Consider the following 72,089-nt stretch of genomic DNA (forward strand, 5'->3'; position numbering starts at 1 on the left):
ATAAGAGAAGGAAAGCGAACAGACACTAATCAGATTATTTACAGAAACAAAGAGCTACTTAAATCTGGCTTGGCTGTAACAGAGATAATTGAAAGACTTCACCATCCACAGCTTTTCAACTGCATTTGCCAGTTAATGGGTTGGTTTCACTTAGCATATACACATGAAGTTACATTTAGATGTCTGGGATAAATCCTGCTCAATGGAAAGCACTGCAAGGGGGTAATAAAGAGTACTAGAGCATCTTTCATAGAAACTGGAAAAGTGGACACCTTGAGGGAATAAGAGAGGCCCCATGAATCCACTTTGCACTGATCTTAAGGCAATCCATTGAGTAAGATGCTGAGCATTTGCATTGATACTATTCCACATACTGAGCAACTGAAATTCACTTATGCATATATGTTTGTAAATGTTGCTTAACTTAGCTAAGCTATTGCATTTGCAACTATTTTGCTACCAGAACTACCACACATACCATTATTCATTCAAGCGATAACTGTGTTTTATCTCCTGGAAAATTGTTTAGTTACTGCTTCAATGCTGATGTTCAACTTTCTTACATATGTAATAATGAAAACAGTGAGAAATTATTGTGTGCCTATTCTATTTCTGGGACTTTAGACTCATATTATATATGAATACACGTAGAAGCAAAAAAAGCAAAGCAAAACAAAAGAATGAGTGAATAGATAACGTTTGATTCTGCTATTTGCTAGTCATGTTAGCATAAGCACATTAGTCAATGTGCTGAGGCTCAGTATTCCTATTGGGATAATTTCACCTACCTTTATTATTTAGTGAGGATTAAACTGTATCACTTAAATTAGAAACTAAAATTATGAAGAATGGTATTACAATGTGACCCTCACAAAAATCTTGTAAGGTAAGTATTATTATCTTTTATTTGCACTTGAGGAACCTGAGGATCACAAATCTAAAATAGCATGTCCAAGCTCAAAACTGTAAAAATGATACCTGATAAAATGGACCATTTATACCCAGATCTGCCACATACCTTCCATTGCCCTTAAAATAATACTAAATGTTGCAATTAGGTAATATTGAAGATATTTTAATGTAATGTTCAAAAAATGATCTATAAATTCTATGTGTCTACAGATAAGGAGTAAAAGGAATATGAAAAAAATGTATATGCTGGTGACTCCAAATTTACATTTCTAGCAAAGATCTCTACCCTGAACTTCAGATTTTTATGCAAGTGTTTCCATGACACCTAGGCTTGAATGCCTAATAATCATCGCAAAATTATTTCTAAAATAGAACTCTGGATCTTACCATATTCCAACCTCTACCACCTGCTCTAGCATTGTCTTTTTCTATTTCTCTACCTGGAAATTTCATCCCACCAGTTGTTCAAGCCTACACCTGTGAGTTACCTTTGATTCCTCTCACATCCCATATCCAATTACTCAGAAAACTTGGTCAATGTTGTCATCAAAATATATCAAGAATCCAATCACTCCCTACTTCCTAACTTACCTCCCTACTTCCCTTTAATTTGTTCTCAGTACAGAAGTCAGAACGTTTCTCCCATCTCTTTGAAAGAAAAAGCCAAAACCCTTAGAATAATGTCCAAGGCCCTCTATCACCTGAGCACTCTCCCATCACCAACTCTCTAGCCTCAAATCATAGGACTGACCCCTTGGTCACTCCACTCTAACTACACTGGTCTCCTCCATGTTCCATCAACAGGCGAGGCATGCTCCTACTCAGGGCCAGGCATTGGTTGTTCCCTCTGCCTTGAATACGCTCTTTTCAGTTATCCAATAAGGTCAAGATTATACCTTCCTCAAGTCTTTGTTCATACTTTCTCACAGATCCTTTCCCTTGCCACCTTATTTAAAATTGCAATCCCTTTACCCATACACACACTCCTTATTCCTCTTCTCTGTCTTATTTTTCTCCATAGTAGCATATGTGTAGGTATGTGTATATAAATATAAATATGAATATAAACATAAATATACACAGGCACATTATAAAGCACATAATGTATCATTCTCTGGGAATAGGATAGAATAGGATAGAACATGACATGATACGTATTCTCTTTTTCTTCTTACTAAAATTTAATCTCCAAGAGGGCTAAAATTTGTATGTTTTGTTAACTTCTTTATCCACAAGGCCTAGAATAATGACTCGACTATTACATGTGTTTAACAATCATTTGTTAAATGAATGAATGAATACACAAGGGAAAAAGATGTTACAGTGGTAGAATGATATTTCATTCTCCCTAGTTTTCTACTCTTTTATATGAGCAATAATTGTTTGCATTTTAAATGCCATGTTTCCTTACACGATACAATTTATTTTTGAGTTTCCATCACCATGCCTGTAATATTTCATGTCTCTCTGTTTCCTTGTTTTGATTTTAGGAGCTCTGCTTTTGGCAAGCATTGGAAGAATCTAAAAATGCCCATTGTTTGAAAACAAACATTTAATGATAAATGTAGTAACAGTTAATGGTTTACTAGTAGTGGGAGTAGAACAATCACTCATTGGGGGCATTTTATGATTAATGGACCATGACTGATTCTGTATTTGTACTTTTTTTTTTTTTTTAACCCTCAGAAAAACCCCATGTCCATAATTAACAGAGATGGAAACTGAGGTTCAGAGATATTAGGTAATTGGCTCAAGATTACAGAACTAGTAACTGAAAAGTTGGAATGTTAATGTTAACAAGTCCTTATCCATATAGTCACTAGCATCTTTATCTCCAACCATTAAAGTACAATACATTGAAGATGATTTAATTTGCTCAATACATACTTGTTAACACAACTGACTACTGTATGGATTGAACATAATCAGAAGGATTACAGTTTTCCTATATACTACTACAGCAAAGTTTTAAAAATAATTCATAGTTCTCACATGAATTCCCCCTTTTTGAGCTAACAATACCTTATTCTTTGTCTGCCTGTATTTTTTTTTCCTGCAGCTAAAGGTCTTATCAGATAAGCAAGTGACTCTTTACACAGCCTGAGTCTCTTTCTAAAGAATGGTCTCACTGCCTTGAAAAGGACTCATAATCACTCTGTTCCCTTTCCTTAGATATGTTTGCTGGACTCCTTGGGGAGGCTTTGAAATTCTGACACTTCGTGTAAGTGCAGAGTGTTTGCCAAAAATATTCTTTGTTGGGGAGGCTGAGGACTTTTTTTTATTTACTTATGGACACAGCGTGTTTTATAGCCTCTCAGAGTGAAGAAATAGAAAAGGAAAATGACAAAAATCGAAGGTAAAATAACTTTAGTTTGTGCAAAAGGAGATGGGGAAACTTTGAGAAAGGAAACTCCTTAAGAATTAATCAAATGATATTTACTGAACACCTATTATGTGCCAAATCTTGTATAAAGTGCCTATGTACACTTTATATCATGTGTTTGCAACAAATCATTGACGTGGATGTTATCCCGACCTTTTCTTTTAGATAGTGGCATTGATACTAAAAGAGTTTAATATCTTTTTCAAAAACAACTGCCTAAATAACTCTTCATTTTGAAAAACATGAGCTTCTAGATTCAAATACATAAAAGTCAGGAGAATGTAAAAGGTAAGAATATTGTTTACAGATGTGATTTACTCTTTCTTTTCTTTTTTTCAAATACTCCATAGATATTTTTTTCCCTTTACATCCTTGATCCCCTAGTTATTGTACAGTCATACTATTTATAGGATTCTAGAGGAATGGGAAGCCTTTTAAAAGCAATCCTGGTGAAATCTCCCTCTTGTTGATCAAATAATTATCATTTGCTTAATAATGATAAACTTTTCATTAAACCTCAATTTATTATGTATATCCTGCCAAAGTTCTCTAAAATGTAAGCTAAGGCCAAGATGGAGTAGCAGGTGCCACATTTGTCGTTTCACTAAGAACAACAACACAAACAGACAACATCTACGAAGTAACGTTTTCCAACCTTGCACATTAGGCAACCCAGGACAGCGATACCTGAATGAGGTAAACTCTGTGACTGTCCCCCTGGTTATGGCCTCATGAGGGCTCCCAGACTGCAGCACTGAGAGAGAAGACCCAGTCAGAGCCTAGCAAACTCACTGAACCGAGAAGATGGAGATGGAAGTTTGTGGTGCAAAGCCTAAAATTAAGACCCAATATGATGAGCTGCTTTCATACCTGGTGAATCCAAAAGGGTCTCAAGTGGTATAACCACAAATTCCCCTTCCAACTCTGCTCTGGTGGATGAGGTCCTCTAGCCAAACAACCTCCCTTATTAGTAAGACCAGGCACAGTTCTTGCTTGTCTTTGAGTAGTGGTTTTCAGTTTCCTGACAGCCCATGGAATTATTAAACATGGTAATCACAACCTACTGCAATAACTGAGATCACACCTCTTAGTACTACAAAGTCTGTCTCCCACAGCCTCTAGTTGTTCACTCTGTCCCTGAGTGCCACCTCTATATGGTCCATGTGGTGTGCTGTGTCCTCCTCCCCTAGGCTGTGAGTATATGTGACTAATAACATATGTGACTATGGTCGATCTCATTTATCCAGTGTTGGGTGATATGTGTATGGTTACTTCCATAATTCTAGGCTGGAAATCCCTTCCTCATCAATGGGGTAATTAGGAGGTGATTAAAAGAGGCAGGCCAAGATGTGAAAGGTTTACAGGTCAAAATACTGGAGAGACAGGATCTGCACAGAAATAAAACAATAAAGTTCAGCAGAGCATTTCCTCAAATCTTCATCTCATGACTGACAAACACACATTTAAGGGAAACAACTTGAGGGCAGGGAAAGTATCATGCAATCAGAAAGGAAAAAAAAAACTCTTAATTCACAGCAAATCCAATAGAGTACTTAGAAAACTCAGCTGTATCTCAGTAGTGGGGCAAAATTAGATGTAGATTAGTCTAATCTAATGCTACTTAACATAGCTTAGAAGCAATCTCAAAAGGATTTCTCCCTTTCTCAGTAACATAACTGTGCTCCAGAACGAAGCTCAAGAATACTTATAGACATACAAAAATATTCAGCAGCAACAACGTTAAAATCACGATGCTTCGCATTCCATCAAAAACTATGAGGTAAGCAAAGAATCAGGAAAGTATGACCCAGGAGGAGAAAACCCAATCAACAGAAACAGACCGAGAAATGACCCAGATAATAGAATTATTAAATAAGGACATTAAAACTGTTACTATTATATTTCTATATTCCAAGATGAAAGGGGAAATATTAAACATAAGTAGAGACATGAATGATATGAAAAATAAATTGAACTTCTAAATGTGAAAACTACAATGTCTGACATGAAACACACTTGTTTGGATTGAAAACAGAGGGGGTGCTTCAAAAGAAAAGACTGGTGAACGTGAATACACAGCAACGGAATCTACCCAAAATGAAACACGGGGAGTATGAAGACTGTGAAAAAAGTGAATGTATCATCAGTGAGCTGGGGGACAACTTCGAGTGGGCTACCACATGTGTAACTGGAGTCAAAGGAAAACAACTCAGGGCAGGAGGTAGAAAAAAAAAAGACTTGAGGAAATAATGGCTGTAATTGTTCCAGGTTTGATGAAAACTACAATTCCACAGATCCAAGAAGCTCAACAAATCCCAAGTACAGAAAACAACACAAAAGCACATCTTAAACAAACTGCTTAAAAACAGTGATAAAGAGAAAATCTTAGAAGCAGCTGGAGAAAAGTGATATGTTTTGAATAAAAGAATGAAGATAAGAATGATAGATTTCTCATCAGAAGCAATGCAAGTCAGAGGAAAGTGGAGCAACTACTCTACTAAAAGAAAACACTATCAACCTAGAATTGACAACATAGTAAAATAAGCCTTCAAAAATGAAGATGAAATAAAGACTTTCTTAGACATCTAAGGCTAAAAGAATTCATCACCAGCAGACCTGTGCTGCAGTAAATGCTAAAAGGTCCTTCATGCAGAAGGAAAATAATACCAGATGGAAACAGGTAGCTACATAAAGCAATTAAGGACACCAGACATTATAAATATGTAATTATAACATACTTTCTCTTCTTTCTAATCTATAAAATTAATTGAATGTGTGTAGTAAAAAATAGTAAAAATGTATTGGGAGGTTTATAATATATTTAGAAGCTAAATGTATAACAACAATATTACAAAGGCCAGTAAAGAGGCAAGAGAAGTATACCACAGCAAGGTCTTACGCTATACATGAAGTCATATAATAATACTTAAGTTATAAGTTAATGACATACAAGAAACGATGGAGACTTGTCAAAAGGACACAGGAGCAAACTGATGGGGCTCCCGTTCTGGGAAAATTTTAGCATCAAAATAAATCATAATTATTTAGATTATAATCTATTTAATAAATTAGGACTCTGAGTCCGTACTGATACAATAAATAGACAAAAAATAAATAGTTAAGAAGAGAAAGCTCTAAATTTCAGGAACCTTTTTCATCAATCATACTCATACACAGTGTTCTGTAGACCCAGTCTAAATTCCACTTTCTATTATAAATTGGTAAACCATTTCAAAAAAAATGAAAGGCTTCTTAAACTGTACAGACAGCATACTTGATTGAAGGCATGAAATAAAACCTCATATATCTGTATTTGGAATTTTTGTTATTGCTCTTATTGATTCAGAAACACAATTTGATTTTTCATTTGCTTAAACATTTGTCTAAATCTTTTTGTAACCTTCATCAAAATGTCTGCTTCCATGATATGCCTAGTCCAGCTTTTAAATCCAAGGAAAAAAAGCATACGATTTTGATAAATAGACACTCAATTGATTCTCCAAACTTCTAAAATGCAGCTATGTGCTCAACAGTACTACTGAAGTTGATCTATTTGTTTTTATTTTAAATCCAGAAATAACTGCTTATGTGTGAAACCACCACATATGATCTCTTTCTACCTCACAATTGACAGAAATCATATTTATTGTTACCTCTCAAAAATAAAATAAAATTACTACTCTCTCAGGACTAGCTATGGAAATAAGACAGAAAAGCCTTTTTAGAATCTCTTTTTCTTTATATCTGATATCACAAAATACCTGCAAAAAATGGCATTTCTAGTAAAATATAACAAAAACTTTGGACAACAGAGCCTTATCATATAGGTACATGTAATAACCCTCAGATATGCATGTTTTGGAAAAAAGAAAAAAATATACCCCAGATAGAAAGTGACAGTAGAAGAACTCTTTCTCCTTCCTTCTTGACATCCTATTTATTGAGTGTCAAATATGTGCCAGTTATCTGTTCTAGGTTCAAAATGCAAACTCCTTACAGTCAAGCTTCATATGCTGACCACCACTGTCTCACCTCCAATGATGTTTTATTGCCTGAATTAAATATAGGTTATCTTTCTTAAAATAAAACTATAAAAATTGCTAAAGTGTATTCTAGGTGTTAAGACTAATACTTAATAAATAATAGTATTATTAAAATAATTAAGAATGACTTTTGATAGAGGTTTTAATAAATACAATTTCTGGGATTTATTTACAGACAGCTATTAGACATAACTTTGAAAATTATCTTCAGATAATAAGAAAACTCAATGAGATTCTTAGAAAGGATGTGCAGTAATCTTCATTCCCTTAGGAAAAGAAATTACCTGGTTTTCTCCCTAGATATATTTTCAGATGAAATTGCAGAGGATAAAGACATATTGTTTTCTGAACCAAGAAGCTGAGCATTTTCGAGTTTAAAATTTATTATTGGTGGCTGTCACAAAACAACTTTGTAATTATATGATAGATAAAGAGAAGAAGAACATTTATATTTCTTTAGTTTGTTTTTTGACTGTAAAATCATTTAATCTCTCCTCCCTCAACAACAACAAAAATGCATATCTAATTCTCAATATTTTAAAGTGTTTTTTAACAGATTGAATGAACAAGACAGTCAACTTAGTCACAACAGTCAATAAAATCCTAGAAAAAATATATTGAATTTTTCCAGACGAAATCATCATTGACCTTCTGATAAACCTCACCTTGCTCCTGAAAATATAAGCCTTCTAAGCCAAAAATATTATTTGATGTATTTGGTTATTATCTAGTGAATATGCTATCAAAATATTAACATTACAATTTAAAATAACAACACCCAAAAAATAACTAATCCAAAAACTTCATGCTGTTTACCACAATGTTCATTGCAGCACTATTTACAATAGCCAGGACACGGAAGCAATCTAAATGTCCATCGACAGATGAATGGATAAAGAAGATGTGGCATATATATACAATGAAATATTACTCAGCCATAAAAAGAAACGAAATTGAGTTATCTGTAGTGAGGTGGATGGAACCTAGAGACTGTCATACAAAGTGAAGTAAGTCAGAAAGACAAAAACAAATACCATATGCTAACACATATATATAGAATCTAAAAAAAAAAAAAGGGTTCTAATGAACTTAGGGGCAGGACAGGAATAAAGACACAAACACAGAGAATGGACTTGAGGACCTGGGGAGGGGGAAGGGTAAGCTGGGACAAAGTGAGAGGGTGAGAGAATAGCACTGACATATACACACTACCAAATGAATGTAAAATAGATAGCTAGTGGGAAGCAGCCGCATAGCACAGGGAGATCAGCTCGGTGCTCTGTGTCTACCTAGAGGGGTGGGATATGGAGGGTGGGAGGGAGACGCAAGAGGGAAGGGATATGGGGATATATGTACACATATCGCTGATTCACTTTGTCATACAGCAGAAACTAACACAACATTGTAAAGCAATTATACTCCAATAAAGATACTCAAAAAAAAAAAAAAAGAACTTCATGCTGGACTCCAGGATGATTTCAAAAGGGAGTAAAGTTAAAAATAAAGCAGCAAACAAATAAAAGGAAGAGTGTTTAAATAACAAACTCCACAGAATCAATGAAGATGTATAAAAGAGATTAGAAAATCAAAATTTTAAAAAGGTACTTGTCCGTTATTTCATAACACAGAAAATCATCCAAGTTATGAACAGTATGCTAGTTTCTGGGGCCTAGCAAATTCTTTGTTTGTTTATTTTGTTAATAGTAGCATACATTTCTAAAATTCTCATGCATTCAGAGACCTGAATCATCAAGAAGTCTACTAAGATTATGATATACATGCATATAATTTGATATACCCAGAGAGTGAAGCCCCAAATCTAGCCTTCCCAGCCAACAGAACAACGGAAGGGGGAAGGGAGAAGACAGATGTACCCCTGAAGGCCAGGGTAGAACAGATGATAAACATATTTTAAACACAGAATTGTAGAAGGACAACACTTGCATGATATAGTCCTAAGACTGTGCTTTCAATAATGAACATGGAATCATCCATATCAACTATTTGTCGGTGTGATTACCAAACTAGCATCTCATTGAGCATTGGTTAGGCTGTGTGGACTAAATACTTGAGCATGGAAATTACTTTATGTATGTATGTATTCAGCCTGGGACGAAGAGTTAGGTAAGACATCTAAATTTGAGTAGTTATTGATTAAACTTAAATACAAAATTCTTAGAAATAATCCTATCCAGGTCCTGGAATGAATAAATTGTCTCTATTCTAATCTGGTCTTTCTTCTTCTTTTCAATGTGTTCCGAAGTATTGTGTTGCCCTGGTGTGCCCTACAACTGGTTTCTTTCATGTTTCAGAATCCTTACTAGCATTACTTAGGCCTGATGTTACAATTGATCAAAATATTGAAGTTTGAAGTGTTTATCAATTGCTACCCATGTCTGCTCTACCAATACACTTCACCAACACCACCATAGATTTTTTCTCTGTATTCTAGTGATTTTCAACCCTGCTTACACATGAGAATCACATGGAGAGCTTTTAAAACTAATATTGCCTGAGCCCCATCTCAGGCCATTAAATCAGAACCTATGAGAGTGGGGCTCCACTATGTCTTTTTAAAAGCTCCCTCGGCAGTTGTAATGTGCAGCCAAGGTTTAGACCTACTGCTTTAACCTGAATGCCATACTCAGCATTCTCTCTCTCTCTCTCTCTCTCCCTCTCTCCCTCTCTCTCTCTCTCTCTCTCTCTCTCTCTCTCTCTCTCTCTCCCCCCCCCCCCAATCCCATGCTACAGTGATCACCCTGTTTATATTCTATTCTTCTGGTGTCAACTGTCACTTGCTAGGTAAATTCCAGCTAACACAAACTGTCCCACTGTGATGAAGAAACACATGGGTATCACGATGTCATGATATATATGGGTATGTGACATTACCTCTGTCAAGGTGTTTTCTTTTCTAACAATTTACTAATCTATTCCTATACCCCAGACATTCATCTATCCATAAATTTGCACATAATTCTGGGTCATTCAGAGATTCTGTACTTTAGACAAGAATTACCCCACCTCCTTACAGGTGACACATGGGGGAAAAAAAAGCTCTCTTCCAAAAATGCTCCCAGGAAATTTCTATAGATATATTCTCGAAAGAGGCTTAAATGGGGACGCTATCATAATGGGAGAGAATTCTGCCTGATATACACCTTAAGGGGTAGAGAATCTTTCATTGTAATCCTCTCACCTTTTCTGTCAAAAAAAAGTTTTTGTGATAGGACTATTTCTTGTTATAATCTTCTGTTATTATTAGGCTAGAGACAGGTAAAATATTTTAAAATGTATTAACATTACCACCAACTTTAAAAACATACATTCAAGATATACTTGAAAATGTGGCAATTGTAAAACAAAACAAAAGCAACTTGAAAGAAATTTTGAAATAAATAACACTGACAGAAAACTGTGATAATAATAAAGGCCACTTTGACTAACCCCCAGTTCTAGTACCCTTCCCTGGGTGTAGCCAGAGTGTGTATGTTTTTCCAAAAAATTTTCCTACGCATTTACAAATATATACACACATATTGTTGCTGTATTTAGAACACATTTTTTAAAAACTCTTCCTCATTTGCTACTTGTGATTTCTATCAGGTCAGCGCCAAGATGCTGAGAAGCCCTGTGCCTCTGGACCGTTCTAGAGCTCATTGTTGGAGAGTTAAAACACGCCAAAGCCCACAAACCAAGCATCAGTTGAGACGACACCCCAAAGGGATTCAGCAAAATTCATCACCACTTTACTTCTTTAGGTAATGCCTGAATGTGCTTAATGGGACATGGATTATTATGGTGACGGGAGGGCAGGTATCCATGGTGAGGAGACAAGAAAATGACTTCAAAGAAAATTCTTTGGAGCTAGAACTAGAACATCACATTGATGGTCCCATTACGTTGTTTTGCAAGATTACCTGGCCAAGACCACACCCCAACTTCTAGATATTACTCTGGAGAGGACGGATTACGTGCCTGAGCGATTACGAGGGGGCAGGAGAGGTGGAACAAGTGATATTCCTCAGGGCAGTTTCTCAGTCTGTGGTCAATGAACCACCTAGACATAAAGAACAGCTGATGCTTGTTTAAAATGCGTAGGCCGCTCACTCTCATTTCAGACTCCCAGCCTCCAGCACCGTCCTGGCGTCAGGACGGCACCGTAGGAAAACCCAGAACTCACCTACCCCCACAGACACGCTGAATCCGCACCTACATACAGAACAACTTCCGAAGGGAGGGGAACGACACCTAAAAACGGAGTCTGAGTGACTCCTACACCTCCAGCCAATGAGGCAAGGCCCCCCGTCGAAGAGGCCACCAGAGTCAGAGACACAATTGCGCCACAAACCCCACGTGCGGTGGCGCAACCGCACCCTGAGGGAACTCGAAATTCATGCTCCTCCCTAAGGAGAGAAGGGTTTGGACCCCAACTTTTAAGACCTGCACCTGAGAGACAAGCTCCCAAAACATCTAGTTTTCAAAACCAAGGGGGCTCCCATCCTCGAGACCCTAAGAAACAACACTTAAACGGCTCCGAGGCCACTCACCCGCCGCAGGGCTCAGCGCACAGGTGGCAGCTCCAGAAGTGCCCGGACTTCACGTGAATGAGGCTCATTTGTTCATCTTAAAGCCTAGCCTGAGGGGCAGGCGTCTCTTTTTAACACAGTCTAGAGGCCTGAGGTCTGGCGGCACCGTCTTCAAGCGCTCCCTCAGAAAAGCTCCGGCCCGACAGGCGCCATCTTCTTATTAACTCTAGGCTCCGCCCCTTCTCCCTCCTCCCACGTACCATCCGTTCCGTTCCGCACTGTCTACCACGTACTGTCCATCACGTATTGTCCATCATATATGCGCATCAAATTTTTTCCACTCTAAGATCTACAGTTAACATGTTGACTATCAGCCATATTAAACCTCAAAAAAATGCCCTCCTCTTATTGGACTGAGAGCTTTAACGCTTCATCCACGGTTCTGAGAACTATTAACATTCTTGTTAAGTCTAAAGAGACTGAAAAAAAGATTTAAATATTTATAAAAATCATTAGGAAATGTCTGTAGGTTCTGCTGGGGGAACCTAGTGTACTGGGTATTTTAATTCTACGTGTGGGAATCGTGTAAATGTGGAATTAGCACAGGTCCTTCCCATTTTTCTGGTTCACTTGATCATCTAGGAGAGACCCACAGAACATTATCCACGAGGTTTCACAGACTTGTAGGAATGGATCCATTTGTTCTTGCCGCCTTGAGAAAGGCTGGGCTTTATGTCGGGCAGCCTCTTATTTCCCTTCGTCAGCGCTGAGTGTGATTCCTGAGACCTGAGGCCCTCCTGGCTCCCTCGGCTTCCTCCGGCCCAGCCCTGCCCATTGCTCTCTGTGTCGACCACCAGCAAGTTTTCTTTTTCTTTTTCTTTTTCTTTTTCTTGGCTGCGCAACTCGTGAGATCTTATTTCCCAGCAAGGGACTGAACCCCAGCCCCTCGGCAGTGAAAGCACAGAGTCCTCATGACTGGACCGCCAGGGAATTCCCAAACTGCCAGCCGCTTTTGATTCAAGAAGCTTCCTTTAAGGGAGGAGCTATTTTTCCTAAATGCAAATTGTTACACTGTAAGTTGTTAAATAAAATATTTTGTGCTCTCAAAAAAAAAAAAAAAAAAAGGCTTCTCCAGGGCTCTGAGTGTATCACACCCCCTCCAACCTCCACACCCTAGTTCACCTACCCCCGCACTGACTCCAGTCCTGTCCTCCTCCCACTGATATCCTCTACCTACTGGTGCCCTCCTCCCACTTATCCTTCCCTCCCTCCTATTTGGCCCACCTCCCTTCTCCCCCTACCTGCTGCCCCTTGCCCCAACTGAGGGGCCCAAGTACCTCTGACCCATTCTCTCCCTGCAGTGAGATGCAGTACATGGTGCTCCAGAACGTGGCCACCATGTGCACTATGCCCAGATATGTTTGAGCCCTCCTAGAAGAGTTTCTACATCAGGCCCATCAACCCCACCCAGATAAGATCCTGAAGCTAGAAGCACTGACCAACCTGGCAAATGAGACTAACATCCGTAACTTTCCTACGGGAATGCCAGACCTACGTTCACAGCACAGACAAGGATTTTGTGGCAGCCACGGTCCAAGCCACTAGACGCTGGGCAACTAACATAGGCCGAGTGGGTGACATCTGCCACAATGACCTGGTGCAGCTACTGTCCCACTGTGATGAGCTCGTGGTCACAGAGTCAGTGGTCATCATGAAGAAGCTGCTGCAGATAGACCCAGCACAACATGAGATCATCAAACACTGGGCAAAGCTCAGAGAACATCCAGGTGCCCATGGCCCGAGCCAGCATCCTGTGGCTCTTCAGTGAGTACTGTGAGCATGTCCCTAGGATTGCATCTGACGTCCTGAGAAAAACAGCCAAGTCCTTCACAGCAGAGGAGGACGTCTTCACGCTGCAGGTCATCAACCTGGTTGGCCAAGCTTTACCTGACCAACTCTAAGTAGACCAAACTGCTGACCGTGTATGTACTGAGTCTGGCCATGTACAACAAGAACTGTGATATCAGAAACCAGGCGCACTTCACCCAGCAATTTATGGTCCCTTCGGAGCAGTGTGGGGCCCTCAGCTGCCATGCCAAGACACTCTTCATGGCACCCAAACCAGTCCCAGTCTTGGAATTATTCTTCAAAGACCAGGATCACTTACAGATGGGCTCACTGTCTCATCTGCTCAATGCCAAGGCCACAGGCTACCGGGAACTCACAGACTGGCCAGAGGAAGCCCCAGATCCATCTTTGTACAACTTGGAGGTTCGTGAATGGACCACATGATCAAATCAGGAGAAGAAGAAGAAGAAGAAGAAGAAGGAGAAACCTTTCTACTTAGCCTCTGAGGGGGACTCAGAGCTCGCAGTCTACAGGCAGCAACCACCAGTTTGAGAGTGAATCATACAGTAAGAGCAGCAGCAATAGCAGCTCCAGGGAGTCTAGGAGTGAGTTCAAAAATGAAGACCAGGATGAGGATGAGGGGAAGGGGAAGAGCAGCGAGAGTGATCAGAGTGAGGAGGAAGGTGAGAAGAGGAAGAGGAAGAGGAAGAAAGTGCTCAGGCTCCTTCTCAGATGACAACAGTGATTCCATCAATAGTTCATCAAAGTCTGAGAGGCAGCAGAGTCTGAGGAAGAGCAGATGGGACCTGCCTCCTAGAGGAAAACCAAAAAACAAACAAAAAACCAGTGGCAAAAGTGCCCCTGCAGCCAAGGAGATCTCCCTGCTCAATCTAGAGGACTTCACCCCTCCCAATATCCAACCTGTCTCTCCTCCCAGGGTTGTGTCTAGCAGTCTGGCTACTGAGCTACAGGGCCTGACACAGACTCTGCCTCCGCTGTGCCCTCACTCCTGATTCCAGTATTGGGTGTTGGGAGGCAGGAGCTGCTGCACCTTTTAGCTGGTGAGGGGCTATCTGCGGGCTACATCTTCTGCAGCCAGCCTTTCTCCCGGGATTCCCACGTAGTGGCTGTGCACATTTACTTCTTCAACAGCTCTGATACCCCTGTCAAGGGCCTGCATGTGAGCATCCCCTGAACTTCCTGCTGGCATTAACATCCTGAAATCGAGCCCTAAGCACTCAGAGAATCTGCCACTGCTGTCATGGACATTAATTTCTGTGACTCAACCTAGGTGGCCAGGCTTCCAGCTGTGAACAAAACCCAAGAGTTCTATGTCTCCATCCAGCCACTGGGGAACTGATGGCTCTGTGTTCATGAGTGAGAATGAGTTCAGGAACAGGGAAAGTTGACAGGCATGAAGGAGATCACAGAGGAGCTCAAGCTGCCAGACATCTGTCAGAGTAACGATGTTGTGGTGCAGAAAGTGACTGCCGTTGCCAACCTGGGTTGTGTCCCTTGTGGGGCCTATGGTGGGTACAGGTTTGCAGGAAGGACACTGACCAGTGGGAGACTGGTCCCGCTGACCCTGGAATGCCCCGTCCACTGGAGCTGCCCAGCTGACAGTCAACAGTGAGAAGATGGTGATGTGCTGGTGAAGGACATGGTGCAGGCCTGATGCAATGACTCCCAAGTGCTGTGACCTCTTTGGACCCCACCTGTCCCTCCCTCATGAAATCTGGGCTGTTAGCCCCTCTCTCTCTCTCTTTATTTCTTTGTCTCTCTCTTTTTCTCTCTCTCTCTCATATCAGACTCCTCATGCCAGATAGCATCCAGAGGGTCCTCTGTCCCTCTCTCTGGTCATTACCAGGCACTCCTCTCTTTCCCCTCCCCATGGGTTCCTTAGTGACCTGTGCAGAAGGAAACAGCAGGTTCTTCCTTCAGTCCTCCTATTTTTCTGTAGCTATTATTGTAGCAAAATCTCAATAGAATGTCTTCTCCTTAATATATGTCATAAAGCACGCTATATATCTTACATATACGATGGATATTAACTAGACTTATTGTGGTGATCATTTTATAATATATACAAATATCAAATCATTACTGTTGTACACCTGAAACTAATATAATGTCATGTGTCAATTATACCTCAATAACAAACAAACAAATAAATAAATAGTGTCTTTCTGGACTGTAGTCCAAGAACATTGAATCAGGATATCTAGATGTGAGCCTAGAAGCCTTCATTTAAAAAGTGTCTGACATAATTTTAAAGCATAGTCGAGTTTAAACCTGTAAACTTGACTGTAAGGTATGCCCTAGACACCTCTTGTTTTAGCAGTGTCCTCTTCTCTGCCCTGGGCTCTTCCACATGGGACCAGCCCTTCAGAAAGAACCTTGGTAAACTGCAATTGAGGTACCAGAGGAAACTACCAAAGAGCAAGAGAACTGAGATCTCTGGAGCCTGTACATTCTACAGTAGCTAGTTTACAACAGTTAACCAAATGAGTACCTACTAAGACACAGTCCAAGGGAGGCAATTCTGGAAACTCAAAGAAAAGTGGAATTTCTGACCTTAAAGAGTTACAATCTGATAGGAGACAAATTTGCACATTAAAAGTATGAGAAGAGAATAGAAAATCTAATCATCCTAATTACTTGGGTAATTGTTTTAACTTTTACATCTATTTTGACTACAGACAGAAAGTCTGAATAGTCTTCTAACCCCTAGTCTAGGATTTTCCGTTAAATATCCTAATGCATTACTATAATATAGTCTAGACTTTCTAGTCTCTTGCTTAGAAATTTCTTTTGATTTATTCTATGTATAAACCATAGTATATTCTGGAATTTGAAGGTATGTATAGGTTCAAATATCCTGGATTATTTTCTCAAATTATCAAAAGATTTCAGAAATTCCATCACTTTTGCACTCAAAAATAATACAAGACAGCTATTTTTTTTTCATTCATTCATTCATTGATTCTAAGTCATAAATTGAGAGTCATGTATATCTTAGGATACTAAAGATGATTAAAACTTGCTGACTGTTCTCATGGACCACAGCCTCAGAGAAGGCAGATGTATAAATGCCCATGAACCTTAATTTTTTGGGGAAAAAAAATCTATCTATCTATCTATATAAAATCACCTTGGAGAATATATCTTATCCCCTGTGCTTGGCAGATAATGATAATTTTAGAATGCACGAGAAGATGAAATTACTATACAAAAAGTAGTTCTCTCTAAGTTGGGTGGAGAGTGAGCGCACATTTTAAGCCAGCAGGGATATGGGCAGGTGACAGATAAGGCAAGGAATCTTATTTTAGCAATGGAGAGGTAAAGAACCTATAATGATCTATTCAGTGAAAGGAATGTGCTCCTTAAATAATCACTATGTGACATGCTTTTTCCATTTGATAACTAGATTAACTGTGACACAATAGGATTTAGGGCATGGGTGAGGGAAGGAAGAAGAGCTCTCAACACAGAATGGAAATAGGGCGACAGCACAGGGTTGCCTGGCCCCAAAAACTACAGATATGTCATTGTGAATGGAAGCACCCATCAAAGAATTTTCAGCGTGGAATCCTGGGATGCCTTCATTTGTCACCCGGACTTCTCCTAGCTATGGCAGGAGCCTCAGATGCTAATTGCCACCATGAGTTCCTAGATTTACACACTGAACACTATGACATAATCCTGGAGGAATACAAGGAGATTGGGGAAGACAGATCTCTTCAGTCCTGCTGTGAGAGTAGAGATAAGCAAACCCAAAGCGAACCTGACAACTTTCCCTTTAATTGATTTAAATTAGGAATTGCTCCAACTTCCAAACTGTTTTCTAATTAAGTTCGATATGAATGATGGCCCATATTGCAGATGGTTGAAAGGTGAGTTTTCAAAAATAATAACGAAGCCAGAATGTGATCTAGTTTTCTGGAGGAGTAATCCATGCTATTCAGATGACATCTTTCAACATTTTGGGGAGGTGGTGGTGATTAGCTTATTTCAGGTTTTTAATAAAATGATAAATCCCCCTCAAAAATCCTTCCAAACTCTAAGTCTCATCTTAAAAATAATTTTAATGAGATTTATTTTTATTCATTTTAAAAATTGATATGTGCTCATGAGAAAATATTTAGGATATAGAAAGTAGAAAAATAGGAAAAACGAGTACCCAGAATGACAGATATAGTCACTGATAAAAATTAACATTTTCAGTATACTTTTCTCATAGTTTATAGTTTAAACTGTAAATAATTTTGATATCATATTAAATAGTGTACATATAAAATATACATCTTTTCATGTAATATAAAACAAAAGTTTCATGATATTACAATATTTTACAAAGATGAATTTAATCCTCACATAGTATTTCTTCATATAAAGCATGCCATAATTTATTTGTCAACTCCTCTTTTTTCAGTTTAAAGTGTCATTTCCAAGTATTCAATATTTTGAATGAGGCTATACAATATATCAATGTGGAAATTTTAACTTTTTATTGTTTTTGGTGTTTTTAGTTTGTTGACCTCTCAGGGTTTATTTACAGAAGTAGGATTATGTATTAAGGGTTGGTTATAAAAATATTTAAGAGTTTGATATATGTGGGGACATTTTCTGATAAGATCACCCCGATTTTTGCCTCACCATCAGGGTAAAACTGCCCATTTACTGCAAACATTCTCATATTAAATGTTCTGTTATTTTTACATGTGCTCATTTGTCTCTAACACTGAAGCTGGATTTGTATTTACTTGATTGCTAAGAGGTAGAATATTTCCATATGTACTTTTCAATCAGTATTTCTTCTTCTCTTATAAATTGTATATCCAAATGTGTTTTACATGAAAACAATGTTGTCAATTCCTTATTTGTAAAGGATACGATTGGGTTATGGATAGATTTTCAATAAAAATGTACATGAAAACTCAATCTTCTGTAGTTAGGCCACTCAGAAAAGTTCAGTAAAACCATCTCAAACAGCAGGAATGCCCTCCAACACACACACACAGACCCACACTGTCGGGGAGGGGAAAATTTTCCCCTCTATTCCTCTTGAGTTCTTCTGGCTGGACTAATCATAAAATTGACCAAGACAGATTAACAGGGGAAAAAGAAACTAATTTTAAATTGTGCACATAGAGGTCTCATAGAAATAGGATCTAATGAATGGCCAAAGCAGGCAGCCTTTATACTTTTAAGATAAAGAAACAAATTTGTGAGGAATTGACAGGACAAATAAACAGGCTTTGAGTGATTAATTAGTGAAGAATCTAAACAGAGTTTGGGTTTGGAGTAGCAAATTAAAGAAATAACAAGTTTTGTTTATGGCGGCTTCTCAGCCCGAATGAATTTTCTTTCTTTTTTATTAACTTTTTACTTTATATTGGAGTATAGTTGATTAACAATGTTGTGTTAGTTTCAGGTGTACCACAAAGTGATTCAGTTATACATATACATGTATCTATTCTTTTTCAAATTCTTTTCCCAATTAGATTGTTGTAGAATATTGAGCAGAGTTCCCTGTGGTAGGTCCTTGTTGGTTATACATTTTATTTTTTATTATTTATTTATTTTTTACTGGAATATAGTTGCTTTATAATGTTGTGTTCGTTTCTGCTGTACAATGAAGTGAATCAGCTATATGTATACATATATTCCCTGCCTCTTGAACCTCCCTCCCACCCCCGCCCCCCATCCCACCTCTCTAGGTCATCACAGAGCACCGAGCTGAGCGCCCTGTGCTATACAGCAGGTTCCCACTAGCTATGTATTTTACACATGGTAGTATATATATGTCAATCCTGATCTCCCAATTCGTCGCACCCTCTCCTTCCCCCCCAGGTTCACATGTCCATTTTCTTTTTTTTTTTTTTTTTTTTTAAACATCTTTATTGAAGTATAATTGCTTTACAATGGTGTGCTAGCCTCTGCTTTACAACAAAGTGAATCAGTTACACATATACATATGTTGCCATATCTCTTCCCTCTTGCATCTCCCTCCCTCCCACCCTCCCTATCCCACCCCTCTAGGTGGTCACAAAGCACCGAGCTGATCTCCCTGTGCTATGCGGCTGCTTCCCACTAGTTATCTATTTTACATTTGGTAGTGTATATATGTCCATGACACTCTCTCACCCTGTCACATCTCACCCCTCCCCCTCCCCATATCCTCAAGTCCATTCTCTAGTAGGTCTGTGTCTTTATTCCCATCTTGCCACTAGGTTCTTCATGACCTCTTTTTTTTTTTTTTTTTTCCCCTTAGATTCCATATATATGTGTTAGCATACTGTATTTGTTTTTCTCTTTCTGACTTACTTCACTCTGTATGACAGACTCTAACTCCATCCACCTCATTACAAACACCTCCATTTCATTTCTTTTTATGGCTGAGTAATATTCCATTGTATATATGTGCCACATCTTCTTTATCCATTCATCCGATGATGGACACCTAGGTTGCTTCCATCACATGTCCATTTTCTACATCTGTGTCTCTATTCCTGCCCTGCAAATAGGTTCATCTGTACCATTTTTCTAGATTCCACATATATGCGTTAATATATGATATTTGTTTTTCTCTTTCTGATGTATTTCACTCTGTATGACAGACCCTAGGTCTATCCACATCTCTACAAAGACCCAATTTCATTTCTTTTTATGGCTGAGTAATATTCCATTGTATACATGTACCACATCTTCTTTAACCATTCCTCTGTCGATGGACATTTAGATTGTTTCCATGTCCTGGCTATTGTAAATAGTGCTGTAATGAACATTGGGGTACATGTGTCTTTTTGAATTATGGTTTTCTCAGAGTATACACCCAGTAGTGGGATTGCTGGATCATATGGTAGTTCTAGCTTTAGTTTTTTAATGAATGTCCATACTGTTCTCCATAGTGGTTCTATCAATTTACGTTCCCACCAAGAGTGCAAGAGGGTTTCCTTTTCTCCACACCCTCTCCAGCATTTATTGTTTGTAGATTTTTTGATGATGGCCAGTCTGCAGTGTGAGGTGATACATCATTGTAGTTTTGATTTGTATTTCTCTAATAATTAGTGATGTTGAACATCTTTTCATGTGCCTCTTGGTTAAATATACCAGTGTGTACATGTCAATCCCAAACTCCCTAAATATTCCTCCTCCCCACCCCCTCCCCACTGGTAACCATAAGTCCATTCTCTAAGTCTGTGAGTCTGTTTCTGTTTTGTAAATAAGTTCACCTGTATCATTTTTTTTAGATTCCACATATAACTGATATCATACAATATTTCTATTTCTCTGTCTGACTTACTTCTCTCAGTATCACAATCTCTAGGTCCATCCATGTTGCTGCAAATGGCATTATTTCATTTTTCTTTAATGGCTGAGTAATATTCCATTGTATATATGGAGAACATTATGGAAGTTCCTTAAGAAGCTAAAAATAGAGCTACCATATGATCCTGCAATCCCACTTCTGGGCATATACCAGGAGAAAAACATGGTCTGAAAGGATAACTGTACCCCAATATTCATTGCAGTGCTGTTTACAATAGCCAAGATGTGGAAACAACCTATATGTCCATCGACAGAAGAATTGATAAAGAAGATGTGGTACATATATACAATGGAATATTACTCAACAGACGGAATTTTCTATCTCTGGTGATAAGGGTGTCCTTCCAGGAGGGCACCTTTCACATGAGAGGTTTATTTCCTGCTTTCAGGGAGACAGAGAGGAGGGTCAAAGTGTCACTCTTGCCTTGGCTGTCTCTTAAGTAACTTTACTTCAAAATAATCAACATGCCATTAAGGCATATTTTGAGGTGGCCTGAACTGGGCCCCAACAACACTTACCCTCCTACCCCTATCCCCTGTACTTCTTTCCCCCTTAAATAACCTACACAGCATGTTCCATATAGCATTCAGGAAGAGTGGACCCCGACAGCCTTCCAGGGGTGTGCAGGTTGATTTTGAGGTATGTAACAAAGAGGAATTATCTCCTGGGCTCCTCCTTCTCATTCTTCTCCCTGCATCACTAAACACACACAAGTGGCAAGGGAACAACTTGATGGCACCATTCAGAGGTGCTGATTTCCTTTTGAAAAGGGCTGAGATTAGAGAAGTTGGTTGGATTCTCCAGGAGGAGAAGAAAGGTTTAGGAAGCAATAAAAACCGCTCACATATAAAACCTCTGGTTAGGGAAATATTTATGCTTCACAGTGAGTTCATCCAAGAAAAATAAATATATAACTAAACAAATTAAATATATTTATTTTCTTCATAAGGGAGAATACTGAAAATTCAATGAAATCAGTTTTGCACACACTTCATATCTCTCTGCACTAACTCTTTATTATGATAATTTTCTACGGTGGTTTCAAAGGTTTTAGCTTTATTGTTTCTGCAACTAAGATGACTGGCCACTAATAAAAATATCTAAAATAACAGATATTCCTTTATGAGCCAATGCACATGTTCATATCTAGCTAATATAAAAGAGAATTTACTCTTGGGCAGTGCTATATAAAGTGCATTTCTCTAGCAAAAAAAAAAAAAAAATACATCGTTTTCTTAGCCAATTGCTCTATAAAATTTGAGATGTACTTCTGAGGTGAAGGGGGGAATTAAAATAATTCAATAAGAAAATTATACCTGGAAGTTCTATTTTTCGGTTCATACTAAAATGAAAATATAAGACTCAAAATAAATTTGAACTATAATATAACATGAATCATTAGTAATAATAATATTTTTCCTGCTAGAAAATAAATAAATGGGATTCATTTCTCATTCCATTTTTCTTTCAAGCTTCTCTCCTAAAGGTATTGCTTCCACAAGGGATATTTATTTTCATTTATTTTTAACCTTCTGACCTTAGTTTCCTTGACTGAAAAATAATGCTAATATTTCCTACGCCACTGCACCTTTGTGAGGATTATGAGAGAACTATATGTAAATTAAATACCAAATGCCTAGCATTTGATAGGTACTCTTTAAAATATTTTTCTATCAGGTTGCCTTTTTATTAAGTATTATAAATTATATATGGCATAATTCATAATTTTTCAGTCTTATTTATAGTTGGGCCAATGAGTACCATCTACCATTTTAGTACTTAAGAGAAAATGGCAAAACCTAAGAAAGACAGTCTCCACTTTGAAAGCTTAAAGAAATGGATTGATTCATTTTCCTCAACAATATCCCTCTTTTCAGAGAGGATCAATACAGTGAGATGCAGAAAAGAATCTCTCTTCTGATCATTGATAAAAGGAAACGTTAGCTGTACTTTAAACATACCTCGCTAGCAGAGAAAATAGTGAATGACATTGTAGGATCCATAGTAAAGGAACAAAATGGAATGTTGATGCAGAAGGACCTCTTAAGGGTGACTCACAAATCATGCCTTTGTTAGGTGTCTATGTGACTGTGAAACTTTCAGGATTTGTTTAGCTAATGACTCTAACTTGTTAAAATTTTAACCATGGGTCTTTCGCTGCATTTCAAAGGAGTCATAATGTTCCTTCTATTATTTGTTTCTTGTGCTTGAAAAGATGATCTCACATGAATATTTCTTATCATTTAACAACATAAGGACATTTAGTCAACTCTCTGACCCACCAGCCTCTACTAGTTGAGCTATAGGTTCTTGTTCTAGCAGACTACATCTGTCCTCTTTTCTTTTACTTGGATTTCTAGACTTCTTCCAGGATAAGTAAAGCACACAGGTACTGAGGATGTGAACTTGAGGTGAAGAGGAGGAAATGCCATTGGTCATTTTGAGGGAAATAGTAAAATTATTGAAATTGTTGAACATTTATAGACACTGTGCTAAGAAATTTAGTGCATTACCTTATTCAATATCCACTACAGTGTTCCAAGATAGTAATTATTTTTATATCCATTATGCAGATGAGGAAACTGAGTATAAACAAGGTTAGTAACTTATTCAATGTATACAACCAGTATGTTTTCAATAAACCCTGGCTATTCTTGAAAGTAACGGCATGAGACAGCTTTGTAAAGTTCCATGAAACAACCTGTTATGTTCTTGGACACCAAAACTCAGGAAATTGATTAACTTGCCTAGGTTCATGTAGTGACATAAATACATTTGACCACAAATCTATAAATTTGATCTAAAATCTATTCCACAGTTCTTGACTCTATAATGTGTTTCTTATGGTATTTGTCTGTTAATGGGAATTACAAATGATACAAACAAATAATAAAACTTGGTCCTTCCCCCATATGATCAGAGCCTATCAGGAGAAATAAATTTGATATTAGAAAACATTTAAAGTATAATATATATAATGATAATGCTCACCTGATAAGAACAACAGAGAACTATGAGATGAGGTGAGAGAGGAGAGATTTGAAAAACCTGGATGAGAGATAAATAGTCCGCCAGCCACTTTCTGAAGTGGGATTAGGTAAGAAGATCTGTATTAGCAATTATGAAATCAAAGTCAGAGAATTGATCATACAACCATTCAAGAAGAAAGATGCTATTAATTTGGCCCATGGTAATACAACACAACTATAATAGTTTGGTCTCCATCTACAAAGATATTTGAATAATATTGATAGTGAGTTCTTTTTTTTGGTCGCACTGTGCACCTTGTGGGATCTCAGTTCCCTGACCAGGGATTGAACCCGGGCCATGGCAGTGAAAGCTCGGAATCCTAACCACTAGACCACCAGGGAACTCCCAATAGTGACTTCTGAAATTTACTTTAGGCTTAATATCTTTAAAAAATGGTTTGCCTGGGCTTCCCTGGTGGAGCAGGGGTTAAGAATCCGCCTGCCAATACAGGGGACATGGGTTCAAGCCCTGGTCTGGGAAGACCCCACATGCCGCGGAGCAAATAAGCCTGTGCGCCACAACTACTGAGCCTGCGCTCTAGAGCCCAGGAGCCACAACTGCTGAATCCTGTGCACCTAGAGCCCGTGCTCCGCAACAAGAGAAGCCACCGCAAGGAGAAGCCTGCGCACCTCAACGAAGAGTAGCTCCTGCACGCCTCAACTAGAGAAAGCCCACACGTGGCAACGAAGACCCAACACAGCCAAAGATAAATAAATAAAATAAATAAATTTATTTTAAAAAATGGTTTGCCTGAGAAATTTTGGAGTAAAAACAAAAATAATTGGAATGGTTCTTAATGTGTTTGATATTTTGAACTACTTGCAAGAACCTTTACAATAATTTGTATATTACATTCCCTTCAATATAGAAACTACATTTGGAAAAAAAAAGTTAATTATATAATAAGTCTAAGAATGCAGTTTCAATGATCCCCAAGTTGTTAATAGGATTTTTACTCTCCTGATGGTACTAACTTGGTATTTTTGAAAGGATAAAATTTGGGGAGTTATTCAGACCCATTTAATCCCTGCCTCTTCTACTTCCTTGCTTTGTCTGTAAATCTTCTGTAACTATTTTTTCATTTACAAAAGAGAAGGTTTTACATTCTGGGGATTAGTGGATTAAATAAAATGTACACATAAAAAGTAGCCTGGTTTCTAGGATCTAGCAAACACTTAGCAAATGTTAGTTCTTTTTCCTTGGGTAAAATACCTGTTATTATGCCTGGTTAATAATGGGTATTCACAACTAAGTCTTCCCAAAATTAGTAGATAATAGTTAATAGATATTAGATAATTAATACTTAGAACATATGTTGCTGTAACTTTACTTGTAATCCCTTGGTCATCACACATTTGATTTCCAAGCAGAGGTTGAAACACCCTTCAATCTTCCTCTTTTTCCTCTCATTAGCAAATGCTAAAGGAAGTTTCTGCATTCTTTCCTCACTGTGTCAGCTGTGAACTATAAGAAACACTAGTTGTAGACTAAACAATACACACATCAGCTGTGATTTGTAAATAATGAAAGTTACCATTGTCATTAAAGACCAGCTCAGCCATGAAGGCACTGATTTTAAGTTTAATGAATAAATGAGGCACTCCGCTAATATTTAACTTTAATTTTTTTGACAAGCAGAATGTAAGGAGTAGTTTTAAAACTTCACCAGAGAAGAGAGAAATTTGGACATATTTGCTCTGGGAAAGAAAGATAAAACAATTGGGAGGAGAAGAAACAAAAATTACATATAGGAGCAGAAGAACATGTGATGAAAAGATGCCTGTACCAAAAATATTGGTAACCTGCTAAACCACTAGTAGTATGATTTGGCAAAGGTTTAGAAGAGAGAAAATAATCACTTGGGTGTCCTTAGACTTTTGAGAGATAATGTCATTTCTGTTCTTTGATGGACTTCTTTGCAAGAGAATCATGTAACTCTCCAAACACATATTTGAGTTTATTGTCCCAGTCTTATTTTAAGTGTTTTAAGGGCAAGAGGAAAAGAACAGAAGGAACATAAATGTAGATGGACGGCTTCCCTTGTGGCGCAGTGGTTAAGAATCCGCCTGCCAATGCAGGGGACACGGGTTCAAACCCTGGTCAGGGAAGAGCCCACGTGCCACAGAGCAACTAATCCTGTGTGCCACAACTACTGAGCCTGCGCTCTAGATCCTGCAAGCCACAACTACTGAAGCCTGCGCCTAGAGCCTGTGCTCTGCAACAAGAGAAGCCACCACAATGAGAAGCCCGCGCACCGCAATGGAGAGTAGTCCCCCTCTCTCTGCAACTAGAGAAAGCCCGCGCACAGCAACAAAGACCCAATGCAGCCAAAAATAAATAAATTAAATAAATAAATTTAAATGTAGATGGAACACCTATTGGGTTCTAGATACTTTGTACCCATGATCATTACATGAAGTAAATACACTTGAGAAAATTGAGACAGCCGATATTTGACAAGTTCCTAATACATGAGGACTAAGGGTTAGCATCTAGGTAAGTTTGACTCCTAAGTCCATGGTTTTCCACTACATTGTTTTGCCTCAAAGAAGGAGATTTAGTCTGACTGGTCACTGATTCACCGTCTCTCCTTCTCTCTTAGAAAGACCTCGGTGCTTGCATTCCAGAAGTGAAGCATTTACTAAATACATGAATAAGGGAGCACTCACAAACAGGTCTCCAGTGCCCAATCATCAGACATGCTGGTCAAAGAGGATTCTTGTAAGCCTTGAAATAAATAATCAGTGTAGAGGAGCAGGTGGGTATTTTTCATTTAAACGCTGTCTTGGGGAGAGAATGGAGGACAAGTTTGCCTGACCTAAGAGTTAAATCTCCATTGTTGGGATATAAGCATCATGTTAAAGGATTCTGACACTGTTGCACATTCAGCTCATGTCACAAATCTCTTTAAGCCAAGTTCTGAGAATCTGGCTTCTGCCTAACTTGATTATATTGCTCTTAGGGCAAATGTAAAAGTCACTTTTCTTGATACTTAGAGTCATTTGCTTTGCCCTTTAGATTTGCACATAAGTTTTCTTGAGCCTTTCTACTGAAATCAGAACTCCTGAGAATGATCTATATTATATCACAGAGAAATTCAAAATGGAGATTCTGGACCTTTAAGGTAGAAGGCCTGAGACTTATCTACAGTGAAGGAAACACCCCTCTTTGTAACTTTGTTTCTTACCTTTTCACAAGTCAAAAATCTAGCAGATATCCCTCCGATTCAGAAGGATTCACAAAAGTTCTGATAAGTCTGTGGAAATATTATCAAAGCAATAGAGCCAATATTTTATCAGCATGTTATTTAGCAGATTATACTTAGATACTTTTTATTGCCTAATGTAATGCTTTGTGTTGGTTTGGTTTAGTTTGGCTAAGTGTACATAATTTAGCGTGGTTTAGTTTTGATTCAAATTCTGCTTCTCCACCAAGGTCTAGCTGCACCGTGAAGTGTCCACAGAAGAGGGGTGGGGAGGAAGGATGTACAGACATGGCATTTCACATATAATCTCATAATTAAAGATGTGTTTATCTTAAAAAGAAAAAAAATACAGTTTGAAAACCATTGATTTATTAAACTGATCCATTTCAGATATCAAGGAGATACAAATATACCCCACTGCATTATATAGCATATAATATCAGTATACCATATCATATTATATCATATTAGATTAGATTAGATTTTGTTCCAGATGATTTTCAGGCCCAGGGCCACACTCCTCTCTCTCATATCTCTTTCTTAAATAAGATCTTTCTTAATTTATCCCTCCTCACTTCCTTTCCCCTTTGGTAACCACAAGTTTGCTTACCATGGCTAATAGTCTGTTTCTGTTTTGTATACAGATTCACTCATATTATTTTTTTAGATTCTACATATAAGTGATATCATAAAAACTTGTCTTTCTCTGTCTGGCTTAGGAGTATGGGATTAACAAATGCAAACTACTATACATAAAATACATAAGCAACAAGGATTTACTGTATAGCACAGGGAACAATATTCAATATTTTATAATAACCTATAATGGAAAATAATCTGAAAAAAAATATGTAACTGAATCACTTTGCTGTATACCTGAAACTAACACAATATTGTAAATCAACTATAATTCAGTTAAAAACTTTTCTTACAAAATATAAGGCAATATATATTCAGTTTTGATATGCATGCAAACTTATTTTGGGGGGATACCTAATACAATGTCAGAACTTGCTATAGTCCCTTGGAAGACAAGATTTCATTGCTATGTTTTTATGGTAGAACATTGATTTATATGATACTGTAACCAATATTTTGTATTTTTTTTAATCTTGAATTTGCTTTTTTACACAAAATCAGTACCCTTCCAGGCACAGATGTGTAGGAGTTGCTGTTTGACACAATCCATGGATGATCTGAACCTTTTCAATTAGTGCTGTTTTCTGAACAATTGGAAGTGGCTGATGTTGCATTTGCTACTAAGGGCCAGACTGCTTCAGGAATTTTTTTTTTTTTTTAATGTTATTAATGCAGTGACAGAGCTTTCAGTTATCTATAGAATGTAAGTATGAATGCATACTGTCAAATCACCACAATGAGGCTGGGCTTATTTTTCCAGGAATAGAAACATTGTCAGTTTTAGATTAACTTTAATAGGAATTAATGGCTCCTTAAATAAATGATTGTTGACAAGCAACTCTTTCAGAATCAAGTATTCTCAGATTGGTGTTTGTAACTCGGAGCAATGTCTGTATATATTTATACCAATAGCTCATTAACTTACTCATATTTTATTTAAAGACTCAGCTTTATGTCATGTTGAGGATTTTTTTGAATACTACTACAGTCAAGACACTCTACCAGGTATCTGACATCTTTTCAATCAAATTTTTCACTACCAGTGTGGCACAGAAACTATTGTCCTTATTTTTTATTAGAGAAAATGAAGAATAGCGAAGGCTAAAGTGTCACTGCAGGATGCGTGGATATGGTGAGCAGTTTATCATTTATTGTTTCTCTGTGATATGCCAGGTGCATTATAAGGGGCCTCATTTAATGTCTCCTACCCTGCATGCAGAGATATGCTTTCAATTAAATGGAATGTACCTCCCTTTTTTTATATACATAGAAACATTATCAGATAATTATCATCAGATGATATTATGTTGCATTATGATAATCCTGCAACCTGGTGAGGGTGTGGGAGGGAAAAAATGCCACATAGTTTTTACAGAGGTATTTTCTGAGCTATTAACATTCATGGCTTTTATAACGGATCACAACTCAACATTTGAAAACTTTTTATGCTTAGAGTAGTATATCATAAACAGACATTTTAGAATGTCTAGGCACCTAAGAGTGCTTCTGGTGGATGGAAAGCAACTGTATTTGTATGTACCCTAAATTTCTCTAATTTAAGTGACAGAAAAATTGTCAAGGCAGATGTAAAGTCAACCATGCAGCAGCTGGCCATGATGGCCTTTGTCAGAAATATGCTCCAAATTCAGAGACTAAATCCATGAGATTTTTTGTTGTTGTTTTGTTTTGTTTTACAAAATTTCGAATTTTAGGCCCTCAGCTAAGAAAATAATGTCTTGTTTATCCATAGCAGTCAATTCAAACATTCTCCATGGGTGGCTTAGATATTGCCTCAACCAGAGTCCCAGTTGTGACAATTAGGTATCATTTTGAACTTGAATTACAGTCCCAGTTGTGAAAAGTCAGAGCTTCATTCACTTAGCAGTCAGTCTACTCGTTCAACGTTATTAGGCAAGGAGAATGCTTTCTATCCTTGCTGCTTTACTTCCTTTCCTCAATACCACCCACACCCCTCACCATACAGGCTTACACGCATACACCTATATACACCAGTCTGCAAACGTTCTCCATTTAAGCTAAAAGTTTTCATGCATGAAATTCTTTTTTGATTAAATCTCCAGTGCTGTGGCAGTCAGAGAATATCCTTAGTCTTTCTCAATTGGAAAAATGAGCCTACTGCCTTGAAAAAAGGGGGAAGTTTGCTAGAGGAATATGGTGAACCTCAGACTAATATTTTATTAGTATCACGTGGCAAGTATAGTGATATGCGCCCTTTATAAATTGCCTATATAGCCCTCAAAAATTATTTTTGGAGTTAGTATCAATAGTCCTTCTTTACAAAGAGGAGGTTTTTTTTTTGTTTTTTTTTCGTTTTTTGGCATAAGCTAAGTTAGTTAAATAGTCATTACACCCTGGGTAACAGTGGACCTAGAATTTGAATATAATTCTAGGTTATTCCAAAAACACATCTTTCAATTTAATGCAGCACACTGTAAGATGGTAAACATAATGAAATAAAATAAAATAATAAAATAAAATAAAATAAAATAAATGAAAAGACGAAGATTGTCCTTTAATTCCCCAGAGTTCAAATGTTCCTATTCAGAATAGGTGGCAATACATATAGAACGTTCAGACTCCACAGAAGAAACAAATAACTTTACAAGACACGAGACCCCATTACTATATTTACAATCAGGTTATTCTTATACTTTATGTGTTTTGGGTGCATATTGTGACGACAGCTTTGTATACAGAGATAATGAATTATCTGGTAGATAATAGTTTCAAAAGTTCTGGATATCCATTGTTTATTCCTCAAGATCAGCTCTCTGCCCTTCATAATTCTTCCTTGTCTCACAGGTCTGAAATACATGGATTGTAACAACAGGCCTCCTTGACCCCTGGTGTCCCAGTGAGGACATCAGTTGGGAGAAACTGTGTGGAGACTGGAGAATAGAAAGAGATAGAGATTGTGCTATTTATACTCTTGGCTCTCTCCATGCTGGATCTAGTTTTGGAAGTACATAAACTATCCTTTCCAAAGCCACATCCTTTGTCTGGGGAATCTCTACTATAATTATAGCTCTTTCCAGGTTCCAATAACTTCTCCTCCTTAAACCTCAGGTCTCAGAATGGCAATACCTCCAACTATAACTAAACCCAGGTAATTCAACACACTTTGTTCATTTCCTATAATCTTAATAACATTTTTACAAAGAACCCTTTCAGTAAGCTCGCTTTAATTATTCCAGTTGAATATATTGTCCTTTTTATGTTAGGACCCTGATTCAATTACTATAGAAGACCTTAGATGGAGTTGAAAAGAAAACTCTGATGCTCTATTACAATCCTAATAAAACCCTAAAAATAAAAAAGATGGTTGAGGTGATCACCACTGAGACAATGGCTCTAGAAAATAATTCTGTGAAGTGTTTTCCTTCTAATCATAAATACAATGGATATGCATGCATGTTGCTCTCAACTAATAACATGGATTTTTTTTGGAAAATCTAATTAAATGTATATAGAATTTTCCCCTCAGATAAATATTTGTAACCTTAATAAATCACGGTTTCACATTTATCCTAATACTTGTACAACATGGTATTGTATTTTAAAAAAATAGAGTCCACCAAATAAAAGCAATAATAGAAAGATTCCAAATATTACTTGAATCTCTTACAGAATTTTAAAGGGGATCCTTTAAATATCCCAGAGCAACACTTCATCATATATTGGGTTGGCCAAAAAGTTCGTTCGGTTTTAAATACCAACAAATGACACATTTTTCATTTTCGCGAGGAACTTTGTTGAACAGCATAGTCACTAACCAAACGAACTTTCTGGCCAACCCAATACTTTCTTATTTACACTCAAATTATCTCGGTACTCCCCAGTGCCCAAGCCACTCACTTGCTTAAACAGTAATTCAACATAAAAAATGTTCCTTGAATTTCCAGCTTATACACTTTATCTTTTTCTACCTCGTTCTGTTTCTTCCTGCTTCTCTCTTCTTGTCCCTTCCTCTCTTTCCCATTATCCATCTAGGTTATAAATTACATATAATATCACTCAAACTCATACTCAAAGATAAAACTCATTTAAATAGATAGAAGAAAGAGAGAGGTGACTGGAAAAAAATTTTAACTTTTTTTTTCTCTTTCTAGTGCAAGGTGTGCTGTTATGTCAGGAGAGAGTATATGTTGAACAAATAATTCTATGCAATTTAGGTTTCAAGGCATTCATAGGGAAAGTGAAACTCCTACTAGACACTCAGAAAGTCATGGGTCTCATATTAAAAATCAATGGGCAAAGTAAAAAACTGATAACAAAAAGAAAACTAAAGAGTAAAAAAGGAAAATCTACATTCAAAAAGCCCAGGAATCTAAAAAATTGACACAAATGAACTTATTTACAAAACAGAAATAGACTCACAGACATAGAAAACAAGCTTATGGTTACCAAAGGGGAAAGGGCGAGGGAGGGATAAATTAGGAGCTTGGGATTAAACTATACACAATACTATATATAAAATACAGGGACTTCCCTGGTGGTCCAGTGGTAAAGAATCCGCCTTCCAAGACCCCAAATAGCCAAAGCAATCTTGAGAAAGAAAAACGGAGCTGGAGGAATCAGGCTCCCTGACTTCACACTATACTACAAAGCTACAGTAATCAAGACTGTATGGTACTGGCACAGAAACAGAAATATAGATCAATGGAACAGGATAGAAAGCCCAGAGATAAACCCACCCACATATGGTCACCTTGTCTTTGATAAAGGAGGCAAGAAGATACAGTGGAGAAAAGACAGCCTCTTCAATAAGTGGTGCTGGGAAAACTGGATAGCTACATGTAAAAGAATGAAATTAGAACACTGCCTAACACCATATGCAAAAATAAACTCAAAATGGATTAAAGACCTAAATGCAAGGCCAGACACCAACAAACTCTTAGAGGAAAACATAGGCAGAACACTCTATGACATAAATCACAGCAAGATCCTTTTTGACCCACCTCCTAGAGAAATGGAAATAAAAACAAAAATAAACAAATGGGACCTAATGAAACTTAAAAGCTTTTGCACAGCAAAGGAAACCATAAACAAGACGAAAAGACAACCCTCAGAATGGGAGAAAATATTTGCAAATGAAGCAACTGACAAAGGATTAATCGCCAAAATTTACAAGCAGCTCATGCAGCTCAATATCAAAAAAACAAACAATCCAATCCAAAAATGGACAGAAGACCTAAATAGACATTTCTCCAAAGAAGATATACAGATTGCCAACAGACACATGAAAGAATGCTCAACATCATTAATCATTAGAGAAATGCAAATCAAAACTACAATGCGATATCATCTCACACCGGTCAGAACGGCCATGATCAAAAAATCTACAAACAATAAATGCTGGAGAGGGTGTGGAGAAAAGGGAACCCTCTTGCACTATTGGTGGGAATGTAAATTGATACAGCCACTATGGAGAACAGTATGGACATTCATTAAAAAACTAAAGCTAGAACTACCATACGACCCAGCAATCCCACTTCCTGGCATATACCCTGAGAAAACCATAATTCAAAAAGAGTCATGTACCAAAATGTTCATTGCAGCTTTATTTACAATAGCCAGGACATGGAAGCAACCTAAGTGTCCATCAACAGATGAATGGATAAAGAAGATGTGGCACATATATACAATGGAATATTACTCAGCCATAAAAGGGAACGAAACTGGGTTATTTGTAGTGAGGTGGAAGGACCTAGAGTCTGTCATACAGAGTGAAGTAAGTCAGAAAGAGAAAAACAAATACCGTATGCTAACACATATATATGGAATCTAAGAAAAAAAAAAAAAAGGTCATGAAGAACCTAGGGGCAAGACGGGAATAAAGACGCAGACCTACTAGAGAATGGACTTGAGCATACGGGGAGGGGGAAGGGTAAGCTGGGACAAAGGGAGAGAGTGGCATGGACGTATATACACTACCAAACGTAAAGTACATAGCTAGTGGGAAGCAGCCGCATAGCACAGGGAGATCAGCTCAGTGCTTTGTGACCACCTAGAGGGGTGGGATAGGGAGGGTGGGAGGGAGGGAGATGCAAGAGGGAAGAGATATGAGGACATATGTATATGTATAACTGATTCACTTTGTTATAAAGCAGAAACTAACACACCATTGTAAAGCAATTATACTCCAATAAAGATGTTTAAAAAAAAAATACATTGTTGAATCAAAAAAAAAAAGAATCCGCCTTCCAATGCAGGGGACATGTGTTCGATCCCGGGTTGGGGAACTAAGATCCCACATGCCGTGGGGCAACTAAGCCTGCGCGTCACAACTACTGAGCTCACTCACCTCAACGAGAGAGCCTGTATGCTGCAAACTACAGAACCCATGCACCCTGGAGCCCCCGCTCCACAATTAGAGAAGAGAAAACCCGCACGTCACAACTAGAGAGAAGCCTGCATGCCACAACTAGAGAGAAGCCCGCATGCTGCAACTAGAGAGAAGCCCGCGTGCCACAACAAAGACCCCACCCAGCCAAAAGAACAAATAAAATAAATAAATTTAAAAAAACATTTTTAAAAATGGATAACCAACAAGGACCTACTGTATAGCACAGGGAACTATATTCAATATCTTGTAATAACCTGTATGGAAAATAATATAAAAAAGAATATATATATATATATTCTTTGCTGTATACCTGAAACTAACACAACACTGTAAATCAACTATATTTCAAGAAAAAATAAATAAATAAAAACAAAAAAACAGGGGCTTCCCTGGTGGCGCAGTGGTTGGGAGTCTGCCTGCCAGTGCAGGGGACACGGGTTCGAGCCCTGGTCTCGGAAGATCCCACATGCCACAGAGCAACTAAGCCCGTGAGCCACAACTACTGAGCCTGCACATCTGGAGCCTGTGCTCCGCAACGGGAGAGGCCGCGACAGTGAGAGGCCCGTGCACCGCAATGAAGAGTGGCCCCCGCTCGCCGCAACTGGAGAAAGCTCTCGCACAGAAACGAAGACCCAACACAGCCAAAAATAAATAGATTAATTAATTAATTAATTTTAAAAAAAATTAGTAAAAAAAAAACAAAAAAAAAACAACAACAAAAAACACAAAAAGCCCAGACATGGTCATTGATAACATTGTGATAAATGTGTGCTATAAATAATCACATATATATTTTATATATTTATATATTATGTATATGATATAAAACTTTTGCTTTGATCTGTCACTTTTATGCTTCAAAATTAAATTTTTAAAGTTGTTTTAAAATATTCTATAAGGTTTATTTTAATTTATCTGCCCAATTCCCTCTTAGACATTTGTTATTTCAATTTTTAAGCACTATATCTGCTATTAAAATCAAACATTTGTCCATGTCTATGATCACTTCTCTGATAGATTACTAGATAAAGATGTACTGGGTCAAGTGTTAGAATATTTAAGTCCTCTGATTTACATTGCCAAAGACATTTCTTGAGAGGTGGAACCAATTCACACTTCTATCAGCAAGGAGTAAGTGAGGCTATTTCTCTATAAAATCTCCAGCTATTTATCAGATGCTAAATACATAAGAAATGGCATATTGTTGTTTTCATTTGTATTGGTATGAAGTTTATTATGTATTTCATAGGTTGATTGACCATTTTTATTACTCATTTAGAAACTTTTCCATTAATAGCTTTTCCCTATTTTACTATTGGCAAAATTTTTATTAAATTTTATAGTGCTTCAAATTAGGGCATTATTTCTTTGTCATTATTTTTGCATGTTTACATTTTTGTGATTTCTTGTTAATATGACATTTTTTAGAGTTTAACTTTCTACCCAAATATGTTTCTTAAGAATTTCATCATAACTATTATCAGTTAATATTGTTGTTCCCAAATGTGTGTGTGCTTCTCTGTATATCTGTTTTTATAGATGTCATCTTTTTTCACATATAAACTCTTCATCAGGTAAAGCGTTTTTTAATACATAATATGAAAGAATAATATAGCAATCTCTAAGTTTCCCCTAACTTGTAGAATTTTTTAGTATCATTTATTAGATTATCTATCAATATTACCATTGACTATGATAGTTCTCCCCCTGCTTCTTTAAAAATAATAAATGTTCTTTATCTTCCGAACAGGCTGAAGTCCTATTTGTTTTGTTCCATTGATCAGTTTGGTTTCATGCATTATGTCCAAATTTTTAAAATCATTTTTACTTGTGTAGTATGTTCTTAGAGCTAAAAGGAAAAGAATCTTTAGTCTTATTATTCACAATACCCTCAATATTTCTGTTCAAAAGACTATTTTTATAAGCTTTTATAAATTTCCAAAGATACCATTGAGATTTTGAAGAATTTCCACAAATAAATACATACACGTATACAATGATGATGTTGGATATTCCCCTGCAGACAGATTCAAGTTTTCTCCATCTATTCCTGTGTTCTTTTATATCCCTTGGTATGGTCTGAATCACTTTTTGTACATATTCTGCTACTCAGTTTTTGTCAGGATTATTCTTAATTTATATGTCATCAATATTCTGAATATTTTTCATAACAGGAAAATAATTCAATTCACAAGTGAATTCTACATTTCATTGAAATGGTCAGAATTTCAAAAAAGCTATTAAGGATGTCTGATAGCCTAATAATTATTTCTCTTGTTCTCTATTTAAAAAATAATGCCACTTTAGTGAAGGTGTACCCCAAATACTGCATTCAATTTCTGGGGTTTGTCAGTCCCCTGAGACACCCTGATTTTTATATATTGCGTGGATATGCCTTATCCCCTTGCCAAGAAAAAAGGATTTTAAAAATATCAGTTTATCAAAGGAAACCTATTTGCACCCAGTGAAATGCCAGGATGTATTTTATTAACCTAAGTATCATTTTAGCTGTTAGTTTAAGATTAATCTTATTTATCCTTTTATAAAGAAATCTAGGGAAAATTACTATTTGTGAGGAAGGGCAATTGACTTATAGATTATATCATATTATTCAGTTAAATTATTTCATTTAGTAACCAATGCTCTATCAGCTTGCTCTAATAGATTAATAAATGAGCTGATATTAAAATAGTGCTATATTCTTGGATTTATCTCCCTTAATTATATAGGGTTAATATTTTGACAGTATGATTCTTAAAAAATTTCTGGTGTTTGATTTAACAATTTTACAACTATATAAAATCATTCTAAGAGTATTTTGGTGGTTTTATTTTTGTCATAAAATCAATTATAGATAGATAGAGATAAAGATAAATAGAATCTCATATAATTTATATAACATGGTAATACTTACTTCTGTGTTTGAAACTTTCACAAACATTTCAAGCCTAGAGCTTGTTTTGAAGGAACTATTTCTTCGATAACCTATTAAAAATTCCTTTTTAATTTTATATATTGTATTTTTAAAATTTTATTTATTTTTTATTTACTTATTTTTGGCTGTGTTGGGTCTTTGTTGCTGCAGGCGGGCTTTCTCTAGTTGTGGTGAGTGGGGGCTACTCCTTGTTGCGGTGCGCGGGCTTCTCATTGCAGTGGCTTCTCTTGTTGCAGAGCACGGGCTCTAGGTGCGGGCTTCAGTAGTTGCAGCATGTGGGCTCAGTAGTTGTGGCTCACAGGCTTCAGTAGTTGTGGCAGGTGGGCTCAGTAGTTGTGGCTTGCAGGCTCTAGAGCGCAGGCTCAGTAGTTGTGGTGCACAGGCTTAGTTGCTCCGCGACATGTGGGATCTTCCAGGACTAGGGCTTGAACCCGTGTCCCCTGCACTGGCAGGCGGATTCTTAACCACTGCGCCACCAGGGAAGTCCCTATATATTGTATTTTATTTTTTGACATTAATTGCTAGTTGCCTCCTATAATCTAGTGTCTTTACAAATATCAAAAGTGGAGTTAGAGGATAACTTGAGTTCCCCCTACAGGATGAATTGCACATCCACCCTTAAAGAACACTGACATGGTTATCTTAAAGAAAAAAAAAAAAAAAATCAGTAATTGCAAGTACCTCACACTGCCTAATACAATGCATTGCACTTTGTAGCCTTTTTTTTTTTTTCCTCTGAAAAACATTTGCTTTGAATGCTTTTGAGCCTTTGAAATCTTTGAACCTTTAAAAGCTACCTGAAACATTGATTGTGCCTATATCCTTAGAAACTGTGATGTGGCCAACAAAGTGGGTATGTGACCCAGGTAAGTATGGAATCTGTGTCCTTCCTGGTATTTATTTGATTAAAGAAAAAATGTTTTCTCTTTTCACTGGGATTATTTAACTGGGAGGATGGGACTCTAGGGAGGACAGTAGCCGTCTTTTCTGGCATAAGGAGAGAGTTCGTCTACAGAATGAAGCTAAAAAGAGACAGACAATCATGAGACATAGCTGGAGATTAAAATCTTTGAGATATTTGCTTCACTGCAGCTCCTGGGGCTCCAGTTTCTTCAGTTCATGCTTTGATTCTGTGAATTCCCCCAGTTTCTTCTCAGATACAGTAGCCTATGCATTGTCTATGGTTTAAAGCTTGGTCAAGTTGGAAATTAGTTACCTGCAATCCAAGACTCCTAATTTTTGCCATGCATCCTTTAAATGCCCTGTTAATGGACACTTATACAGATTATACAGATGCATAGTAATGTCACTGGTTTATTCTTTGTGAAATAGACTTTCTGCTCATTTTTCAACATTGAGATAATCCTTCATCTCCAAGTTTATTACATCTTGTCCATTCTTCAAGGCTACTTCTAGATTTGTAAGAGCATTATCTAGATGTCTAAACAAACCCATTTTTCCAAAGCAGAGTGATGATAATGGAATTTGGTGAAGAGCTGTTAGGACAGTTTAATAAACAGGCCAGCGGGTGAAATTTCTCAAATACCTGCTGTACTCTTCTCCTGGCTAGTCCTCTCCCTCTCTCCTGCTATAACATACATACATTTCTATGAACCTTTCGACTTGCTCCAAATTCTGGAATATGCAATTTTATTGCAAGTTGTTTTTACTTGAATAAAACATTGGACAACTGTATAAATGTTTAATTTAATTGAAACACCTGACTAGTATGTGTAACAGGGAAGCAAAGTCCCTACTGACCTACCTTATACCATTGCAATACATTTATTTCATCATTCTCATGAATAATGAAATATTGTAACTTGCTCTTAATTTTATGTCTAATTAAAAAAAATTCACGGGCCTTCCTGGTGGCACAGTGGTTAAGAATCTGCCTGCCAATGCAGGGGACACGGGTTCAAGCTCTGGTCCAGGAAGATCCCACATGTGGCGGAGCAACTAAGCCCGTGAGCCACAACTACTGAGCCCATGTGCCACAACTACTGAGCCCGCATGCCACAACTACTGAAGTCCGCGCACCTAGAGCCCGTGCTCCACAACAAGAGAAGCCACCTCAATGAGAAGCCCAGGCACCACAATGAAGAGTAGCCCCGCTCGCCGCAACTAGAGAAAGCCTGTGTGCAGCAACGAAGACCCAACACAGCCAAAAATAAATAATTAATTTAAAAAAAAAATTCACACGGTAAACCTGCCATCTCAACTTTAGCACGTTTCCACCTTCTCATTGCACTAGGTTAGGGAAACCATGAAACACAAGGTCCCTTCTTTTACAAATGACACTCTTTAGTGAAGGTGGCATTTGGGTAGTACACCTACTGCAGGGCTGACAATTGCAGTTGCCTGATCTGCATAGCCCATCCCTTCTTTTACGGAAGCTAGAAAGAGTCTATTCATCTGTCAGGTCTTAATTTTAAGGTTGTTTTCTCTGGAAGTCCTCATGCTGCCATAGACCAGGTTAAAAGTATAGGTTATAGAGTTGAATAGCATATTCTGAATATTCTTATCTCCAATTACCTACTCAATACCATATTAGATTATAAGCTCTATAAGATCAGGGGCCATGTATGATTTGTCTATCTAGGGATTCCTATGTATAAATGCATGTGCTTTATTTCTTTATAAGAAATACCATGGCTAGATTTTTTGATAGGATTAAGCACAGAAACTTATAAGCACAAAAGAAAGAAAAAAGCCTATTTTGTTAATACAAATAAATGAAAACAAAATAAATATTTGCATCATGCTGATGATATTCTGAAAAGAACATGATTTTATGCACATTTACATGACATCACACCAATTCCAAAAAAGTATTTGGGTCTATAAGTGGAGCATATACAATATTAATTCTTTTCTAATTAATTTTATGCAAATAGTAATGGGACATTAGGGAATGAGCTGTCTCTCGTTATTTTCACTGCAAATGTTATAAGGGAATCTACAATGCAAATATTCTTTCAGAACTCTGAACTAAGTCCAAATGTTTTCTTTGAGGGTGGGGTAGAGTGAAAATGCAGACAGACTGTAAATACCAAGCAGTGAAAAAAATCTTTCTTGGCACTTCATTACGGAGGCTCGAATGCATGGACCATAAGAAAGGAGAAGGGATTTAAGGGTAAATTCACAGCAGGCAGATTGCTTCTTAATGTCTTTCAATTCATTCGTGTGTGAAACAATATCATACCATAACATGAACCATTAGAAAGGCAGAGAATGGAGCATGTGATAAACAAATTTCTGTGCCAGGCCAAGAAACTTGCGTGTGTGTGTGTGTGAGTGAGTGTGTGTGTTTGTATGTGTGTGTATGCATACAATGTGTGGAATCTAGAAATCTATCTGTTCTCTGTTCTATATATGCTAGATATATTTAGAACCACAAAAAATCTGAGGAAGGTATTTCTGGTGTTTAAAGGATGATGTCATTTCAAAGAGCTATTTTAGGAGCACAAAGTAAGGAACCTATCTCTAATCTCACATGTTGTCAAATATATCTGAGCAGAACAATCTGACAAACATATATTTGTCTGTGTTTGTTTTCCAATTATTAGTCTCTGGACATTTAAATATTGAAGAAAGTCAGCTTACAAAGACAATTCAGAGAACTGTCAATTTTGGCAAACACAAACAATTTAGTAATTCAGTGTCAGTAACTAGGCAATACTTCAACACTCTAACCTCATACTGACCCATGTACTTATCTCAGGGGGCTTTGGATGTTACAATCTTGCTTAAGACAATTATCTTAGACCTTGTAATACCACCTATTTCATGGGACTCTGTTTCTAAATTTCTCAGTCTCTGGACTTATGGCTCGTCTCTTACGCCACTATGTCACATCCAGCTTCCATTTTTTCATTTTTAGCACATTCTCTTTTACATTGTATGAACCATAGCATCATCATTTCCTAGCTGTGTGAACTTAACTCTTAAGCCTTCTAAACCTCAATTTTTCCATCTGTAAATTTGGTGCTGTGCAAATTACTCCCCCTAAAAAATTCCGATAAAAACACGTAGGAAATCTCAGGTCATGAATGAATGGTAAATTTGAATAATTTGCTCTCTTCTCTACTGGATTCATGGAGTGTTGTTACAACACTACCTTGACAAACCCCTGTTTCCTTTTAGTTAATAACCACCCTTCACCCCAAATTCTACCATGTCCCACGTGGGATGTGGTGGAGATGGACGAGGGGGCAAAAGCAAGAGCAGACATACACCACAGACTCAAAATTCTATTAAAAAAGTAAATAACCACAGAGTGAATCCAGACAATGTAGAAAAGAAGGTCATGATAAAGATACATAAATAAAAAACAAAGGAGATGATCAACTAAACTTAAAACTCATTCTTTAAAAAGACTAAAAAAATAGAAAAGCCCCTGCTAAATTTATGAAGGCTGAAAGAGAGCAAGAGTGAACTGAACATTACAAATAAAAAAGGACCCTAAATGCATGGGGGATCTTTGTAACTCACAGAAGATTTCTGAACACAACTTTTCGCTAATCATTTTCAAAAAGCATTTTTTTCTAAAATTAAGAAAAAAATTTTATGAATACTGACTCAAAAAAAATTTTTTTAATCTCAGTATATTCTTAATTACTAAAGAAAAGTGATAGATAAAAATAATTATTTCAGAAAACCCAACTAATAACACTAAATCCAAATTGTTTGATAGGTAATAAACCCTAGCAAAACAATCTAAAGCCTCTACTACCCTATTTTTCCAGATTACTATTAACAGTTACAACTGAAAATCCAGCTATAGAAATGCAGGCATTAGTCAGAATTGGTTTTGGGGGGTGATGATTTACATATACAAAAAAAGTATTCAGCTTAATTCATTTACATTAACTGGTTGACAATGACTCTTGCGTGAAATCCCAGCTTATTCATACCAAATCAACAAAAATCAAACTTCCTCTATTCCAGAGAAAGTTGAGTGAAGCATTATTTCAACTGTCATAGTAACTACATTTAAATAAATCATTAAGAGAAGAGAAAGTAAGGAGATGGCATTATCCCCAAGAAAATGGAATAAGTGTTATTGTAAAACGTATACAAAGGAATGTAGGAAAGAGAAGAAGACTATGAGAGACACTAAATGGAGATGAATTTAAAGAAAATTTTCAGAGAGGAGTTTTGTTTGACTCTTAAGAGATAAGTAGGAATTTACAAGTTAGGGAAAAGAAAAGCTTTGGAGAAAGTGTTTAGACAGAGAAATGGACGATGTTGAAGGTAAGAAGCATGAAAAAGTATGGTGTTTGAGGGGTGAGTGGAACACACGTACCTTAAATGTTGCTTCGATAGCTCCTTAATTATCACATACTTGCTATATGTGTCCCCTGCTAAATTCACGTGTTGAAGTCCTAGTCCCTCCTAGGACTGTACTTTGGCATAAGGTCTTTAGGAGAGAATTAAGGTTACAAAGCAGCAGTGTCCAACCTTTTTGGCACTGGTGACCGGTTTTGTGGAAGACAATTTTTCTATGGGAGGTGGGGCGGGGGCGGGCGATGGTTCAGGCGGTAATGCGAGTGATGGGGAGCCGCAGATGAAGCTTCGCTCGCTCACCTGCCTCTCACCTCCTGCTGTGCACCGGGGTTCTTAACAGGCCAGACCGCAGACCGGTACCAGTCTGCGGCCTGGGGGTTGGGGACCCCTGTTATACAGGATCATAGGAGGGAGGCCCTAATCTGGCAGGATTAGTGCCTCTGTAAGAGGAAAAGAAACCAGACCTCCCTCTTGTTCCACAGTGTGAAGGCACCACGAGTAGGTGGCCACTTGCAAGCCCAGAGGAGATGGCAGACTGACACCTACATTACCGGCATCTTGGACTGTGAGAAATAAATTTCTGTTATTTAAGCCACCCAACCTCTGGTGTTTTGTTATGGCACCTTGAGCAGATTAATACACCTATGAAAACTGTACTAGGTGAAGAGATACGGGAGAAATAATTCAAACGACCCTACGTTCAGGTGAATCAGAAAAGAAGAGGCATCAGGTGGAAAGAGATGGGAGATGTTGACAGGGCCCACAGAATACTAAATCTGCAAGGATTCTTAGGGATCTCATTTTCAACTGCTTAATTTTACACTGAAAGAAACAAAGACCCGGCTTTGCCCAAGGTTATATCTAAAGCTAGTGACAGGCGTGGAAGGGACTTTGATTTTCCTTGTATATGCAAGGGCTCATTCCTCTGGAGAAGATCTAGCAGTGTGGTAGCATTTTTGCTGAGAATAATTCCACTTTCCTCTATACTCACATAAATTTCTTTCCTAATTCACTCTTCCTGATGCAGCCTGATGCTTTCCTTGAAGCAGTTGATTAATTACTAAGAACCATCAAACTCTGCAGTGACATCCCCTAGGCAAAGACTGCTTTTCTTCCTAAAATGTCAATCTCCATGAAGGTCTGAGACACCCCATGTTTTCTGACATTCTCGGCTGGTGGGGCCCCTCTGCCTGGGGCTGATTCAGTGCAGAGAATCTACTTTAACAAACAAGATGCTGATTCCCCACCAGCAGGCCTGCTGTTGCTGTTGTTTCCAATTCTCCAAAGGCAAGATCCTCCATATGCTCACCTACCACTGCCTCAGCACAGGATAAAATGGATGAACAAATGAATGGGAAAAGCAGGAGCCAGTGGAGTTAAAGAACAGAGCTGGCATTAAGCCTAGTCAGGCAAAAGGGAAAGACAAGTACTATATCATAAAGGAATGGAAAACCTGGGCCAAGGCTACCACCCTAAGGATGGAGTTTCTGTTTCCACTGTTTTCCCCAAGCAATGTCAAAAGTAGTCAGAAAACACAGCTTCGCAATCAAATCTGAATATCACTTTATGATCCTCAAACTCATAAAGATTGAAACTAGTAATAATGACATCATCTGATAATGAGAAGTATATAAGAAGATGCATTTAATCCACATATTTATGAATACATCCAATTTTGCCCCCTTGGATGTTGCACCATTTGAAAAGATTCATGAAGGACCTTAAAAAACGGCTACATGTTTTGTATAATAATTAAAAAATAACATTAGGGATCTGGACATAAAAGAACAAAAAACAGAGAAAATGAAGATCTATGTATAATATGACAGTCATGAAAATGTGCTGCTTACATATCCTGCTGTGGAAATGAAGATTCCAGCTTTTACTCTTCTGTAGTCTCCTCCAAGTTTGCACCACTTCATGTGGGCTGCTCTAAGCCAATGATATATCGAGTATGGTTGGATTATTAAGGAGTTATCTGGTGAGATGAGCTCCTTCACTGACTGATTTTAGCTTGAGGGCTCCCCTGTGACCTGGCTGAAACTTTCTTTGAACGTTGCTGCACTCTGAGATTTTTCCTGACATAATTAACCTTCCTTCTGTCTCTCATTTCACAGGAGTCAGATCTGCATTTTATTGTGAAGATTCTACCCTCTCCTACTCCCTCCCCCAATAAATCTTTTGCTGGTCTAATCTTGTCTTGTTGTCTATTTCTTGGGAACCCAAACTAGTACATATAAGAATATTCAAGAGCGGCTCAAGGGACCTAATCAAACTTAAATGCTTTTGCAGAGCAAAGGAGGCCATAAACAAAATGAAAAGACAACCTATTGAATGGGAGAAAATATTTGAAAATGATGCGACCAAGGGTTTAATATCCAAAATATATAAACAGCTCATATAACTCAAAAACAAAAAACAAACAACCCAATCAAAAAATCTGCAGAAGACCTAAGTAGACATTTTCCCAAAGAAGACATACAAATGGCCAACAGGCACATGAAAAGATACTCAACATTGTTAATTATTAGAGAAATGCAAATCAAAACTACAACAAGGTATCACTTCACACCCATCAGAATGACTATCATCAAAATGTCTACAAATAATAAATACTGGAGATGGTGTGAAGAAAAGAAACCCTCCTACACCATTGGTGGGAATGTAAATTGGTGTAGCTACTATGAAAACAGTATGGAGGTTCCTTAAAAAACTAAAAATAGAGCTACCATATGATCCAGCAATCCCACTCTTGGGTATATATGCTGGCCAGTGGGAGAGATTGGGAATCAAGAAGTGACGATTTCAGACAAGCATAGGCCCAGGAAGCAGGTACACAGGCTAATGTGATGGAGAGACTGCGAGAGGGCTGGGGGTATAAGGAGTAGCCAGGCTCACAGAGGCAGCGAGAGCAGAGGCCCCGGGCAGGAAACAGCACAGAAAGGCCAGGGCGGCTGGAACACAGTGGAAGAGAAGGAAGCGAGAAGTGGTTGTAGCTGCTGGTGAGGGCCAGATCATACAGGCGCTTGGAGATCAGGGCAAAGGTATTATTATAAAAGCGACGAGGAAACAGAGAAACAACCGAGCCCAGTTATCTTTTTAAAAGCTCGGAGACCATTCTGGCTGCTGTGCAGGAACAGACTAGGAACAGACAGGTCCGGGAGGGATGGCCTTTGGGAACAGGGAGACCTCTTGGGAGGCTGCTGCGATCATGCAGGGACAGACAGAGCTGCCTGGACCAGGGAAGGGATGAAAGAAGTGAAGGGAGCAGAGGACGCGGTGACGACTGAATGTGGGGGAGGGAGAGAAGTGCAGGTCCAGACGACGTGCAGGTTTGTAGCCTCGGAACTGCAATGAGAAAGCCCCAGGGAGAAACGGGTTTGGCCAAGGTGATATAATCCCACCTGGCTAACAATGTGGCCCCTCTGCCTTTACCCTGGGCGCGCTGTGTGTAGTTTCCCAGTTGGCTTCTGTCACTTCATTTCCACACTGCTCCAAGATCCTCATGATCGCTGCTCATGCTTAGGGCATAAGAATGTGCAGTAGGTCTGCACTCCCGTTTACATAACCACCTGCCCCTGCCCGGTGACTGAGCCTGTTTCTAATGCTGACAGTAACCAGGATCGTGGTCCTTCCTGAGACTTCCTGGCAGCTTGGACGTGGAGCCCCTGAGCAGCCCCATGGTGGGGGGAAAGCACTTCGGAGTTTGGAGGCCTTTTTAATCTTAGAACTCTTTCATAGTTTAACTGTGTGTGTTGTATTTGGTTACATAAATAATATGTAAAAGATTCAGACAATCCAGAACAGGACATGAAGTCCCCTTCACCATTACCTCCCCTGCCCAGCTCCCAGCGCCTCCCTGCAAGTAACCATCATCAACAAACAGGCGGCTTCCTTCCAGACCCCTTTCAAGGCCTTTACACTCTTACGCTCGTCCTTTATGTATGTTGGACCTTATTATACATCTGTTCTGCAGCTTCCATTTTTTACCAAACAATATACCTTGTTAGAGATCTAGCTACCATGTTCTTTTTTTTAACAGCTGCATAGTTTTTATAATGTGGTATTATATTTCATTGAATATTTTATTTTATTTTATTTACTCACGTTTTCTGAGGATTGGGCTGCTTACTAATTTTCACAATGCTGCTGTGAATGTCGCTAGACAAATTCAGGCTCACATGCAAGGATTTCTGTAGAACAGATTCCTGGAAATAGAATTGCTGGATCAATGGGTATGTGCACTTAAAATTTTGTTAGTTACTTCCAAATTAACTTCCCCAAAGCTGTCTTTTTCTTTTTCTTAAAAAAAAAAGCTCCTTCGGTTACAAAAATTGTCTTGCAAAAAATATAAAGAATACAGACAAGACCAGAAAATACTCATAATTCCATCACCCAGGAATGACAGTTATTAACATATAATCTATTTGAGTCTTTTTACTGTGCATATATGTACATATGAATTTTAATGAAAATGTGGTCATAATGTATAGTCTTTTTAGAAACCTGCTTTTTGCAGTTAACTATATCTCACAAAGATCTTTTCAAGTCATTAAAGAGTCTTCTGTGGTGACATTCTAGGTCTTAACGTGGTTTAGGGACAAGAGGAAGAAAGCTTACGTGGAAGGAGGGAAACTAAAATGAATTTTTTTTAAAGACTGTGCTAAACAGTTGATAACCCATGTGTAGGATATGTTCACCTGAACTGTTTATGTAGAAGAATTATTCTACAACCCTGGTTCTTGAATGTATTTGAGTACCTGATAAAGTCATCTTATTCCCAGCAATGTGTATGATCACACAGTTTGAATATAATTTCAGGGGTTCATGTCCCTTCTTCCCCCACTGGAAAAAATTCATTGTCTACAACATCATTTTAAATGGTTGCATTGAATGCCTCAGGGTGGCTGGAGCACAGCTCATGTAACCTATAGGGTGTTAAGAATATGGACTCGAGTCAGACACACCCCATCAAATCCTGACTCTACTGCATGCTCTTCAGTCCCTCTGCCTGTTCCCTCACTTGTAAAATCCAGACAATTATAGGTGGGTTATAGGGTGGTCGGGAGTTTAAAGCGTTCACGTGCATAAAATGTTTAAAACAGGGTCTGGCACACGGTAAGTGCTAATTAAATGTCAGCTCTTATTATTTCCAGTGTTTGGCTTTTGTAACATTTCTAACTCTATCTTTGCACACTTCTGTGATGACTTCCCAGGGATAAATTCCTAGATGTCGAATAGCTGCGTGGAAGCATTAGCGTATTTATAAGATTTTGGATACATAATGCAAAACTCCTCTATAAAGATTCCGATTCAATCATTATCTAGGACTGAGTTTCCGGTGGTGAACAGATGGATGAAAATCCACGCCTTGGTGGAGTTTACATCAGAAAAGGGGTAGACCGTAAACAAAATAACGAAGTGACGTATTAGAAGGTGACAAGTGCTGTGGAGAGAAATGAAGCAGGGCTGGGGGTGGGAGGGCTGGGACGGGGTGGCGGTTGTTGTTCTGAAGGGACCTGAAGGAGGGAGGGAAATGGGAGGACCATGTTCCAGGCCAAGGGGACAGGTACGAAGGGCTTGGGGGCAGGAACGTGCAGGGAGTGCCTGAGGGGGATCCAGGAGAGGAGGACAGAGCCAGAAGGGGGCAGGGACACTTCACGGAGGGCCCGCAGGCTGAATCAAACTACACTTTGGGAGCAGTTTTAATTCTGTCCAACGATCAGTCTAGGAAGGATGAAGTAGGTGTTCAAGGGGACAATTGGAATGAACTGAAATGATGTCTTCCTTGTTTCAGTCTATGCTTAAGGGCACTAAAAGGAAAAGACATCTCTCAACGTTTCTCCAAGAAAATCAGAGGTTCCTTGTTTTCTGAGTAAAACATGTGAATGTCTCACATACTCAAGTGCAGTCTTTTTTTTTTTTTCTTCCTAGAACAGTAAGAACCAGAACAAAATGAAAAGACACAAGCTTGTTTTGTTTGTTCCTGGGCCGTGTTCCCGGGACAGCCTGTTTGCCAGGTGTGTGATTCTGAGATGATGTTTATCAAGGGAACTTAGGTCTACAAGTCTGAGATGACATTGCCCGGGGTCGAGGGTCCCTGAGCCCCACGCCTCACCCCCTCCTGTCTTCCCTGCACCCCGCGGCCACAAAGCATCAGCCCCAGAGACGCATGCAGGGGGCAGAAAGGCCAGCTCAGAGGTTGCAGTTCAGGGCAAAGAAGTAGCAAACCACAAGTTCATCTTGGGGACACCATGGCGGAGACAAGTGACCTGGAATTTCTACCCACTTCCTCCAACTGCAGAACCTCTGCTTCAAATAAACCAGGAAGTTGTGGGGGCTTGGGAAGGACCAGACTTTGAGCTGAAATGGTTAGAAATGAGGGGAGACGAATGGGTGTGGAAGTGAGGCTGGTGGGTGCGGGTGTTGCCATATGGGGTCAAAGCTGAGCCCCGACAGGACGCTTGCTCCTCCTGTGTGGGTGTCATCTACACCTTTACAGGCGCTCCCGTCGGTGATTCGGCTGGTCGACAATATGTCACTGATCGCCTACTGCGTACACTAGGCACAGGGCCGGTGCCACAGGAGAGGTTATAAAGAATCGTACCCGGAGGAGCTGCCAGTTCCCGCCGGGGAGGGAGGGACACTTTGCTCCACTTGCTGGCTAAGTGCCCCGCAAGCCTTGCCTGCTCCAAGTTAACACCAATCAGCTGGATGTTTCTTTGTCTCCACTCTCTCCCTTCCTTCCCTCCCTTCTTTCCGTTTTGCAGATGGTACAGTTTTGTCATTATGAGGTGGGGTTAGACATAACAGATAACTTCTCCTGATAACGGTACCTCAGTTTAATTTTTTAGCCAACTTCAAGCAAGTTTAAATGCTCATTGAAAAGGTAAAACTATGTAAAAACATCCAAAGAAGAAGGGCAAATCTTCACCGCTTTTACTTCTTGCTCTTCCTCTCCCGAGATACCCACTGATAACATATCAATATTTACTTTCAAGATAAGGCTGTTTTTTTCCTTGCACACACCTGTTTCCAGATACAGTTTTTATACAGAGAGTATAAACTCCTGTTTAATACACTTTTGTGTTTCCAGCTTCAGGAACATGATAGACACTGAAAATATTTGTTGAACAAATGAATTAAGAATTTCTGAAATTTGTCTTTCTCGTTTATAAATGCACCATGGACAGCCTTCCATGTCACCCAGCTCATTCTTTCTATGGCTGCCTAGTATTCTATAGAATGTCTGCACGGTTGTTCAACCACAACCCTATTGTCAGACATGGGCTTCCCCCAGCTTTCAGTATCGAAGCCCTTGCGCCTACCTCCTCCCACACTCACATGAGTATTTCTCTAGGCAACTGTGGTAAACAGAATAATGGCTTCCCAAAGATGCTCACATCCTAGCCCTCAGAACCTGTGAATTTGTTTCCTTCCATGGCAAAAGGACTTGCAGGTGTGATTAAGCTGAGGCTCTTGAGATGGAGAAAGTCTTCTGGATTATCAGGTGTGTCCAATATAAGGCACCTTATAAGAAGGAGGCAGGAGACTCACAGTCGGGTGAGGAGGTGTCCGGAGGAAGCCGGGGGAAAGTAGGAGCTGTGCTGACAGAGCAGAGGTTGGGGTGACGCCATTGCTGGGAGGTGCTATAAGCCAAAGAACGCGGACAGCCTCCAGAAGCTGGAAAAGGCAAAGAAATGGACTCTCCTCTAGAGCCTCCAGAAGGAATGCAGCCCTGCCGGCCCATTTTGGACTTCTGACCTCCAGAACTGTAAGATAATCAATTTTGGGTTTTTTTCCAATTTTTTTATAGTGATAAAAATTTTATAGTGATAAAATTTACTGTCTTAACCATTTTTAAGTATACCGTTCAGTGGCATTAAATACATGCATAATGTTTCATCAACACCATCCATCTCCATAACTCTTTTCATCTTGTAAAACAGAAATTCTAGACCTATTAAACAATAACTCGCTATTGCCCCCTCCCCTCTGCCCCGGCAACCAACCTTCTACTTTCTGTCTCTATGATTTGGACTACTCTAAATGTCTCATATAGTGGAATCATATGGTATTCGTCTTTTCGTGGCTGGCATATTTCACTTAGTGTAATGTTCTCAAGATTCATCCATGTTGTAGCATATGTCAGAATTTCGTTCTTTTTTTAAGGCTGAATAATACTCTATTGTATGGTGGTAGATTTCTAGGCAGAACTGAGACAGGCATTCTTAGCTGAGAGGCCAAGAGATGGCTAAAACAGCATTAGAACATCAAGGTAGCTGATTCCAAGCAGAAAAACCTTCTGACAATGTAGCAACGTATTTGAATCTGCTGACAATGTAATTAAGATTATCCATAGGTGGTGGTGGTGGGCGGGGGGAGTTCCCTTGACAATTATATCAAACCTGTGATGTTTAAATTCAACAAAAGGGCTACATAACAGATTTCAGAAAGAAATAAAGTCTGTTTTAGTTTTGCTCTTCTGTTTTTTTAAAATATAAATGGGTTAAGTCAAAGCTGATTTGAGTAGATGTAGAATACTAATGTGTGTAAATATATCTGGGACTAAACTAGCCATTGGAGACACAAACAGGCATGAGAAATTCTGTGCTCTTGATGATCAAAAACTGGTGTGTAAAATCCTAGAGAAGCTTCAGAGTAGAGTTTTAGGTCTTACATTTAGGCCCTGATCCATTTTGAGTTAATGTTTGCACTTGCTATTAGGTAAGGGTCCAGCTTCATTCTTTTGCATGTGGATATCCAGTTTTCCCGGCAACATTTTTTTAAAAGACTGTTGTTCCCCCATTGAATGGTCTTGACACCCTTATCAAAAATCACTTGACCATATATATGAAGGTTTATTCTAGGCTCTCATTTAATTTGTCTATATATATATATATATATATATATATATATATATATATCTGTCTTTATGCTAGTACAACACTGTTTTGATTATTGTAGCTTTGTAGTAAGTTTTGAAATCAGGAAGTGTGAGTCCCCCAGCTTTGTTCTCCTTTTTCAAGATTATTTTGGCTATATGGGGATCCTTGAGATTTCATATGAATTTTAGAATGGGATTTTCGACTTCAGAATCCCAATGATGTTTTTTTTGAAGATAGAGATTGCAGTGAATCTGTAGATAACATTTGGCAGTATTGACATCTTGAAGATATGAAGTATTCCAATCCATGAACATAGGATGTTTCCATTTATTTATGTCTCCTTTAATTTCTTTCAGCAATGTTTGTAGTTTTCACCATACAAGTCTTTCACCTCCTTGGTTAAGTTAATTCCTAGGTATTTTATTTTTGATTCTAATGTAAATAGAATTTTCATAATTTCCTTTTCAGATTGTTCATTGTTAGTGTATAAAAATGCAACTGGTTTTTGTGTGTTAACTTTTCACCTCCTATCTAGCTGAATTCATTTATTAGCTCTGACCGTTTTGGTTTTGGGTTGTGGAGTCTTTAGGGTTTTCTACATGGAAGATTATATCATCTGCAGAGATAATTTTACTTCTTCTCTTCCAATTTTGATGCCCTGTGTTTCTTTTTCTGACTAGAACTTCCACTACTGTGTTGATTACAATTGGAAAAAGTGGGCAACCTTGTCTTGTTCCTGATCTTGAAGGAAAAGCTTTCAGTATTTCACCATTGAGCATAATGTTTGCTGTGGGTTTTTCCACACATATGGCTTTTATTATGTTGAGGTACTTTTCTTCTTTTCCTAGTTTTTGTTTGTTTGTTTGTTTGTTTATGAAAAGGCATTGAATTTTGTCAAATGCTTCTTCATGAGCGATTGATGATTGTGTTCGTGTTTTCCATATTGTTGTGTTAATGCAGTGTATTTCAGTTGATCAATTTTATTTTGAACCATCCTTGCATTTCAGGAATAAATCCCACTTAGGGTGTATCCTTTTAATATGCTGCTGAATTCAGTTTTCTAGTATTTTGTTAAGGATTTTCCCATAAATGTTCATAAGGGAAATTGGTCTGGTGGTTTTTTGTTTTGAGTTTTCTTCTTTGTTTTTGCTTGCAGTGTCTCTGACTTCAGTATCAGAGTAATGTTGGCCTCATAGAATGACTTAGGAAGTGCTCCCTCTTCCTCAATTATTTGGAAAACTTCTTTAAATATTTGGTAGAATTCACCAGTGAAGCCATCAGATCTGGAGCTTTTCTTTGTTGGAAGATTTTTGATTACTCCTTACTAGTTATAGATCTATTCAGATTTTCTATTTCTTCCTGATTTAGTCTTGGTAAGTTTTTGTGTTTGTAGGAGTTTGTCCATTTCATGTAGGTCGTCCTATTTGTTGGCATACAATTGTTCATAGTATAATTATTCTCTTGATTTCTGTAGGATTGATAGTAATGTCCCCACTTTCATTTTAGTAATTTGAGTCTTTTTTTTTCAGTCCATCTAACTAAAGTTTTTGTCAATTTTGTTGATCTTTTCAAAGAATCAGGTTTTAATCTCATTATTTTTGTCTATTTTTCTATTCTCTAATTTTTAATTCCTTCTTTTAGCTTTGGGTTTCATTTGTTCTGTTTCAAGTTTCTTAAGTTGTAAATTAGTTTCTTGATTTGAGATCTGGTTTTTTAATGTGTTTGTAGCTATACATTTCCCCCTTGGGACTGCTTTTGCTGCATTATAGCTTTGGTATGTTGTTTTTGTTTTCATTCAGACTTATGAGTTTCTAATTTACCTTGTGATATCTTCTTTGATCTATTGGTTGTTTAAGAGTGTGTTGTTAAATTTCAGCATTTGTGAATTTTCCAGTTTTTCTTCTGTTACTGATTTCTAACTTTATTCCACTGTGGTTAGAGAAAATACTTTGCATGATAATTACCTTTGTGGCCTAATGTATGGTCTAACCTGGAACATATCCCTGTGCACATGAGAAGAATGTGTAGGCTATTGTTGGTGGGTAGAGTGTGCTATGTCCGTTATATATAGTTGGTTTATTGTATCTATTTCCTTACTTCTGTCTGCTTGCTCTATCCATTATTTTTCTCTTCAATTCTGTCAGGTTTTGCTTCATTTATTTTGATTGTCTGTTACTAGAAATGTAAATGTAACTGTTAGAGCAAGAAGATATGTCAAACTTCTATTAATATATAATGTCCTACTTTGTCTCTTGTAAACTTTTTTGATTTAAAGTATTTTTTCTGATGTTAGTATAACAACACCTGCTGTCTTTTGGTTACTATTTGCATGGAATATCTCTTCTCTGTTCTTTCACTTTCAATCTATTAGTGCATTTTGATCTAAAGTGAGCCTCTTGTGGAGAGAACAGCATATAGTTAGATCATGTGTTTTCATCCATTTTGACAATCTTTTGATTGGAGAGTTTAATTCATTTACATTTAAGAATGATTACTGGTAAGGAAGAACTTCTATCATCTTGTTTTCTATAAATTTTATAGCTTCGTTTTTCACTTCTTGCATTACTGTCTTCCTTAGTGTTCAGCTGATCAGCTGATTTTCTTTCTTTTTTTTTTTTGGTACTGAAATGTTTAAATTCCTTTCTCATTCCCTTTTGTTTATATTCTATAAGTTATTTTCTTTGTGGATACCTTGGAGGTTACATTTAGCATACTCTAATTTGAATTTATACCAGCTTAACTTCAACCAGCTCAAGTTCAATATTATACAAGAACTCTGCCCTTTACAGCTCCATGCCCACCCCTTGCTCTTGATATTATAGAATTACACCTTTATACATTGTGTGCCCCAAAATAATATAAAATAATAATTGTTTTAATGCATTAGTCTCTTAAATCACTTAGAATACAAAGTGGAGTTACAAGCCATTGTTACAATAATATTAGCTTTTATAATTGCCCATGTATTTATCTGTATTGGGATCTTTGTTTCTTCATATGGCCTCAAGTTACTGTCTAGTGTCATTTTATTTCACCCTACAGGACTCCCTTGAGCATTTCTTGCAAGACATATCTAGTAGTAACAAACTCCCTCTGCTTTTATCTGGCAATATCTTAATTTCTCTCTCACTTTTGAAGGATAGTTTTGCCAGATACAGGACTCTTAGTTAACAGGGTTTGGGTTTTTTTTGTTTTCCTTTTGTTTTTCTTTTTTTTTTTTTTTTTTTCTTTTAGCAATTTGAGTATATGAGCTCACTGCCTTCTGGCCTCCAAAGTTTCTGATGAGAAACCTGCTAATAATCTTATTGAGGATCCTTTGTATGTATTGAATAGTTTCTCTTATGCTGCTTTCAAGATCTCTTATCTTTGGCTTTTGATGGTTTGATTATGTGTCTTGGTGTGGATCTCTTTGAGTTCATTTTACTTGGAGTTTTTTTTCTTTTTTCCTTATTTCTTTTTCTTTCTTTTGTGGGTACCATCTTCACATTCCCCCCACCTCACTCCAAAGTGCCAGTATCTCCTGGAGGGGAGCTTCTACACATGTCTAGTTACCCAGTTTCTGTAGGTGCAGCCAAGGGACATTTCTCGGTCATCTGGCCTGGAGGCTGGGGGGCTTGCATTCCTGGTTCCCTTGGGGCTGTAACAATCAGAAAGAGAGAGTCTGGGCAGACTATCACCCCCAGGGCACTGCGCAGATAGCAGAATGAAACACAGCTCCCGTCTTTCTAAGAAACAGGCCTATTTGCTTGTCCAGGAGCTTTGGCTTAAAGGGCAAGTTTCTGGTTTGGCACATTTCAAGGGGCCTATGGAGCTGCTCCCAGGGCACAATCTTTGAGTTCCCCCTCTGCCTAGCTGTAACTCACCAATAATATGTATATCCACCATTTCATTGCAAAAGTGCTAACATCTGTAATAGTAGTCAAATAATCATAGTAATTCTCAAAATAAGTTATATGAAACATATATGTATTGCTTGTTGTTTAACCTAAAACAATTGGAAATATTCACCTAAAAAGTTGAACACCTAAAAAGTTGAAATGGATAAACATCATTGAATGAATATGCTTATTCTGTCAAATATTACTGAGTCCTAAAATAATACACGTCTCGAATCACTAAAAGGGGGAATTTGATATACATTGATAATGGAACATTTTCTTAAAACATTCAGCCAATAATTTAATCAAAACATGTGTTAATTATTTTATATATGTCAGGGCATTTTCTAGGATTAGTAGTCCATGAAACATACTTTAGAAAACAATGTTAAAGTAACATTTTATAAGTGCACACATTCTTTTTATGCCTGCTGAGTATATGAGTATTATGGTAATAAAACTTACTTTTTCATGCATAGATAGGAACTTGTACATCAACTTAAAAGCTACATCCTTATCCTCACAGCATGTTTTCCCCTCCCCAGGATCCAACAAAGATCCTTGCATACAGTAAGAGCTCAGTAAATATTTCCTTCCATGGGATGACCCAATTCTATTCCTAATCATGTCTGATTTGCTGTAAAATCAGCATTAAAAAATAATAAAATGATTCAGGAGACACAGCATTCTTAAGAAATGTGTTTCTCCTTCCAACTCTTCATGTAGTTTCTTATATATCTGATAAATGGTAAAAGTGGAGACTGCGAAACTGCAAGGAAATGAGTCTTCTCACGGCATTGCTGATACTGCATAATAATCTCAGGAAAGATTTAAATAAATATATGATTGAAATAAGCCCTATGATTTAAATATGTATATCAGAAAAGACGCATAACATGCCATAAAATATTTGCATCATAAATCAGAATTTATGGTGATTTGAGTGGTAACTCAGTGAAAACAAGAATGTGCTAAAGTGCTATTCTATAAATGCAGCCTCGCATTGACTTATGCCTTTTCATTCTGGCTTCCTTTCTTTATATATCTATAATTTATACTGTTTATATAAATGAACTGAGACACATTCTAGTAAGCACGAATCAACATTGCCCCTACTACCCAGATCACTGTACCTTTTAACCCATTGCAAACTTTAATATGTAAAAACAAACCTAACAGAACCGAACGTGTTCCTCTTTAAAGGATTTAATTATTTCAGCAATATGGTATTTATTTGTCCCAGTAACCATTAAGAGATAATAGATATTTCTTGCTCATATAGCATGAACAATACTGAACAAATGACATTTAGAAAATAATTAACATCATTTCTACAGTTAATATCTTTTCACATATCATGAGGGTCATGCCTCTTGATCTGCCCTCATGATGTGTGGCATCATTATTTTATAACAGATGTACCATTGCTTCACAACTGTCTTCTGTTATCCCACTTTTACAGTTCATATTATGCATATTACAAATGCAGAGGCATGAGACAGGGTTACAGAAACAGCTACTTATGACAGTCTACCATGGAGGTAGATCCAAGAATGCTGTTATGACCAGGAATCAGATTAATTTACCCATCATGCTTGATAAATACTTTAAAACAAACAATATCACCAAAAAAAATAGTCATTTCCATTGGTCTCTCTATGTTGACACTAACACCACCTTTTTTTGACTGTCGCTTTATATCATGGCTTCACTTTATATCAAGTCCCCCAAATGTGTTGTTCTTATTCAAAGTTCAGTTGGATATTCTAGGTTCTTTGTATTTCCATATGCATTTTAGAATCAGTTTTTCATTTTCTTCAAAAAACATTGTTGAGATTTTGATTAAGACCGTGTTGACTGCTTAATGAATTAAGGACGGTTGACATAAATATTGAGTCTTCTGATCTGTGAACATGGTATATCTCTGCATTAATTGCTTTTTTCTCTCTAAAAATGCTTTGTAGTTTTCAATATAGTTGAATTGCACGTGGTTTGTCAGTTTTATTGCTAAATGTTTCATATATTTGACATAATTGCAAAGGTTATTTTTATTTTAAATTTCTGATATTTCTTTACCAGTATAAGGATATACAATTGATTTCTGTATATTTCTCTTTTGTATCATAATGTTGCTAAATTCACTTATTCATCCCAGAACTTGCTTTTAGAGATTCCTTAGGAATTTCTTTTTACAAGATTATGCTTTCTGCTAATAAAACAGTTATATTTCTTACATTATAGTCTTGATAATTTTTATTTCTTTTTTCATATCGTATTTCACTGACTAGAATCTGAGTATAGTGTCGAAAAGAATTGGTGAGAGAGTTCAATCTTGTTTCATTGCTGATCTTAGGAGCAAAGCATTCAGTCCTTAACTATTAAGGTATGATGTTGTTATCTGTAGGTAGTTTTCAGAAGGTACTTTTTATTTTCTTTTAGTATTTGATTTAGGGTTTGTAATATAGTTATTTAAATGATTAGAGTCTACCTTTTAGTCAAAGTATACCACTTCATAGCCAGTACAAAGACCTTATAAGAATATATCTATTTCTCTGCAGCCCCTTGTCAAGTTTTGTGCTATGTATCATATATGTCATTATATGTTAACACACCACAATGTGGTGTTACTAGTTTTCCTTTGTAGAGTTAATTATCTTTTACATAAATTTAAATAGTCTTAGCATTTACCCATTTTGGTTACCATTTCTATGCTCTTTATTCATTAGCTTGTATCCAGATTTCCATCTGATATGTTCTCCTACTTGTAGGATTTACTTTATCTTTTGTTGTAGTGCAGATCTGCTTGTAATAAATTCTTTTAATTTTTATAGGTCTGAAATATTTTATCTTCATTTAAAAAATTCTTTTCTCTGGCTATAGAATTCTAGGCTGGCAAGTGGTGTTTATGTGTGGGTTTTCCTTCAGCACTTTAAATATGTTGCTTCTTCCATCTCTTTCTTTTTTATTCTTGCATTGTTCCTGAAAGTAGTATGCCATTTTTCTTATCTTTGTTCCTCTCTTTTCTGTGGTTGCTTTCATAAGATTTTTTCTTTACACTGGTGTTAAGCAACATGCTTATAATTTGTTTTCGTGTAGTTTTCTTCATGTCTCTTTGTTCATCGAGTGTCTTTAATCTGTAGTTTTACAGTTTTCATCAGCCATTATTTCTGCAAATATTTTTTTGTTTCCCTTTCCTTTTCTTTAGCAATGCTAACTGCACATATAATAGGCCATTGAGGTTAATTCACAGTTCACTGATGCCCTGTTCATTTTTGTCCATTTTTATTTTTGTGTACCATTTTAGATAATTTCTATTATTATGCCTTCAATTTCAGTAATCCTTTTTCTGCAATGTCTCATCTGCCCTTAAACCATTCCTTGTATTTTCATCTTGGATTTAAAATTTTCATCTTTAGAGGTTTTGTTTGGGTCATTTTATCTTTTATGTTTCCACATACCATTTCAATATTTCTTCTGCCTTCATAAACATATGAAATATAGTTCTGTTAGTTGGTTTAATGTCTTTGTCTACTGAATGTATAATCTGTCCTTTTGGGTCAGTTTTAATTGATTAAATTTTCTCCTCTTCAGGAGTTACAGTTTCTTGGATATTTTGCATACCTGGAAGTTTTCGTCAGATTCTAGACACTATAAATTTTACCTTTCTGGTATGGTGGATATTTTTAAATTTCTAAAAATATTATTTTCTTTTTATCTGGGATGTAGTTAAGATACATGGAAACAGTTTTATCCTATTAGGAACTGCTTTTAAACTTTATTGAGACTAGAATAGCATTTAATCTAGGATTAATTTTGCCTCATTACTGAGCCAAAACCCTTCTGAGTGTGTTCCCTGATGCATCACACTTATGAGGGATTCCACTCTGCCTTGTAGGAACAGGAGATATTTCCAGCTAGATGTGAGCATGGAGGATTTTTTTTTCTCTAATACTTTCAGGTTATTCTTCCCCTGGCCCTACGCAATTTCTACACGTGCATTTATTGCTCAATTTCCAGTAAGACTAGAAGGAGACCCTCTGCAAATATCCACCATTCTCTCTAAGTGCATCTTTTACTCCTCCAGTGTTCTTTTCTGAAAATTCTAGTCACTCTGGCCTCCCTAGATTTTCTGCTCCATCTGTTCATATCAGGGATTTCTCTAGGTTCTTCCTGGTTTCTCCTTCTCTGACACATGGCCTGGAAGCTCACTTCAGTCTGTAAACTGAGGCCAGTGCAAGGCTCAGTTTGTTTCCTGATTCTCGGGGAACACTACACTATCATTCATTGCCTAAAGGCCAATATACATATTTTAATATGCTTTTATTACTGACTAATGTTTAATATTAAGCACATTCTAGCCCCCAGATATTTTCAGCAGTATTCTGAAATCCCTTTGTATCAGCTATTAAAAGATGATATTGAACAAGTTTCAAAAGAGAATACTTGTTAAAAATACTATTTATTTCCAAACAGCCCATTAGACCATGGGCTATTACTACATATTCATGAGACATTTAACATTATATTTCTACTACAGCATTATAAATTAATATTTTCAACGATATTGAGGTATAATTAACAAAAATTGTATACATTTAAGATATACAATGTGATGTTTTGATATAGGTACACATTGTGAAATGATCACCATAATCAAGCTAACTAGCATATTTATCTCCAACCTTTTGATGTGCAATTGTTTTATATAATATAGTTTTATATATATTTATATAATTTTACTGTTTTTTTTTTCAAGGAGGGGAATGGTAAATTGAATTCCTATAACTTTATCTTTTTCAGAAGAGAAGTACATATAGTTTCTACAGAAACAACAAAGGATTGTGATTCAATCTAACACTAGGATATTATCTAAAAAATATATATAACTATATAAAGACCTGTGCAAGGTGAAGAAATACCAAAAAAAAAAAAAAATGGTCCAAGGCAATGCCTTATATTTCATAATAACCTAAATAAAAAAAAATCAAAATTAGAAAACTTATTAAATAAAATAATAGGAAATAGTAAGCCATGGAAAGAGAGCTGACAAAGTTCAGGAAAGATTAGAAAGAAAAGAAAAAAAAAAATGGAAATAAGGGCTAACCTAGAAGCCATGAGTGTATAGATAGCAGAGAATCTCATAAAGAAAATAGGTAATGGAAAGGAGAAAAATGAAAACCATAGATATAAGTGAAGAAAATGATAAAAAGAATGTGAAAAAAAAGGAATAGAGAGGAGAAGCAAAAATAATCAGGCACGTTACAGTAGCAAACACAGAAAAGAAAACCAAAACAATGGAACACACACAGATACACTCAGTGCTATTAAATTCAATAAAAATTTATTGAATTAGTTAATCAATGTACAGAAGTAGATTATATCATACAAAGCAGTAAAGATCTAATATCACTACATAATATGATAATCATTCATAGTCAATTATACTGTAGTAGTTCATTATTACATCTGTAACAAATTACTACACATTAGTGACTTAAAAATTACAAATGTATTATTGTACAGATCTGTTAGGTCAGGAGTCCAGCATGGGCTGAAATCAAGAGTGTGTTCTTTCTGGAGTTTCTAGGAGATAATGTGTTTCCTGCCCCTTGGACTGTTGGCAGATTTCAGTTTCTTGCAGTTGTGTGACTGATACCCATGTTTTCTTCTTGGCTGTCAGTTAAGAACCATTCTCAGCTTCTAGCGGCCACTGTGTCACTTGACTCATAGCTCTTTTCCTCCCTCTTCAAAGCCAGCAATAGTGGGTCAAGTTCTTCTCAAGTCACATCCCCCTCTGACCCTTCTTCTTTTGTTAAATATCTCTCTGACCACAGCCACAGAAGTTTCTTAACTTTAAATTATTCATTTGATTAAATTTAGCCCATCATGATGATCAAGGATAATCTCCCCATCTCAAGGTCCATACTCTATTTTCAAAGTCCTTTTCACCAACATAATATATACACAGGTTTTAGGATTTAGGGAATGGATATCTTTGAGAGTCACTTTTCTGCCTACTTCATATACCTATGAAAATTCCATAAATTTCTTCATGATAAGAATTGGATACACTTTACTCAGCAAAACCCACAAAGTTACTTTTCCCTCCAGCACTGAAACAAAAGAACTTTTTTTTTTTTTTTTTAAAAAGGGGTTAGGTTCTGGGTTTCATGAAAAATATACACTCTATGTTTAAAGTGTTAAATCATGGTCATCAGAGTAAGGTGTAAGTATTACGAGGGCTCTGGAATCCTGAGAAAAAGAGGAAACAGATCCAGAATCTTCTATCTTAAGTTCTTTCCAGTACATTAACTTGAGTGGCACAAAGGTGAGTGAACAATTCTAATTGTTCTTTTTCTCATTTCCTTCTTCCATTCTTCTTTTTTTACCTGGATTTCTCCTTACTTCCATCTCTCCCTCTCCTTTTATCAGACGTAAGATTAAGTAAATAAGTGAGATGTAGGTATGACACAATTGGATAAAAGTTTGGCAAACTGATATTCATCTAATGTATCCCTGAGGTCCCTAGAGTCACATCCGTCTTATATAAGCCAGCAGTATCCTCCCCACTCTAAGCTCCTTTCTGACTGACATTCACTTGAAAGGGCTTGAACAATTATTCTAATTGCTCCAAGTTTGGGAATGTGTAAACCATCAAGGTATATAATTCTGCAAGGGTAATATGATTAGCCCTGTTTCACAGGTGAAAATGCAGAGGTTCAGATAAATTTACCAAACAAACTGCGACACTTAACTACTGAATGTCAGGAGTTGGGGATTTTTAATCGGGGCTTTCTAACCACAGCATGCAAAGTCTTTTCGGTAAAGTCTTTGCAAACCTTTACAGGCATACTGGCAAGAACAGAAAAAGCACAGTGTATTCATTTTCTAGGACTGCTATAACAAAGCAGCACAAACTGGTGGTTTAAAACATCAGAAATGTATTCTCTCACAGTTCTGAAGGCTAGAAGTCTGAAATCAAGGTGTTGGCAGGGTTGATTTTGTGTGTGTGTAAAGTCTCTGTGGGAGAGTAGCTTGCATGTCTCCCTCATAGCTTCCGGTCATGGCCCTTGGCATTCCTTGGCTTGTAAACGCATCACTCCAATCTCTGCCTCCATATTCACATGGCCTTCTGCCCGTGTCTCTGTGTCTTCACATGGGCTGAATTCTTATAAGGGCACCAGTCCTATTGGAATAGGGACCCACACTACTCTATAACTTCATCTTAACTTAAATAATTATATCTGCCCCGATTCTATTTACGAACAAGTTCACATTCTGAACTACTGGGAGTGAGGATGTCAACATATCTTTCTTAGGGCGGGTAATTCAACTCAGACACATTTCTATCTGTATGTAAAAAGTGTTTCCCCAAAACCTTACAGGGTCAAATTGGAGGACAACACCTGAAAAGGCGATTAATCTTTACGGAATGCAAGGTGAAATTAAATAGGTCCTTGGTTTCAAGAAGAAAGGGTTATTTTTGAACAGCAGCTCTTTAATGCAGTTCTTATATTTTATTAATAATTAGTAAATGATTAATGCAGATTGCTTTCTTCCAAATAAATTATCAGAATGTGTTATAACAGATGTGAATAAATCATGGGCTCTAGTTCATGAGTGGTCTGCACAAATGTCAGGAGTATAATACATTATATTTAAATATTATGTGCCTGAAATATGGGTGAGGACTCAATTGTAATATGTTAACACATTTCTATCTATGAGTTCTTAATTGTTGAAAACCAGCGTGTTCTGAAATGATTTTCTAGATGTTTATTGTTTAAAGCATGTACTGATACTGATTTAATTTCCTCTTTTCCTTTTAGTGGTATAAAATTGAATTGTTAAAAATATCATTTATAACAATAAGAGATAGTCTAAAACAGCGGTCCCCAACCTTTTTGACGCCAGAGACCGGTTTCATGGAAGACAATTTTTCCAGGGACGGGGGAGAGCGGGGGGGATGGTTCGGGTGGAACGCGAGCGTGGGGAGCAGGAGATGAAGCTTCCCTCCCTCACTCACCCGCTGCTCACCTCCTGCTGTGCGGCCCAGTTCCTAACAGGCCACAGACCGGTACTGGTCTGCAGCCTGGGGGTTGGGGACCCCTGGTCTAAAACATCAGCACAGAGTAAAAATGTTATCATACTATATATTTTTTTCCTATTAAGAAATGGAATTGCTTATTCAAATGATTTTAAATCATTCACTTAATGGAAATAGTTTTTACATGATAAGAATAAAGTAGCAGAATGATCAGCATGTAATTATCATTGTCCTCATCATCATCATCATCATCATGGATGCTATTTACTGAGTGCTGGCTTTGTGCCAGGCATTGAGAACAGTGTTCTAAAAATGTCATTCCAACCTCAAAACAATCTTAGGAATGAGCTAGTGTTATACTTCCCATTTTACACGTGAGAAAACTGAATTAGAGATGTTAAAAAATTAACTTTTTTAGGGACTTCCCTGGTGGTGCAGTGGTTAAGAATCCACCTGCCAATGCAGGGGACACAGGTTTGAGCCCTAGTCCGGGAAGATCCCACATGCCGTGGAGCAACCAAGCCCGTGCACCACAACTACTGAGCTGGCATGCCACAACTACTGAAGCCCATGCCTAGAGCCCGTGCTCTACAACAAGAGAAGCCACGGCAATGAGAAGCCCACGCACCGCAATGAACAGTAGCCCCCGCTCATTGCAACTAGAGAAAGCCCACGTGCAGCAACAAAGACCCAATGTAGCCAAATAATTAATTAATTAATTTAAAAAAAATCTATAAAAAAAAAATTAACTTTTCTAGCACACAGTTATAGGTTACGAGCCAGGATGCAAACTCAAGTCTCAGTTCATACATGACACTCTTAATCTCTTCTATCCCAGGAGGAGCTAGGCTTCACAACAAAAAACTTGGAACGGTCCTGCTGTTTGAGCTTAGTAATTTATTCCAACTCTTGGGATGTGATATCCCTCGCTTATAATCGGAAGCTACTAAAAATAATGACATGGATAGGGCATACAATCATCTCAGTGTTGCACACATATTAACTCATTTAACCTTCAGAATAACAATATGGGAGATTTCTTACTCTTCCTCCATGCGTGAGAAAACTGAGACTAATATTTCCAAGGTTAAACAGTTAATAGTTGTACTAAAATGTGAAATTAATTTCTGGTTATAAAACCTCTGCTCCTAACAATTATACTCTACTACTGTATGTATGTATTAAAAGAGAAGATTCCCACTCTCCCCCAGTTCTTAGCACCCGTGACTCTCTGTTTACATTTGTTAATTCTTTCTAACTATGGCTGAGTCTTTGCTCGACATCCCAAGAGCATTTTAAGGTGCTTTGTCCTCCAAGATCTTGTTAAAATAAATAACTTCTGCCAAAAGGAAAGTACTATCCAAGCATTGGGAATAATTCTGTAAGAATGTTCCTGAGTGCATGATGGTAAGTGAAACAAGTGTGCAGAAGCATGGCTAGCCCAGGTTCTCCAGGGTTACTCCGACATACTCCTTTATTTCTTAATCTCTTATCATATTCTGCATCACTCACAGGCCCCAGTCTGGTTCAGCTTATTGATTGCCGAATACATGCTTTTTGTCTTAATCTTGTGTCTTCAGTATCTTGGCCTACAAGTACTAAAATTCCAAATTCTAATATCAAAAGCATTAAATTGAGCACCTGGAAATTCTGGAAGGCAGAGTGATCACATAAGATAAGTATAATCTGTTGATTATCTTTTGTATGTTTTGGTCTCAAAATAATATTTCTCTTGTGTATTTCAAGCTGCCTCTCCCAATATTTCATCATAGTTTTAAGTCACAACTAGAATGTGGCTGAGAGTATAGCTGTGCATCAAATCTGTTTTATCTTTTTTTGGATCTACTGCTAACCTAAATTTGCCAACTACTCTGGTCATCAGGTGACAAGGCCATGTTATTTAAGTAGAATTGATGCTCACTACAACCGGGAATAGCTCACAAAATAGTCTATGGATCCTTGATGTTCTTTATTCCCTTCCTGAGTATGACATAATATAATACACTAGTCTCACTGAAAGTGGCAAAGCCACAAGAAAGAAGGGGCCAAGCTCTCTCTTTACCACTTGGAATAGAGTTGCCTGCTCATTTTGATTTTAGGTGAGTAAAAATAAACTTTTTTCATGTTTGAACAAATATACATTTTTGAGGCATTTGTTACAGTAGCCAGTGTTACCCTAAATAATACATAAACTAAAAAAACAAACAAACAAAAAACATAGTTGAAAGTTGACTTCCTTGAAGAATACGCTCAGGGGAAGCAGTCACTCCCTTTACTGTAGCTAAACATTTGCTTGCACAGTTTTTTGCTAACCTTCCCAGCTCCATCTCATTTTAACCTTTTCTCAGGTCCACAGAACTCAAGGAGAATTCTAAAATTAGATATCTAATTTTTTCCTCACTATTTTCTCTTTGTAAATCTGGAATATTGTTTCCTGGCATCTTTTAATGACCAGCTCCTTTTTTAGATTTCAGGTGTCATTGCAAAAGTGGATATTGCACTACCTGGTACCACAGACTTATTTGCCAAAAGTTGGTCCCATGACATTGTGGATAAGAGCTTGGTCTCTGGAGCTGTACTGTCCAATACAGAAGCCACTAGCCACATGTGGCTGTTAGCTCAGTTACAGTAGCTGCGTTCAAGTGTTTAATGGCCACATAGGACTCATGGCTACCATATCGGACAGAACAGACTGTAAATATTTCCATCACCACACATAATTCTATTCAACAGCAAGTCTCTAAAGACAGACGCGGGGCTACAATTGATTTTGCCTCTTTGCACCGCTGTTTGCCAAATATCTCAAATAGATACTCTTGATATTAAATAAGATATTACATGTAAAATATTTAAAGCAGTGGCTAGTAGATAATAGAGGCTCAAAATTGGTTAGGTATTTTTATCCCTAAGCACATGTTGCAGGTTTCTGTAAGGTTCTCCCAATAGCCTAAATCTTAAGCGACTTGTACTAATCTATAATGTTTTAATGTATCTTGCCCCCTATTCTTAATCTCATCTCATCATTTAACCCTTGTCCTTGGATCTGATATTTAGCATAACTTCATCTGTAATATCTTAAAATACCTTGCCCCCTATTTTCTTTTTTTAAGAAAAAAAATTTAAACCCTTTTTATTCCACCACCCAGAGGCAATTACTTTCTTAAAATTCGGGTGTTTATCCTTCTGGTCTTTTTTTTATCCCAAGCATTGTTAATTGACTTTGTTTACAAAAAGAAGATCATAGAGCACATATATCTTATCATCTGCTTTATCCATATAATAATGTGTGGATATTTTCCTGTGTGATTCATTGTGTTTCTTTTTTTAATTGGTTATTTCTTTTTCTTAAATTGAAGTACAGTTGATTTACATTGTTGCGTTAGTTTCAGGTTTACAGCACAGTGATTCAGTTATACATATATATATATATATTCTTTTTCAGATTCTTTTACCTTAAAGGTTATTACAAAATATTGAGTATAGTTCCCTGTGCTATACAGTAGGTCTTTGTTGGCTATCTATTTTACATATGGTAGTGTGTATACATTAATCTCAAACTCCTAATTCATCCCCCCGCCCCGCACCTTTCTCCTTTAGTAACCATAAGTTTGCTTTCTTTGTCTGTAGGTTTATTTCTGTTTTGTAAATACGTTCATTTGTATCTTTTTTGTTTTGTTTTGTTTTTAGATTCCACATGTAAGTAATATCATATGATATTTGTCTTTCTCTGTCTGGCTTAATTCACTTGGTATGATAATCTCCAGGTCCATCCATGTTGCTGCAAATGGCATTTCATTATCTTTAATGGTTGATAATATTCCATTGTGTATATGTACCACATCTTCTTTATCCACTTATTTGTCAATAGACATTTAGGTTGCTTCCATGTCTTGGCTATTGTAAATAGTGCTGCAGTGAACATTGGGGAGCATGTGTCTTTTCAAATTAGAGTTTTCTCCAGGTGTATGCCCAGGAATGGGATTGCTGGATCATATGGCAACTTTATTTTTAGTTTAAGGAACCTCTATACTGTTCTCCATAGTGACTGCACCAATTTACATTCCCACCAAGAATGTAGGAGAGTTCCCTTTTCTCCACACCCTCTCCAGCATTTATTATTTGTAGATTTTTTGATAATGGCCATTCTGACCAGTGTGAGGTTATACCTCATTGTAGTTTTGATTTGCTTTCTCAAATATTTAGTGATGTTGAGAATTTTTTCACGTGCCTGTTTGTCATCTGTGTATCTTCTTTGGAGAAATGTCTATTTAGATATTCTGCCCACTTTTTGATTGGGTTGTTGTTTTTTTTTTTTAATATATTGAGCTGTATGAGCTATTTGTATATTTTGGAAATTAATCTCTTGTCCGTCACATTGTTTGCAAATATTTTCTCCCATTCTGTAGGTTGTCTTTTCCTTTTGTTTATGGTTTCCTTTGCTGTGCAAGAGCTTTTAAGTTTAATTAGGTCCCATTTGTTTATTTTTGTTTTTATTTCCATTACTCTAGGAGATGGGTCCAAAAAGATATTGCTGCGATTTATGTCAAAGAGTGTTCTTCCTATGTTTTCCTCTAGGAGTTTTATAGTATCTGGTCTTACATTTAGGTCTTTAATCCATTTTGAGTTTATCTTTGTATATGGTGTTAGAGAATGTTCTGATTTCATTCTTTTACATGTAGCTGTCCAGTTTTCCCAGCACCACTTATTGAAGAGACTGTCTCTTCTCCAATGTATATTCTTGCCTCCTTTGTCGTAGATTAATTGACCATAGGTTCTTGCCCCATATTCTTTTTTTTTTTTTAACATCTTTATTGGAGTATAATTGCTTTACAATGGTGTGTTAGTTTCTGCTTTATAACAAAGTGAATCAGTTATACATATACATATGTTCCCATATCTCTTCCCTCTTGCATCTCCCTCCCTCCCACCCTCCCTATCCCACCCCTCTAGGTGGTCACAAAGCACAGAGCTGATCTCCCTGTGCTATGCGGCTGCTTCCCACTAGCTATCTATTTTATATTTGGTAGTGTATATATGTCCATGCCACTCTCTCACCCTGTAACATCTCACCCCTCCCCCTCCCCGTATCCTCAAGTCCATTCTCTAGTAGGTCTGTGTCTTTATTCCCGTCTTGCCACTAGGTTCATCTGAATGAGATCCTTGCTGGGTAGAGTAATCTTGGTTGTAGGTTTTTCTCCTTCATCACTTTAAGTATGTCCTGCCACTCCCTTCTGGCTTGCAGAGTTTCTGCTGAAAGATCAGCTGTTAATCTTATGGGGATTCCCTTGTGTGTTATTTGTTGTTTTTCCCTTGTTGCTTTTAATATGTTTTCTTTAAATTTAGATTTTGATAGTTTGATTAATATGTGTCTTGGCATGTTTCTCCTTGGATTTATCCTGTATGGGACTCTCTGTGCTTCCAGGACTTGATTAACTATTTCCTTTCCCATATTCTTGCCCCATATTATTAATCTCATTTTTTTATCATTTAACATTTTTCCTTGGAGCTGATATTTAGCCTAATTTATAACTTCTACTATTTTTACTTCCATTTGTGAAAATTTAAGTTTTTCTAACTAAGTTGTCTCAGAATGCTTTAGGTAAACATGATTTTTTTGTTAAAGTTTTAGTTCCAAGTTCCAAAGACAAAACTTTTAGCAGATTCTTTTTCTCTAAACAGATTCACTTCTAAATAGAGACGAAAGACTCTTAGATACAAGTAAACCAAAGGCATATTTGAGTGCTGCCTTTTACCACCTCCTGAATCCCAAATGAAGTAAGCCAGGAGGATTATCCTAGGTAGGAGTAAGAATGACAGGATTCAACACTCTGTGCAGGATGTGGCTAGGAGACAAGAAGATGTTTCCTCATCATTTCAGAAGTTCATGATCACTGGGCTTACTTTGCTATTTTGCACAGATGCCCCAACTCCACATAGGTTTCTAAAAGATATAATTGCAAGTATTTGACCTAGAGTCTATTTCCAGTTACTCAGGTTGCACTAGAAAGAACCTTTAGAACCACTATTTTATAGTCTACCTGGATATAGCTGTGGTTGTTAGAGAAGCAGTACGGGGTTTAATGAGTGTGTCTGCCCCATTCTCAAGCAGCAAAGCAATTCTTCAAATAGCACAAAAAGCCAAGTGCTTTCTTACACTTTAACATACAATTTGCATCTTTATTCCATTTATCCCTTAGCAATTTTATATGATCCTGCTTAGAACTTAAAGCCTACAGGGGCAGTATGATGACTAAAGGAAAGACTCTTGTTCACAAGATGGATTGTTCTGGGCACCTCTACAAATAACACATGTCTACCTGGCCAGGCCATATAGCTATTACTACTAATAATAAACAAAATTTATGATGATTTCTACCATTTACTGAGTGCTCTACATGTTAAGCCCATTGATCAGTCTTTATAAAGGGCAAAATAGTAACCATCTTTAAGTGTTGAGAGAATAGGAGGTAATTCATTTCAAAGAAATGGAAATAAACCTAGAATGGGTAAGAAATTCATAGATGGTTGCACTTCTAGTAAGAATAGCAGCTGAATGTCAGGTCTAACAATGTCAACTCCAAGTATGAGCTTTAGAGAAGTGGCTAAGGGAAAAACTTTCCCAATCAATACAAAGCAGGGATTATCAGGCCCCTTTAAGCAAATCTCAGAAGATAGGGTATAGGTTTTCAATCTTAAAGTGGTTTAATGATTGCCTGCAGTGCTCCTTAAAGACTTCCTAATTCTAAATCTTTTGGGGATTGAAGTCTGGGAATGTGCCTTTTAACAAGCCAGGAACATAATTTGGCTGTCTTTTCTTTGAGAGTCCAAGCCCTGGAGAGAGAATTATAGTTTCCTTCCATTGTTTGAGACAAATTTGCTCAATGAAAGTCAACTTCCAGATGGTGAGCTGGCCTACTAAGAGCAATCAAGGTTAATTTCCTACAAAGATCTTAAAATAGGAAAAAGAAACAGGGAAGCAGCGATTTTTAACATATTAAACCAAGAGAGAAATTGCATATTAAAAGGGAACATTCATCCTTTCACTCAACAAGTACTAACTTTAGGCAGAGATTGTGCTACATATTTGGCTTACAATAGGGATTTCATGGAAATTGCAATCAAAGGGATAACAGAGAAGAGTCAGTATCTGTAAACTGGGAGGAGAGCTCTAATAAATGGTACAGAAGTGTGTCTTGGGATCTGAGGGCTGCAGGAAGGTAACAACACCAAGGCTTCATCTTGGATATATATACTGTGGACTTCCCCAGAATCTGTGTGCTCTCTGGTGAAGATAGATGCTCCATTACCATTCAGGTAAGCCCTGGCCATTAGAATAGTGATGCTATTACTGGCCATATAAGATTCTTTAAGTAGCACAGTAGAAAGCAGGCTTTGAGAAATGTCAGATCTGGTTTTGCATCCCAGCCTGTAATAGTTGTGCAACCTTGTTCAATTTACTTTATTTCTCTGGGTTGCAGTTTTCTTCTTTGTATAATATGGGTAATAACATTATTTATCATCTAGAGTTTTGTAGTGATCAAATAAGTAGACATTTATTATCTCATTTAATCGGTTCTTCCAAGTATTTAGAATAGCACTTTGAAATTAAACAGAAAATAGGGCCAAGAATAAACCCAATTTGCTTGTCCCTCTGTATTAACCTCTTAAGTTGCTTCATTTAATCTCACAGTCTTAAATAACATTACTATTCTGGTGACTCCCTTGAGCTTTAGACTAAATATTTAACTTCCTATATGAAATCTCATCATGGGTACTTAATAACTATCTTTTAAGTGCTATATCCCCCCAAATTAATATATTCAAACCCAGACTTTTAAATTTTATTACTTCACATTGCTCATCTCTGAATTATTAGCATCTCAGAAAATAGGACCATAATTCTGGCAAAATAAATTTAATCTTGATTCCTCTCTTAATCTCATACTATATCCAGTCCCTCTGCAATTCCTGTTAGTTCAGCTTTAAAATGTATTCCAAACATCACCACTTTCCCCTGACTGTGTCCCATCCAACCTACCATCATCTCCCACCTGGTCCACTGACACAGCTGCCCAATTAATGTCCCTATTTCAGCTCTTGACACTAGATTTGATTTCTCCCTGTGTTCACAACCAGAGTTATTATTTCATAAAATTCAGTCACGTCACCATCCTATTCAAAACCTTCCAATGCTTTCATATTCCAATTAAAATAAAATCCATTTCATTTATGCTAACCTACATTTCCAATATGATCTACCCCCTGCCCACTTCTCTGACTTTACCATGCTGCCCACATTTCTAAGAACCCAGTGTTTCTTGCTACTTTTCCAACAGGACAGGCCCGAAAGTGTTCATTTCCACCAGAATTCCTTCCCACACGCTGTTATCTTCGCTTTGATCCTTCATATCATTCATGTCTCTTTCCACATGCTCCGTTCATAAAGACGGACTATATTCCACTGACTACACTACAGAAAATATTTTCCATCTGTTATATTTTATTCCTTTACCCTACTACATTTTTTATTACACTTACCATTGTAATTAGCTAAATTTCTATTCTTTAAGTTCATGTGCCTTCTGTTTTTCTCATTATAAGCTCAAGAATGCAAAAACAAGGTCTGCTTGGCTTCTGCTCTATCTTCAGAACATATAAATGCTCTAGCATGTACATAGTAGGCACTTTAAATAATGTTGAATATAAGACATGAAAGTGTCAGACACAAAAAAATGTACTCAGTAGATAGTATAGTAATCCAAA

General features: G+C 37.3%; 1 pseudogene; it reads left to right on the forward strand.

The window, feature by feature from the left end:
* Positions 1-13,232: 13,232 nt before the first annotated feature.
* Positions 13,233-14,159, forward strand: LOC133077633 (AP-3 complex subunit beta-2-like; annotated as a pseudogene).
* The last annotated feature ends 57,930 nt before the right edge of the window (positions 14,160-72,089 follow it).

Source organism: Eubalaena glacialis, chromosome 18 (genome assembly GCF_028564815.1).
Source record: "Eubalaena glacialis isolate mEubGla1 chromosome 18, mEubGla1.1.hap2.+ XY, whole genome shotgun sequence".
Classification (NCBI taxonomy): domain Eukaryota; kingdom Metazoa; phylum Chordata; class Mammalia; order Artiodactyla; family Balaenidae; genus Eubalaena; species Eubalaena glacialis.